The sequence below is a fragment of the Taudactylus pleione genome, unplaced genomic scaffold, assembly GCF_031769625.1.
Source record: "Taudactylus pleione unplaced genomic scaffold, aTauple2 ptg000120l, whole genome shotgun sequence".
NCBI lineage: Eukaryota > Metazoa > Chordata > Amphibia > Anura > Myobatrachidae > Taudactylus > Taudactylus pleione.
Window position 1 is genome coordinate 7,604,850 of NW_028284522.1, and position 72,089 is coordinate 7,676,938.

Consider the following 72,089-nt stretch of genomic DNA (forward strand, 5'->3'; position numbering starts at 1 on the left):
CCCCCCAACTATTACACACATGCTGCAGTCTGCCCCCCCAACTGATATTACACACATGCTGCAGCCTGCCCCCCCAACTGATATTACACACATGCTGCAGCCTGCCCCCCCAACTATTACACACATGCTGCAGCCTGCCCCCCCAACTGATATTACACACATGCTGCAGCCTGCCCCCCCAACTGATATTATACACATGCTGCAGCCTGCCCCCCAACTATTACACATATGCTGCAGACAGCCTGCACCCCCCCAACTGATATTGCGCACACACAAGCTGCAGCCTGCACCCCCTCCCCCTTCGCGGAGGTTCAGTTACTTGGTGAAGCTGCTTGTCCCAGTCCGGACTCCGGAGTGCGGCACTGCGGCAGATGGGAGCGGTCAGCCGGGGCCCCTGCTACCACCATGTGACTGTGTGAGAGCAGAGGGCTGAGACCTCAGTGAGGCGGCGGCCGCGGGACACACAATCTCAAGCGGCATACGGAGCGGAGGCAGAGGGCAGGGAAGCGGGCCCTCCTTCAGGACTCAGAGTCCTGCCACATGACACCCGGGGGGAGTGGAGGTCTCTCCCTCTTAGCCGGCGCCCGGAGTGTCAGTGCGGCTGCTGTGAGCGCCGAGCGGGAAGAGCGGCTTCCTGTCATGTGACAGTGCCACCCATGACGAGAGTAGGGAGGAGGTGATTGGACGTTGTGCGCGTATTTTGCGATCATTGATAGGGTGGAGCGCCCCGTGTGATTGCACGGGTTGCCCGCCCCTAGAAACGGCCCTGCCTGTCACCACCCACAAAAGGCTTCTCCTGTCACTCATTCAGCGGGGCTGTCTATGCGCAGCGAGCGACCACTTCCCGATCTTTCACACTGGTCGCGCACTGCGATGCATACGTATGCGCAGCATGTGAACATTGGCCAGCTACGAGCGAATGCATCCTAGCGAGTGGGTCTGAATCAGGTCCTTAGCCCCCCAGGATCACACAGAAATAGGAGGATCGCCCTCCACCATGCGCAAAAGATACCAGGAGGTATTGCACAAAGAGCATGGTTTGTTTGGCTATTGACAGGGTGGCTATAGCTTTCCCACATCTCAAAGAACCTCTTAACCTCCTTCTCCAGCATAACCACCATCCACTTCATGCAAAAAAGATGAAACAATTTTGTTTTAAAAAGGGACATAGGGAGGTATCCAATTAGCAGCGATAACGATATGTTTTCGCCGGAGAAAACTTTTCGGACCCATCTCATGAATTTGCAGCTTATGGCATGTATGCGCGCTCCCGTTTATCATGCAATCCTAATGCAAAATCGACGATAACATATTTACACAATAATTCTTGCAGGGATGACAGGCGAAAGTAAAGGTGAAAATGGGGAAGTCAGCCTGTTCCTCAAGAAAAGGGAAACTAATATTGGGTAACAGTATAGAAGTCTTTTATTGGCCAAAATCAAAGGGTTTGGAGTTCTTAAATGGTATCAAATGGCTGTTATATGCTTTTTTCTATAACAGTAAAAAAAAGATAGAAACACTTATTTTTGGCCAAACGCAATGCTCTAGTTAAATTAGGGGTTCATAAATTGGGTGTATGTGTTTAAGTCATTTTAGGGCACGTTTAAATATTATTTTTTAAAATACATCTGCTGCAATGCAATGTTTAAAACCTCTGCCCCATCCATACAGCCCCCCTCCCCAAATACCTAACCCACTACTTTGAACCCATTTTCCTGCATTTTTTACTTTTTCACCAAAATAATGACCGGTCATTAATGGCCCAAAAAAGCAAATTTAAAAAATATTTTGCCTAATTAGTCATTAAGGGGTTGTCCCAGGGGTTCTGCACCAAGTCCCAACATTTTATGCCAAAAATGGGGATTTTGCACAACTGTTCACCTACTCAGAGATGGTGAAAACTAATTCACGATAATTGCTGTGGAAGACTTTTGACCTGCGAAAACCACGGCTAATTGGATAGCACGATAACCATTTTTGGAGAAAAGTTTTCAAAAGTAAAAAAAAATGTTCAAGAAAAATGGGTTATCGTGACTAATTGGGTACCCCCCATAGTTCAGGGTCCAGGGTTTATTCACACTTGTAAAATGGATTTGCGAGCCACTGCACTGACCACCAGTAGCATCCATCTGCCTCCCCTTGAGATCCTAAGAGTTCATGGGAGAATGCAAAACAGTACCCATTCAGGAGTTAGTGGCAGGTAGTTTACCAAATGTTCCTGAGAAGAATTACAGACTTGTAGCTAAAATCTGTAAACTAGTGGGTAGGACCATAGACAATGGAGTAGGCTGGTCTGGGGCAAACCACATGTAATGCATGTAATGCAAGTTTCCCATGGTAACCAATCAGCTTTGACGTTGAATTTATCAAGTGCATTCTATAAAATAACAGGTAGAAGCTGATTGGTTGCCATGAGTAACTTCTCCACTGGCACACTTCTCCACTTTTTTCACTGCTTCATACATCTACCCCATAGAATGTTGAGTTTGTGATTATTGTGTGAATTATTTGCAATGTGTGCATTTCACAGGATGTAGTCATGTGACCGGCGGCCTTGCAATCCCAACAGCAGAATGCTGGATAGGAAGTTATGATAGGCATCGAAATACCGGCGCCTATCATAATCCCGATGCTGGAACACCGAGGACGACATCCCGAATGAAGGTAAGTCCTGGGTGCCCTTAGCGTTAGCCGCAGCGGGGGGGAGGGTTAGGATTAAGGAGTCTAGCGGGGTTAGGGTTAGGGTTTTGGGGGAAGACTAGGGTTTGGCACCCCCTAAGGGGCAGGGCTAGGGTTAGGCACCCCCAGGGAGAGGTTAGGGTTAGGCACCCCCCCAGGAGAGTTAAGTTTAGAGAGCGGTAAGGGGGGGTTAGGGTTAGGCACCCCGTGGGTTTAGGTACTAGGCAGGAGGTTAGGCTTAGGCACCGCTAAGGGAGGGTTAGGGGGGGGACAGTGGAGGTTAGGGTAATTACCTTCCTCGGGATCTTGATCCTGTCGGGCAGCCACTGTCGGGATTTGAACCGACTAAACAGCCACCTGCATTTCAATCCCATTCCGCATTTCATAGGTGTCACTAAGAAATAATGCTGGTTGTTATGTTAAGAAACTTTAAGGTCCGCTAGGACTGAAGATGAGCTGTTTTGGTTAATCTGATACATCAGATAACAATTGCCCAATCTTTTTAGAAATGAAAAGTAGGGAAGATGTCATTTTCACATTCATGCAGTTCTGATTCTCAGAGATTTGGACTCTCTATATTTAGATCACACCCTCGTGGGCAAGTGGGCGGAAATATGGCAGAGTACACACCTGGGGAGAAATATAGCCGAAAACAGGTCATTACTGATATTATTTTCATAAATTAATCAGAAAACCTCACACACTCTTGAACAGATTAGTGAAATAGATGAGATAGAGCATGCGAGAGGACGGACCAAGGAGCAGATAAAAAACCTGCAATATACTACTTAATGGACCCCCCCAAGAAAATCATGAAATTAAGTAGATCCAGATAAGAAATACAAAACAACCCGAAGCTTTCAAAATGGTTATACTATACTATACTATGGAAAGAGATATTAACTTGACACCATAATTTTGAGAAACAATACCCTTGTACTTCATTATATATACACACATAGGGGTTTCTTTGAGCGCATTTATTATCTTGTTTTGTATTATTATCGGAAGGACAGACACCCTTCTCCATAGGTGCAGCTCACCTCGCCCACATATCTACCTGCAGTCCAGTGCACAACAGATCCATCTGTTTATTATACTATAAGAAAGTTATCTTATTTCCTAATATCATTTTTAACTAGTACAGTAGAAGTGGTCAAACAACAAGTATATCTTACATGTCACAGAATTGATGCTAGAAGTTTAGCAAATGCTGAAACCTAGAACATAGAAAAGATGCACAAACTGATATTTAACAGTGGCAACTGGAATATATTACCTAGCGAATAATCTAATCTGAATAATTATACATCCTTACACAATTGTTTGCTTGCATAAGGAAGCCAGAAACATTTTATATGCCTGTTGGAATTTCAACTATTAAGCTTTGTCAGAATACATTTGTGTCCTATTACAGATATGATGAAGTTTGTAGCTGAGTTGTTGGTCTATAATTTCCAGGTTGGGAGGTCTATTGTCCCTGTGGAAGTTTCTAAAGAGAAATACTCTGTATTGCATTGTGTTTTCCTTATATATTCACTGTCTGTTGTGGTTGTTTGTAATGTATTTTGCTTTGTAGTGTTTGCTATTTATTATTAGTTGTTTTCCTGTCTCTTTTTCCATTATTTTATTTTCTGATCAATTTCTTCTTCTATCTCCACCCACCCTCTTCCACTTTCCTTCCCTTTTCCAAACTCTGTTTCTCTTTCTGTCTTACCTTTGTGTTGGGCTTCTGTGCATAGAAAACCTATTAGTGCCTCCCGTGTTTGCGTATTCACAATGCTGTCCAACTGGAGATTAGCTCTATCACATGTTGTGTCAGGTGCACAGTCTCACAAGAGCTTTGCCCTCACTGGGAGAAATAAAAGATTGCAGTTTTTTTAAAGGAATAATTTGCTTATAAAAACATTTTCTAATAATAATGATAATAATAAGATATACTGTGTAGATCATACTTGCTAACATTCAGCTCTCCTTCCGGGAGGGAGCTGAATATCTGTATACAGTGGGGGGCATGGCCGGGCGTCGATGATGTATTGGGTGCGGGGCCAGTGCGTGACCGCGTGATCATGTCATTGTGGCCCTACCCCCTCTTCACAATGCCAAGCTTAATGGCATTGTGAAGCAGGGGGTGGGGCCGCGATGACGCGGGAATCCAGTTATTGGCCAGCCCTGATGCCAGGTGGGTCCGGTGTGATGCATCGGGGTTGCAGGGGGTGACGGCGGCCGGGAGATTTGCCTACTTTTCCAGGGAGCTTGGAGCGCAACCCGATAGAGACTCCCGGCCATCCCGGGAGAGTAGACATGTATGCTGTAGATTATTATAATAACACTTAAATATGTCCTATTTGAAGGATATTGCTTACAACATTAATTTGCTGGGAGTCATACACAGCACTGATAATGACAGCAACAAGGTGCTTCATGAATTATATTTATGAGTCCCTGGGTCATTTTCTATTGTAACATAACAGCTGCCTCTGTCATGTGCTGATGACAGTTTATTATTTATTTATTAACAAGTACATATAGTGTGCCAGCATATTCTATTGCACTTTACAAGTAGGAATAATTGCTGGTTGCTCCTAATTCCCAGATTTTAAACATTTGTTCCTGGAAGACACCCACCCACCCCGACATGGCCATCTATCTCTATATTATGTTTTTATATTAGCTAATTATAGATTCCTCCTTATACATGTTTGATGCAATTTGTTACTCACTGGTTTGCATAGTTTAACATTTTTAATAGTGCAGTGTACTTAAAATGCAAAGATAGATACATCAGATGTGATAGCTTCGTGCACAATGGGCCTGTATTTAACTCAACTAGAAAACGTCCCTGTAACCAATTTCAACATTTTGGGAACTGTGCAGTTATAGATATCTACATTAAATTTCAAATGCTCAGGTTATATTGAAAAATGTTTTTATCTGAACTATGTAAAAGGTGATGGCAATATATGTGTGTGCGTGTGCGTGTGGTGGAGTTCATGCATATCTTGCAATTGCTATTATTTAAGCATGATGTCTTATAACAGCATTCCAATTTACTAGCATTATTGTTATTGTAGCCATATATAATAAGTGAGAAAGCCTGTCTCTCTGTCCTTTATACACGCCCAGAGTTTTCAACATAGCTTCACCAAATTTGGCAGATTGGTGTAGTCTGACCAGGATTAGGTTTTTCCTGGGTTTGAACTTCATCAGGGCCACACACTCTCATACTGGCCCTCATTCAGAGGTGGTCGCAAGAAGCGATCGCTCTCTCTGAATGAGGGCGGCCGCTTCATTTTTGAAGTGCGGCCTCCTGGTCGTTAGTTAAGCTATGGGTTACCACCCACAGCTTAACGACCATCGCGACCATCGGGGCTTGCAACGAGACCCTAAGGTTGGGTCTCGGCAACCGCAAGCCCCAGGGAGCTTTCTGCTCTGATGGACCAGGAAGCTCCCCGCTGACATCACTGATGATGTCAGTGCGGCCACCCACAAAACGGTAGGCGTTCGTTAAGGAACGCCTCCGTTTTGGAAACCACCCCCCTGGCCCGCCTACCAAAGGGGGCGAGCTGTCGGTCAACATCGACAGCCGCCCCTTTGGTAGCAAGCTCCGGAGTGAGAGAGTTTCTCTGTCGCTTCGGGGCTTGCACACGCGCAGTGCGGCTGCTGCGTGTGCGCAGGACTAACCATCAAGTCGGTTGCGAGCACCTCGGCGCTTGCAACCGACTCTGAATGAGATCCACAATCCCTAAAATTTAGGACACTCTTAAAGTACACAGGTTCTAGGGCTGGCTCAAGTGGAAATTGGCAGTCTGACAAAAACCTGAGTAAAAAGCTAGAAAAATGTCGTTTTAACCTCACAGTGAGCAAGTGTCAAAATGTATGACTCATGCAAGTTCATATTAAATCCAGAGTTGGTCTTTTTTAAAGTGACCATATATATTATGGTGCATACACACGGTCTGATTTTTCTTCAGATCTGAACGATAACGATTTAAAAAATCGTTCAATCGTTCATGTCTGAAGGAAAATCTGACATATCTGACATGCCTGAATGATGAACGATGCGCGTTCCCTATGGTCAGATAACGATATCTGACATCTGATGTGTTTGCAGTCAATTTAGGATGATTTCAGTCATTTTAATGCAGTCAAAAATCGTTCGTAGTTCAAATCATTCAAATAGTTTGCAAAATCATTCAAATCATTGGTCAAATCATTAAATCGTTCAAATCGTTCATCTGACAAATCTGTCAGCCCTCTGTGTTTGCAAGGCCATAACTAGAACTTTGGGGACCAAATAGCAAGATCTTAAAAGGGCCCCCACAGAGGTTAAAAAGACACATACATTTGCCCGACACAGAGTCCATTCATATTATGCCACACAGAGCCCATTCAGTTTATGCCACACAGTAGTACCCTTATACACATTATGCCATGCAGTAGTAGTGCCCCTTATACATTATGCAACAAAGTAATGCCCCTTCTGCTACACAGTAATGCCCCTTACACATTATAGCAAGCAGTAATTCCCTTTACAGATTATGCCACATAGTAGTAGTGCCCCATTTAACACATTATTCCACACATTAGTAGTGTCCTTTACACATTATGCCACACAGTAATGCCCCTTATAACATTATGCCACATAGTAATGCCCCTTGATCCTAGGGACACAGTAATGCCCCTAGCATCAAGCACGGTTGCCAAAATTTAGTTACCCGATTTCAAGATATTAGCAAGCTTTGGATCTTGGAGAAGTGAAACGAAGGACTTAATCTATAATTCCGACATACTTAGCGGAATTGCTTTGTTTCATCCCCCCCTTCAATTTCTCAAGCTGTTTTTCCAAAAGTCTAATTAGAGGAATCACCTGACTCAAGCTACCAGTGTCTGAACTCACTTCACAGGTGGCTACTTTGAAGGGTTTAAGCACCTTGCAAAAGACAGAAAGAATTCTCCACTGCACTGGACTAAGGAACACTCCCCCTACACTCCCAATGTCATGGCTTGTTGTATAACTGTGGATATCTTTTTGCTGTTCATCCACCTTCTGAAGCATATAAAGGATGGAATTCCACCTGGTTACCACCTCTTGCATCAATTGGTGAAAGGGAAAATTCAACTATGCTTGCAGCTGCTGCAATCTCCTTCATACTGTGGCTGAATGGCGAAAATATCCCGACATTTTTTGGGCCACTGACAGCATCTCCTGCACGCCCCTGTTATTTAAAAAAATCCCTGTACCACCAAGTTGATTGTGTGAGCAAAACATGGGTCATGTTGGAATTGACCCAGCTGTAATGCTCTCACAATATTGGGGGCGTTGTCAGAAGTCACAAATCCTGAAGAAGTCCAAGTGGGGTAAGCCATTTTGCTATGACATACCTTAGTTTTTCGAAGAGGTTGTCAGCGGTATGCCTCTTATTGAAGTCGGTGATACACAGAGTAGCCTGCCTCTGAATGAGCTGGTATTGTTTGGTATATACTACTGCTGCTGCTAAAGACGAATCACCCAACCAGTGGGCTGTCAGTCATGCAATCTTTAGTTTTCCCACTACCGCTTGTCCACATATTTGTGATTAGGTGTACAGTTGGTACATTGGCATTTTGTCGGCCAATTGTTAGGTTTTTTTAACGTCCTGGTACAGCTGAAGATGGCTTTTCGGGTAAAGTGAAACTGAGATGCGATTGGTTCCCGGAGACACAGGACTTCAATTAACTGTGTGAAACCCACTGCATTAATGGCGGATATTGGACATAGATAAAATACTAGCATAGCCGTTATGGCATCAGTAAACTGGTATGCAACTGGGTGAAAGCTGTCATACTTGCTACCCAGTCAGTTTTTTTTTTTTAATTAGTAGTCTTCTTGGTCACCTTCTGGGATGAAGATCCATCCCCAGAAGTAGCAGCAGCAGCAAGAACAGGCATTGCACTGAAGGATTCTTCTGAGGAATCCTGGATAGGGGAGGGTCACCTGGCCTTAACAAATTGAATGCAGAACTACCTCTGATCATTGCTGAGGATAGTGAGGGTGAAGGTGTTGGCAGTAGAGATTGCAGGTGCTGGGATCTAGTTGAGAGAAGGCAGCTAGCCGATGCTGGACTGCTTGTTGTTATTTTTTAGCACCAGTTTCTGATGTTGTCAAAAAATTTGAGCTTGCTGCAAATGATGTAACAGGGAGGAGGTTCCTAGATGATTAACGTCCCTACCTCTGCTTACCATGGTTTTACAAATGCTACAGATGGCTTGACAATTGTTATCAGGATTTGGGCAAAAATAATTCCACACATAAGAGGTGGATTTGTTGGTCCTATGCCCAAGCATGACAATGGCCTTCTTCTTATCATGGCCAAGCGCTGCTTTCACTGGTGGCTGACTAACACAAACATCCTCATCATTGACATGTACAGTTTTAAATATATGTGATTTCTTCAGTCATCCTGCTTACTGCATCTACACTCTGAATAGAACTTCATACAGTCATGTGAGGTTTTAAATGTATGTGATTTCATCTTATGCATATATTTGTTATTACTCGTATGGGCTATATTGTTCAGTGAAGCATAGTTTATGGTAAATAACTGGCTGGTTTTTGCTTCAACTCAGAGCAAGTTACCTCCTTTGATCCGCAGACTCCTCACACAGTGATTGACAGGAAGTGACCTTTGAGGATGGTGATGGGGGTGGTCAGAGAAACGCAGGCATGCCTGGGCATTTAAACACCATTACAGGTGGATGCATAATTAAGCCCCTGTAGTAGCATGCGCTGGCAGAAGTCTAGATGGCGACAGGAAGTTTAGCAGTTTGTGCAGTAGGGTCATGTCAACCACAACTGTGTGGATGATTCCGATGTTACCTAAGTTTTTGCTGACTTGCGGAAGCATGTCATGGGAAGTGGGCAGACATTATACAGTGGTGGGCATCTTGGTATTGAGTTGCAGTTGCTGTGCGATTACATTCATTAGCATATTTTTGCAGCGAGCAGGGTGTGTGCGACGCAGCCTTGCGAACCAACCTGAATCAGGCCCTGTGCTCATTGCAGCCCCACGGATTCACTCCCCTCCTCTAAAAACTCATGAGGTTTCTTTTCATCATACATTGACTATTACAATCTCATCGTGTCACCATAAAAAACTTTTATACACCCCCTACATATATATTTACTAGAGATGAGCGGGTTTGGATCTCTGAGATCCTTACCCATCCGATTTTAACTAGGGGTGTGCACCGGCCACTTTTCGTGTTTTGTGTTTTGGTTTTGGATCTGGATCTTTCTTCGTGTTTTGGATCTGGATTGGTTTTGCCAAAACCACCCTTCGGTGTTTTGGGTTCTGGGTTTTGTGTTTTGGATCTGTATTTTTTTTTGTAAAAAGCATAAAAACAGCTAAAATCACAGAATGTGTTGATTTTTCTGCTCCTATGCTATTATTAACCTCAAAAACCTTAATTTCCACTCATTTCCAGTCTATTCTGAACACCTCACACCTCAAAATAGTGTTTTTATGTCCAAAAGGTTGCACCGAGGTAGATGGATGACTATGCTAAGCGACACGAGTGGGCGACACAAACACGTGGCCCATCTAGGAGTGACACTGCAGTGGCAGACAGGATGGCAGTTTGAAAAACTAGGCTGCAAACAGTACATAATGCAAAGAAAAAAAAGAGATGCAAGATGGAATTGTCCTTGGGCCCTCCCACCCACCCTTATGTTGTATAAACAGGACATGCACACTTTAACAAACCAATCATTTCAGCGCCTGGGTCTGCCACACGACTGTGGCTGAAATGATTGGTTCGTTTGGGCCCCCACAAAACAAGCTGGCAATTAATCTGGCCCTGCACAAACTGGCTCTACGGAGGCAAGATGTCGTCCTCATCCTCCTCATTCACTGATTCCTCAACCTCTTCAGTGTTGTGTACATCCTCATCCTCACAGAGTATTAATTCATCCCCACTGGAATCCACCACCACAGGTCCCTCTGTACGTTCTGGAGGCTGGTCTCCCTGGAAGAGTTGATAATTCATTTTTATGAATATCATCTTCTCCACATTTTGTGGAGGCAACCTCCTACGCCTTTTGCTGACAAGGTTCCCGGCTGCACTAAACACTCTTTCGGAGTGCACACTGGAGGGGGGGCAACTCAGGTAAAATAGAGCCAGTTTGTACAGGGGCCTCCAAATTGCCTCTTTTTCCTGCCAGTACATGTACGGACTGTCTGACATGCCTACTTGGATGCTGTCACCGATGTAATCATTTAACAGACAGATGCACGCTTGTCGCTGCTGCTTTGAGGATGCAGGTGCTTATACAGCCCACACAATTCACAAAGACAGAAAAAAAAAGAAGAATTTTTTTATTGTTTGTGGAGCGCACTTTGAGGGTTACACCACCCTTTAACAGACAGACGCACACTTGTCGCTGCTGCTTTGAGGATGCAGGTGGAATCCAGATGGGATTTGGAACCGGGGACACACTACCTCCATCAATTGTCTAAATCCCACTGCACTAATGGCGGATACCGGATGCACGTCTAACACCAACATAGCAGTCAAGGCCTCAGTTATACGTTTTGCTTCAGGATGACTGCTGTCGTACTTCATCCTCCTCGCTAGGGACTGTTGGAGGGTCAATTGTTTAGTAAAAGTAGTGGTGTTCCTACTTCCTCTCTGGGATGAAGAACAACTCCCAGCAGCAGCAACAGCACTAGGAGGAAGTGGTTCTTGATCTTTCCCTATTTTATTTTTATCAGAGAAAGTTTGGTCCTCCATTTATGTTATATTGATATATACGTGCGGCTAAGGCGCACACAAACACAGAAAATATTTTTTTATTTTTGCTGGAGAGTAGTGCACTTTGCGGGTTACACCACCCTTTAAGAAATGAGCCAGCTGGCTCTTTACTTATGTGTCGAAGCTGAATAATTGAGTAAGACAAGTTCAGTTTAAAATTCAATCACAGCGACGCCATCTTGCAACTGGCTGCAAGACTCCATTTTTGAAATGCGATCGCAAGACGCCATTTTGCGAATGGCCGCCTAAGCGCCATTTTAGATAAACTCACATTTTAGTACATGTGTCGATAATACCATTAGCATCATGCGAAGGCATCTGTGACCATTATCATATGAAGCAAGTGGCCAGGTGACAACTGGCTTGGGTAGATAAGTTTCCTGCATAGTGTTTGTTCACTACGGGTGGTCTGGCTAGAATAAATAAGCAAGCTTCCTGCAATGACACAGGAAAGGTGGGAGGGCCTGCTGACAGGACATGTAGAACTATCTAACCCAGCATGCCACACTGCTAAAATGTTCACTCAGTTAGAGACAAATGCATTTTCATACACACATTAAATATGTCTTTATACCAAACCCTGAATACCCACACATTTCATATTCATACATAAGGTTCAATAAGCTTTAAAGTGTATGATTCAAGAAGGTTCAGTTAGTTTAAATGCTAAGAAATAAAGATATTTGTTAACTAAGGAATTATACAAGATAAACACGTCATTCTTGAGTTGTTCTGATGCATACTCTTTCCACAGTTTCCCGGTGCTATCGGTGAGGAGATCGCATTATGCATTCTCGAGTTATGGACCACAGAACCTACAAGCAACCAAAATGTATATTTTAGATTCAACTGTTAGGATGCTGAAGAAGGCGTGAGGAGGAAGACCCCTAGCTGTTAGAGGCAGGGAAAGTCTGTTTAAACCAGCCTGTTAGATGCACTGTAAGTACAGATGCTTCACCTCTGAGAACCAATGACATCAGCAACAGATATACCTTTTGTCTTGTTTATACTGGGGGGGTATAAGTATGGGTGCATGGACACTATTTGGGAGTCTTTGTGCTGAATGATGAGGGGTCTCTTGCTGAAGCCTATCTCTGGGTCCAGAAGCGCCTGCGTACGTATACTGTACTTGTGGTCTGTATGATTTACTTTTGCGCCTAAATTGTGTCTTGATCAATTACGTGTAACTGTCTGAACTTTTACCTGAATATCACTTGTGCTTTGGAACCACAGGTTCTATGTCTAAGTCTTAATTTATGGTGTGACTGCGTACGCAAATTAGCGTCATCCTTAGAGGTTTATAGGAAGGATTTTAGAAGGTACAGGCAGGGGTACATAGAGGTTCATTTCTAATATTGTTAGTTGGGGGCTCGTGAAGAAGTCACTTACCTGCTCACACGGTACATACGGTCATCGATATTTCAGCAAAGGGTGGAGTGGCCACATGCAGGGTTTGCCTGCAACCGCTTTGTGCTGAAAGATCGCTATCCGTCTCCGTGTGAATTAAGGAAGCTGACTAGAATCCAGGGACAAGAGAGGAAAAAGTTTGTTTTCCTCTGTTGATAGAACCTTGTGTTTAGAGGGGTGCCGCAGTATTGCGTACGTGGCTAAAATGCATTTTTGCGTATGCAGTTAAAAAGTCATTATACGGTTGTGTGGTAGTCGCATAATTGTGTATGCGGCCGTTCGCACAATAGTGTATACGCACTTCCGGTTCTGCTGCCACGTGTTTGAACAAAGCCATTGAGGTTTACATTTTTTTTTCTATTACCAATATCTGGGTTAAGCGTGTATTTTTCTGCGCAGGAAAAAGTGTGTAACAGTTAGTGTATTTTTGGTAGGGGTAATTTATTCCCTAAAGTTAAGGGTATCGTATGATCCTTAAGGGCTAGGTGCAAGGGTTAGCCTAGTCGCTTGGTAAGCAGCTTACCGTTCTAAACACAGTAGCAGGTGTACATGTTGTCTTTGTTGTATAGAGGTGCGTGAGAGTGGCCGACATATAAACTCTCATAGGTCTGGAAGTTACCTTACTAAAGCTTATCCGGGTGTGGAAGTGGCCTGCTTCAGATCTTTTCCAGGTGTGGAAGTTGCCTTACTAAATCTTATCCAGGTGTGTGGGCGCCGCCTACTTAAATCGTCCACAGGTAAGTGAAAGTGTCTTGATTGTCTTTCACCGGTTTAAATTTTTATTGAAAAGCGTAGGAGTTGTCTCAGAATGTGAGCCACGCAAACAGTAGAGATGTTAAGCAAACATCTGCTGCTAATGGAGGCGCCGATCGGATCGGCCAGTCGTATCATGCATACCAAGTACGGTACTTATGCAATAAAGTATTGTGATATATGGTTTAATATGACCAGGAAGAGTGTTATACCATTTCCCAGAATTGGTAGTTTTGACAAAAATGTGTTAGATAATGTCCAGGATCACATCAGTATGGTGCGATCCCGAGAGAAAAAGATTAAGTATTTTGAATGTTTAAAACTATGGCAGCATGAAGGGGATGCTTGGCTTAAAAATGTGCAAACGACGCAAACTAGCGTTGCGAACGCATTGCCAGAAAATACATCCACGACGCTGAATTGCAATACGGGCGAGCCGCAAATTGGCGCGCACGTGCGGCAAGGTAGCATCGTGGAGAGTATTGCCAGCAGTTCACTCTCACCTCCCCCACCTTATGTGGACGGAGGTGCAAGTACAGTTACCAAAAATACCAACAAAAATGTAACAAGTAATTTGTACCACCTCTTAAGTAACCATAAAGAAAATGTTTATGACGTAGATGATGAGCCTATTGTAATGTCTGCCATTTCCCATGCAGTGCAAATGATAGATGCTGCATCACCACAATCACAGGTGGTACTGCCATCTCCATCGGTAACAGCAAGGGAAGTGTTAATACACTCTGCACCCATTGAGGAAGTTGTTAATACCATATGTAGCAGCAGCAGATTAAACCCCCAGCCAGGTAATCAGGTCAGAGGTAGCAACGCTGCCGCTCTGCATCCCATTCGGACAATAACTGTTCCGAATGGAAATGCGGATGCAAACGGTGTAGTGCCCACTAGGGAAGTAGTAATGCATTGTCCATGGACAAGGGCAGAACTAAATTCCATCATAAATGATTTCCCTGATCCAAAAAAGGAATTAGCCAAATCTCAAAGATTTTTGAGAAATTTGGGTACTTCTCATGAGCCCACTAATAAAGATTGGCGTGTATTGTTAAGGGCCTGTCTACCACGCAATACCGACGTGACAATATTTATCACGGATTGTATATTGGATGGCAACGTTCCCTTAACAGACCAAGTAAACCAAGGTAACATTTCCCGCATTGTGACTCAATTGGGTATATATTTTCCAGTAGTAGTTAACTGGAACAAAATCTTCACAATCAAACAAAAGGAGAGTGAAACTCTAGAAGACAATTGCGATCGGGCTCTGCAGGCTATCACCCAGTACACTGGGATAGAAGATATTAAAGATAGCATTCACCACAGGGGAATGATAGTCACGATATTAATGGATGGTTTAAAAGAGAATTTAAAAACTCGGGTTCAGACCTCACAGCCTGGCTGGAGGGGACTTACAATAGATAACCTCATAGAGTCTGCCATAGAACATGACAAAAACATCTCAAAAAAGAGGGAGACCCAGAGCGAAAAATTAATGGCTGTCAGTATACAAGCTCTGGAGGGAATGACGGTAACACCACAGCCAACAGACACGCTTGCACTTGCACACACACTCATGTCAGAACAAGTTGCTCTCACTAACCCCACTCAACAACAAACACAACTCTATCCTACTAACCCAATGCAACCACAGGTCCCAGGATATCCACCTACTTCTTATCCCCCACAATACCCTTACCCTCCATATCCTTACCCATATCCACCACCTTTACCCTCTGCTCAAACTCCACAACAACACATGCTTTCACCTGAATCACGGACATGTTTTAAATGCAAACAAACAGGACACTTAAGTAGAAACTGCACAGTAAAAAGAGTATGGACCCCACACCAAGGGAAACCTGGATATCCCCATAAGGGATATGCACATCGATCAGCAAATATTCAGCAAGCACCAGCTCCAATTGTACCCGTAAATGCTTTATTGGAGAATGGTAGCCAACGATAGGGGTCAGGTCATACCTGTAGTCTACAGATAGTCAGGTTAACGGGAAGTACTAGGGAAGAACTGGTCTTGATGGTTGATGTAGCTGGTACTGAATATCCTTTTCTTGTAGACACAGGGGCGACCAAGTCAGTGATGAAATCTTCCGTTAATTTACAGGTGACCAACGAGACAATACCAACAATGGGTGTGACAGGTAGAGTGGAACGTTATCCTTTAACAAAGTCCGCAGAGATTAGTATTGGGCCGTTGCATACCAGACTTTCTTTTCTCCTGGCTGCCGCGGCTCCTACTACCCTGCCGGGCAGAGACTTGTTATGTAAAATGGGATGTGTCATATATTGCACCCCTGATGGTGTATATTTAGATATCCCAGAGAGAATGGTATACGAGGTGCGGGATATGTTAGACACTCCTCAAAGGATAATGTATCACTCTACCGTTTTAAAAGAAAATCCATCACAAGTAGATGAAATGTTGTCCCAAATTCCAGATTCCCTTTGGACAAAAGATGGACAGGACACTGGATTAATGGCAAACATAAGCCCGGTAATGGTAAACTTAAAAAGCGGTAGGCAAGCTCCAAAAATTCCCCAGTACCCATTAAAACAGGAAGTAGAACTAGGGGTGTTTCCAATAATCGAGCGATTATTGCAACAGGGAATTTTAGTTCGCACAGCTAGTGTAGCCAACAGTCCCATCTTTCCAGTAAAGAAGAGTGGTGGGAGGGGTTATAGGCTGGTGCAAGACCTTAGGGGTGTTAATAAGGTAGTAGAGAGCCAATTCCCTGTCGTGCCGAATCCAGCTGTCATCCTGATGCAGATCCCACCAAATGCAACCCATTTCACTGTCATTGACCTCTGTTCTGCTTTCTTCTCTGTGCCTCTCCACCCTGACTGTCAGTACCTATTCGCATTCACATACAGAGGTGTGCAATATACATGGACACGATTGCCCCAAGGTTTCATAGACAGCCCCAGTATTTTCTCCCAGGCATTGCATGACTGTTTACAAGCTTTTCAACCTGTCAATGGATCAGTTCTAATTCAATATGTGGACGATTTATTGCTATGTTCTGACTCTTCTATGTCAAGTGTGAATGATACTAAACTTTTGTTACTGCATCTCTTGCATACAGGACACAAAGTGGCTAAGGACAAGTTACAGCCGTGCCAGCCCAGAGTAAAATATTTGGGACACTGCCTAACCCAGGGGTTACGACATCTCACAAATGATAGAATCCAGGCCATACAAAACATGACACTGCCGCAGAATCAACAGCAAATTTGTACCTTCTTGGGAATGTGTGGATATTGCCGAACGTGGATCCCAGGTTTTTCTATTTTGGCCTTGCCTTTACAGGAACTAGTCTCTTCCTCAAAGCCCAATCGCATCACACACACTGAGGAATCAGAACAGGCTTTTCTTAATCCTAAGGATAGTCTGACAAAAGCTCCTGTATTGGGAATACCCGATTATGAAAAACCTTTTGATTTATATTGTACGGAAGCCGATGGTTGTGCTGCAGGTGTCCTTACACAAAACCATGGTGATGCCAGTAGGCCCGTAGCATACTACAGTGCCCAATTGGACACGGTAGCAAGATCACTCTACACCTGTTTGAGAAGTGTAGCAGCTACCGCTTTATTGGTGAGTAAAAGTGAGGACGTAGTATTGGGCCATGATATGATTGTCTACACTCCCCATGCTGTATCTGCTCTGTTGAACTCAGCTCAAATCAGACACGTCTCCTCGGCTAGGTTCACCAAATGGGAACTAGCCCTAATCGCTCCTGCAAATATTACTGTTAAACGTTGCAGTACGCTGAATCCAGCAACATACCTACCATATATACAACATGATGTACAAAGGGTGGAAGGAGAGGAGTTGCTGGCGGGAGGTGAGTTCAGCAGACATGATGACACTCACGATTGTATGACATATCTGAATCAGACCTTTACTGCTACACCTGACATACATGACACACCTTTAGAGAATGTGGATGTGACTTTCTATATGGATGGGAGTTGTCATAGACAAACAGACACAGGTGAATTATGTACAGGTTATGCTGTTGTAAATGACACAGACATCATGGAAGCTAAACCTCTTGGTCCTCCTCACTCAGCCCAGGTGGCAGAGTTAGTAGCACTGACTAGAGCATGTGAACTGGCAGCAGGCAAATCTGCTAACATTTACACTGACTCGAGGTACGCGTTCGGGGTGGTACACGATTTTGGGGCTCAATGGCGTCTGAGAAATTTTATGACAGCAGCAGGCACACCAGTTGCACACTCCCGACACATAAAACATCTCTTAGAAGCAATCCAACTGCCCAAGGCAGTGGCAGTAATTAAATGCAAAGCCCACACATGTGAGGATGACCCGGTGTCACTGGGCAACAACAGAGCTGATGAAGCTGCAAAATGGGCAACAGGGTTAAAATGTCTTCCCCGATTGAAACAATTATGTCATTCCAAACCATTGATATGCTGAAATTAATTGAGATGCAAAATTTGTGTTCAATTCAGGAAAAATCCATATGGAAGTCCAAGGGGTGTGGGCAAGAGTCCTCTGGGCTCTGGAGGGACGGACATGGTAAGCCAGTAGCCTCCAAGGCATATTACCCCAGCCTGGCTGAGGCAGCACACGGTCTGACTCACCTGGGCAAACAGGGTATGTGCAAGTTGGTGAGGGCATACTGGTGTGCACCAGGTTTTTCTTCACAAGCAGAGAAGATAGCAATGTCCTGTCTGACCTGCTTGAGAAAGAACATAGGGAAAGCGATCCCTACCGAACCGTCCCACATTCCTCCGACTGATGGACCTTTCCAGGTGATACAAATTGATTTCATCCAATTACCACCCTGCATGAACCTTAAGTATGTACTAGTGTGCACAGACGTATTTTCTAACTGGGTTGAGGCCTACCCAGCGGCCACTAATACTGCTGCGTTTACTGCCAAGAAAATAGTTCAGGAATTTGTATGCAGGTACGGTATCCCTAGAATCATTGAGAGTGATAGGGGTACCCATTTCACAGGTGATGTTTTTCAAAATATGTGTAAGCTGATGGGTATTAATAGCCGACTTCACACCCCCTACCGACCGCAGGCTAGTGCCAAGGTAGAGAGGATGAACGGAACTATTAAAAATAAGCTAAGTAAAATCATGGCAGAGACTGGACTAGGATGGCCAGAAGCGTTACCTTTGGTCCTACATAGCATAAGGACCACTCCTAGGTTTCCTCTGAATCTGTCCCCATTTGAAATATTGTTTGGTAGACAACCTCATTTGATTATAAGTCCCCAGGAAGACTTGAAGGGTAACAACGAGGTAACTGTAAAGTATCTTATATCAGTGAGTAGGCAGTTAAAGCAACAGCAGCAGAAATTGAAATTGTTGTCTAATGATATGCCTGAAACTGACTGTCATGATGTTGAACCAGGCGAATATGCAATGATCAGAAATTTCTTGCGTTCAGGTTGTTTGACTGATCGGTGGGAAGGTCCATACCAGGTGGTGCTGATGAGTACTATATCTTTGAAGGTGGCCGAGAGAGATACCTGGGTCCATTCCACTCACTGCTAAAAGGTCAATCAACCGGTGGAGAAACAAGGTGGAGACAAGGCTGATAGTGTGGACCTGTCGCTCGCGAACTTGTTCCGGGAGGATTGAAAAGGTTGTAGTGAGATACCTGAACCGAGAGAAATTTTGCAGGACTTGTTGTTAGAATGGACAGGCCTGCTGTGTTCATTCTCATATTCTCTTTTAGAGTGTTCACCATCCTGGTCAGTTCGGGAATATCCAGTGTCTGTGATGGGGGACCGATTGAGGAAACAGGAGCTGATGGCAGTGCTGATGGAGTGGAGAAAGGAGGAGTGCAATGCCAATCAGGGGAGTGTCTGACCAATCTTAGTACTGTTATTGTTAAGAGAGCTGTCATTCCGGATACTCGGGGAAGGTGTGGAGGTTTATCGTCTGAAGATTCCTGTATTTGTGAGTTTTGTGGGTCCCTAGTTGATGAGAACTGTATCCAACGGTGTCAACCTAAATATAACCCGTACTGGGGAGGGTATCCTTTAGAGGATTATCACAGCATGGTAGGCAAATTGTTAAATCAAACTGATTGCTGGGTGTGTTCACATGTGCCACAGGGACAGCATAATGTAGGGTTGGTGCCATTTCTGCTGAATATCACGGAAATTTTAGATTTAAAAAAAGGGAAATCTTTGGATGGAAAATTCCTCTCATCCAAACCACCTCATTTCAAACTCTATCAATTCCAAGTAGATAGATCACTTTTATGTTTGAACATAACCAACTCCAATAAACCCGGAGGTTGGGAAGTGACGGGGAATAATCAGACGATGACCTTCTCACAAAGAGCTAATAATGAGTCCATAAACTATGATCTGTTACGCTCAATTAAATCAAGTGGAAAACATTTTAGGTACCGGTATACATTGAGTTCCACCAAAGAAATGATTGGTAAAGTACCAGATGGTTATTGTGCTAAAATAATACAACCCGAAACTTGCATATACCAAATGGAAGAGCCTGAGATAGGATTGTTTGCAAGAGAAATGTGTTTAATGATAATGATGCATACCATTCCTTATGTTCTCCCTGATAATGTATATTTTATATGTGGAAGAAAAGCGTATAAATGGCTGTCCCCGAGTTCGAAAGGTTTGTGTTATCTGGGAAGAGTAGTCCCAGAAGTTATGACCCTCACACATGTTGAAATGTTGGGAATACATAAAAACACACCGTCACCATATCTTCACACACAATATGAACACAGAGGCAAGAGAAATATGATACCTGGTGATATGCATAAAGCCGCTCAGTTAATCAGTGAGACAACTGGCTTACAAGTTTTAGTCGCCCTGGATCCCACCAGAATTGCTAGGGGTACATTAAATTTTAGATATATCCAGGAACTTGCTAAATTAATAGATAATATCACCGAGATGTACGATGACACATTCAGGTACACGGGGAGAGAATTGCAAGCGTACAAGAAAGAACTAGTGCAACACCGGCTAGTGTTGAATTATTTAACCGCTGTTACTGGAGGGTATTGCGTAACGTTAGCCACCCAATTTGGAGTAAAATGTTGCACTTATGCCACCAATGATACCAGCGACCCTAAGGAGGTGATAGACCAGAAGATGGATGAGATTCTGCAGCTAAAGTAGGAATTTCGTAAGAACCATAACGCATCAGTGGCTGAAGCAGGGGAAAAGATAGAAGGAGGGGTGTCATGGCTGAACCCAGTTAAATGGTTCTTGGGTCTAGGGGAATGGGTCCAGGAAGTGATCGCCAGCATAGGCAAATTCTTGATCCTTATACTGATTGTCATCATAATAATTGGCATATGCGTCCGATGTGTTCCTATTGTGTTGAAGTGTGGAAAATGTAAAAATAGAGTAAAACGAAAGAATGAAATTATGATGGTGGTCAGAAATGATAATATGTATACCAAGGTAGATACAGAACTGCATTACAACCCTGAGCTAGGAAGTACCATCATTTAAATGTATAATATTTAGACATACATAGAAGATATTATTGAAATGTTATTTATAGAACACCTCAGATAATGTAAAGTCTCAAATTCCCCTTCAAGACAGCTGCTATAAGACTGGTGCATTCCCACACCTGTCACATGATCTCTCAAGATCCACGGTGTGCGTATAATAGTAGTTTTATGTCCCCACCCAGAGACACATTATTGATGGATTAAGGAACACCTTGTGCCATCCCAGAATAACACTAAATAATATGTAAATGTAAGCCTAAAATAAATTTATATAACAGATTGTGATAGCATGTTGTTTGCTATCAAAGGGTGGACTGTCGAAGCTGAATAATTGAGTAAGACAAGTTCAGTTTAAAATTCAATCACAGCAACGCCATCTTGCGACTGGCCGCAAGACTCCATTTTTGAAATGCGATCGCAAGACGCCATTTTGCGAATGGCCGCCTAAGCGCCATTTTAGATAAACTCACATTTTAGTACATGTGGCGATAATACCATTAGCATCATGCGAAGGCATCTGTGACCATTATCATATGAAGCAAGTGGCCAGGTGACAACTGGGTTGGGTAGATATGTTTCCTGCATAGTGTTTGTTCACTACGGGTGGTCTGGCTAGAATAAATAAGCAAGCTTCCTGCAATGACACAGGAAAGGTGGGAGGGCCTGCTGACAGGACATGTAGAACTATCTAACCCAGCATGCCACACTGCTAAAATGTTCACTCAGTTAGAGACAAATGCATTTTCATACACACATTAAATATGTCTTTATACCAAACCCTGAATACCCACACATTTCATATTCATACATAAGGTTCAATAAGCTTTAAAGTGTATGATTCAAGAAGGTTCAGTTAGTTTAAATGCTAAGAAATAAAGATATTTGTTAACTAAGGAATTATACAAGATAAACACGTCATTCTTGGAGTTGTTCTGATGCATACTCTTTCCACAGTTTCTCGGTGCTATCGGTGAGGAGATCGCATTATGCATTCTCGAGTTATGGACTGCAGAACCTACAAGCAACCAAAATGTATATTTTAGATTCAACTGTTAGGATGCTGAAGAAGGCGTGAGGAGGAAGACCCCTAGCTGTTAGAGGCAGGGAAAGTCTGTTTAAACCAGCCTGTTAGATGCACTGTAAGTACAGATGCTTCACCTCTGAGAACCAATGACATCAGCAACAGACATACCTTTTGTCTTGTTTATACTGGGGGGGTATAAGTATGGGTGCACGGACACTATTTGGGAGTCTTTGTGCTGAATGCTGAATGACAAGGGGTCTCTTGCTGAAGCCTATCTCTGGGTCCAGAAGCGCCTGCGTATGTATACTGTACTTGTGGTCTGTATGATTTACTTTTGCGCCTAAATTGTGTCTTGATCAATTGCGTGTAACTGTCTGAACTTTTACCTGAATATCACTTGTGCTTTGGAACCACAGGTTCTATGTCTAAGTCTTTATTTATGGTGTGACTGCGTACGCAAATTAGCGTCATCCTTAGAGGTTTATAGGAAGGATTTTAGAAGGTACAGGCAGGGGTACATAGAGGTTCATTTCTAATATTCTTATATGGGACACAGGCGCACGCTTGGCGCTGCTCCTTTGTTGATGCACGTGCAGCCACAGTGCACACAATTCACAAACACAGAAAATATTTTTTTATTTTGTTTGGAGTGTACTTTGGGGGTTACAGCACCCTTTAACGGACAAGCCAGCTGGCCCTTTACTAATGGGACACAGGTGCACTCTTGGCGCTGCTCCTTTGTTGATGCACGTGCAGCCACAGTGCACACAATTCACAAACACAGAAAATATATATTTTTTTTGTTTGGAGTATACTTTGGGGGTTACAGCACCCTTTAACGGACAAGCCAGCTGGCCCTTTACTAATGGGACACAGGCGCACGCTTGGCGCTGCTCCTTTGTTGATGCACGTGCAGCCACAGTGCACACAATTCACAAACACAGAAAATATATATTTTTTTTGTTTGGAGTGTACTTTGGGGGTTACAGCACCCTTTAACGGACAAGCCAGCCGGCCCTTTACTAATGGGACACAGGCGCACGCTTGGCGCTGCTCCTTTGTTGATGCACGTGCAGCCACAGTGCACACAATTCACAAACACAGAATATATTTTTTATTTTGTTTGGAGTGCACTTTGGGGGTTACAGCACCCTTTAATGGTTAAGCCAGCCGGCCCTTTACTAATGGGACACAGGCGCACGCTTGGCGCTGCTCCTTTGTTGATGCACGTGCAGCCACAGTGCACACAATTCACAAACACAGAAAATATTTTTTATTTTGTTTGGAGTGCACTTTGGGGGCTACAGAACCCTTTAACGGTCAAGCTAGCTGGCCCTTTACTTATGACACAGGCTCACGCTTGGCACTACTTTGTTGATGCACGTGCGGCTACTGTGCACGCAATTCACAAACACAGAAATTTTTTTTTTTGCACTTGGGGGGAGCACCCCTGATGGACAGAGCACCCCCTGGACAACACTACAGCACCCCTTTAGGACTGGGACACTGCACAGGACTTTGGAGTGGACACAGCCCCTATGGACAACTGACTGCACAACACAGTCCAGCCAGCCCCTATGGACTTTGGAGGAGTGGACACAGCCACTATGGACAACAGCAGCACAGCGCAGCACAACACTACACTGCACTACACTACACTACACTGCACAGCCCAGCCAGCCCTAACTCCCACCCTCCCTCTTCACTGTCCACAGCCGAGTGAGAAAATGGCACCGACGCGGGTACCTTATATAGGATCCAAAACCCGCGAGACCCGGAAGGCGGGATGATGATGTTTTGCCTCGATCTCAGATCCGAGTCAGGTGGGAAAAGTCGAGCCTGACTCGGATCGGCCTCGGATGGCGGGGTTCGGATTTCAGAAATCCGAACCCGCTCACCCCTAATTTTAACAGACCCGAGTCGGATCCAAGCAGGCTCGATTTCTCCCGCCTGACTCGGATCTCAAACCGAGGCAAAACTATAGAGTCTGAAATCTTGTGGTTCATGAGTTTTCGCCTCTATGATCAATGTAGTATATAAGGGACCACGCGACGGACGCCATTTCACTCCAGATGTGGAGACTGAACAGGGAGGGTGGGTAATGTAGGGCTGGGAGAGGTGCTGGTGCTGTCTGCTGTGTCCTGGTTTGTTGCTGATCCATTCTGGGCTGGTGCTGTCACTGTGCTGTCTGCTGTGTCCATCTGGGCTGTTGCTGATCCATCTGGGCTGTCTATGCTGTCTGCCGTGTACTGGGCTCTTGCTGCTGATGCATTCTGGGATGGTGCTTTGCTGTCTGCTGTCTCCATCTTGGATGGTGCTGTGTCAATCTTTGCCCAAGTTCTTGACTAAAAAATAATATATATATAGTAAAAAAAAAAAATCAATCAAAGTGTCTTTTATATTTTTCTGTGTGTGTGTGCGTGCATGTTAGGCCTAACCACAGTACCACACAAGATCCAGCCAGCAATGCAAGTTGCAACCAAGTGCTGCCCGACTCCAGTCGTGATTAATCTGTGCTCTGGGCCCAAGTTGTGGAGCTGAATTTTTTTTTAAATATATTGTCTTTTTTTTGTCAGTTTTTTTAGTGTACATGTCAGCCACACCTGGCTGTCACTGTCATCGGCGTAGGTGTGCAGGGGTGCTGTGCTCCTGTCTGTCTAGGGGCTGCTGCCCAAAATAATAAATAAAAATTTTTTGTAGTGTACATGTCAGCCACACCTGGCTGTCACTGTCATCGGTGTAGGTGCGCAGGGGTGCTGTGTTGCTGTCTGTCAAGTGGCTGCATGAATATTGCAATGAAAACTTTTTTTTAAGTTATTGGGTTACAAAAAGTTGTTTATTTTAATCTTAAACCTAGCAGAAATTTTATCCTAACAGCTTATAAAGTTATATACTCTAAAAAACTAAAGCCTATATTTATTTACAAACCTATATAGAGTAGGCATCCTAAATTCGAAACCTGTTATATTCAAAAACGTAAACAAAAGTCTGGAGAGGCCTCAGGGAACATGAAAAAAGATGCTCTAGGTGCTGAACTTCAAGGGATTTCTCCATCATGTTCTGCAGTTTGGAAAGGTTCTTTTCTATAAAGCAGTTCAAAGTTACAGCCTTCAAAGTGTCTGGCTATAACACCCACCTTTGCCAGGAATTACCAAAGATTATTACAAGCAAAGGATTCATCTGTCCGGAATCTGTATGGGAATTCATGGATCGTATTTGGCCTGAATGCACTAAGACATCCAGTGATTCTGTCACTGTGTTCTGTAGCCAACTTTATTCCTACCTGAATCGCAAACTGAAATACAGAATAGTAAGCACAGACAACATGGAGGCCTTTGTTATTCCACTGTCTGCATGCCAACCAATACCTCTCAGACTACACCCACTGGGGGGACCAGGTCTTGATAATGACCATCCCCATCTGTTGCTAGGCCTTCTTCTTCCAAATCATCCATCCTGGACTTCCTATCCAAAAAGGGTGAGCAGGGTACAGAAAGAGGAGCTAGATGTCCCCGATGACATTTTTTTTCATCTATAATAGATGATGTGGAGAGATTAGAGCTTCAGATGTTGGAACAGGGGCTCCCACCTATTTGGTTTCCCTACAGAGAACAGAGCTCTGTTCCTCAGGAAGTGTCTATGCCTGAGCTGATAGGTAGGTAGTCACTGTCTGTTGGTAAACACCCTTCAGGAGATGACAACCCAGTCTGCAGCCTCTTCTTCCTTATGACACTAAACCAGTCACCATGGTTGATCAATCAGCATGTGTGGTCCACCCAATTTTTGGCCTTCTACATTCTAGCATATTCACATATCTAAGAAGTGGACAATGGGATCAATGGCAATTTGAAGGCCACTAACTAACTCTGTTTTTTTTAATGTCCCTGTACAGGTTGGGAAATTCCATTATAGATCAGAAGGTTTGCAAAGGATTATTTAAGTCAATTGTTTATTTATTTTTGGAAAGCACGTTTCCTGGTCCCCTTCTGGGATGATAAAAATCCACTTCCAGCAAGCAGGCATGGCGCTCAAGAAAGAATTCCCAAGAAAGACACAACATAAGACTTAAACCTTAAATCTGAAATGTTGCATTTGCTGCTCTGTTCCACTTGTTCACATATTTCCTATGATTAATTGGACAGTGGGAACAATGGCAGTTCGAAGTCCAATAACTAACTATGTTTTTTTCATGTCCCTGTATAGGTTGGGAAATGCCTTTATAGAAGATTTGAAAAGCATTATTTAAGTCAATTGTTTATTTTTTTGGAAAGCACTCTTCCTGGTACCCTTCTGGGATGAGAAAATCAACTCCCAGCAGCAGCAGCCATGCTCAAGGATTCTTCTGTGGCAAGGACTGATGTAAATGTACTGTATCACTTTTTTTTGTAAATGCCTCCTCCCTTCCACTTCTCCCACATTAATTTTCTTTTGAATCAAAAAACAAAATTAAATTTACTACCAATCAACCCTTCCTGTCCCTGCCCTACCTTCAACTACATACAAACTCCAACTCCCTCAGGCCTCTCTTGAATAATAAAACGGTTTCCTGATGTGCCATGTTTGAAGTTGAACCGCCATGTGTTTGTGCCACCTACTGCTGCAGCTTAGCTTAGTTAGACAGCTATCTTGGTGCAGATTTTGGGCCTAAACAAGATGAACAAATCAATATTGTGAGCTGTGAGGTGGTCAAAATTGACTGGAAACGAGTGAAAATAAATGTTACTGAGGTTAGTAATACTATAGGAACAAAAAAAGGCCCATTTTATGTGATTTTAGCTGTTTTTTTTATTTTTTAAGAAAAATCCAGATCTAAAACCAAAGCAAGAAAACAAAACACGGGGGTGAGGTTTTGGCAAAACCAATCCAGATCCAAAACCAGGGGAGATCCAGATCCAAAACCAAAACAAGGGGGTCGGCGCACATCTCTAATATTTACTTCTCTCTCCTTCTGTTTTTAGCTGGTGACATATCACCAAATCCAGGCCCCACACACATACAGCTGATTTACTATGGAATAAAAATCTTGCAAAGACCTCACACACATCAAAGACCTCATATACATCACCCTTCAAATCACTAAATGTGCCTTATGGAATCCACACTCTATCACAACTTATTATTTTCAACAACTGACCACCTCTCCACAACAACTACTGTCACCAATTTCTACATTCACTTCTCCTGAGACTGCTGTTTCACACCTTAACCAAACTCTTTAAATAGCCCTTGATGAAGTGGCTCCAGCTACCCATCAAACTTCATGTAAACTGAAATGACAACCGTGGCTTTCCACAGTAACAAAACACCAACAAAAACTCTCACGTAAAGTAGAATGTCAGTGGCGTAAATCTTTCTCCAAATTACTTCTTCATATACTGCATAGTAGGAATCCAACCATCTCTCATGCTAACCAAAAAAGAAATAAGGAAGCACTGGCAAACAGTAAAATATATGTATTTATTTCCTTTAAAATATCACTTAATAAATCACTCCCAAGTCATCAGTTGGCAACCTACACAAATCATTAATACAAAAAATGCAATAAATTATGACAGTAAAAATAAATTTAAATTAGGCCATTTTGGTGTTCAAATAGAACCGTATGTTAAATTCTCTATATGTAAACTTACTGGACACGCCCTTATTTATTCTACACAATGTTTTTGTACCATTTATAGCTTTTAAGATATAAACAAAGTATATATACACACTTATTCTCCTATTGTTGTTCTGCTAAAGAAAAAATATATAAATAAATAACAAAAATTTTAATATTTTGCTGCAATTCAGAACTCCTTTGGCATAAACACTCAATAATAATGGTGTTAAAAAGTGCAGCGGCTGGTAAACGTAAAATATTAGCAGCAGTTCAAGTCCTCTTTAAGGCATATGCAACAGATAAATTGATATAAGGTGCAGTATATATACATAGTATTAGCAGCAGTTCAAGTCCCCTTTGAGACAGGTACTCAGTAGCATGTACAGCAGACACAATGATATCAAAAGTGTAGAATAATATATAGTGCTAGCAGCAGTTTAGATCTTCTTTAGAAAAAGTGCTCAGCAGTATGTGCAGCAGACACAGTGCTTTTATAAATGCAGCATATATCTATAATGTAAGCAGCAGTTCAAGTCAGCTTGTGCATCCCACTCAATGGTATTAAAGGTGCAGTGTGTATATATATATATATATATATCTATATAGATATATATATATATATATATATATATATAATTGGCAGCAATTAAGATCTCCTTTAAGACAAGCAAGCAGCAACATGTATGGCAAACACAATGATATGAAAAGTGCAGCAATTGGCAGGCATATGCTATTAGCTGCAAATCAGGTCTTCTTAGAGATAAGCACTCAGCAACTTTTGAATATGTGCAGGGGCGGATTGGACCACCGGGACAGCTTGATAGTTCCCGCTGGGCCGGTCCCATACACCCCTCTGCCGGGCCGGCTGACACTGCCTGCAGAGCCCTCTGACATCGGCTGCCGGGCCAGGCCAATTTCTAAGTGCCGGGCCGGCTGCCGTGCTTCCTAGATTTGCGTTCCTAGGGAAAGCAAACAGGAAGCTGTCACCTGCTCCGGCTAGCAAGCACTTCATAGTGCCGTTAGCCAGGAGCAGCGCTGCAGCGACGCGGCAGTGCAGCAGAGTGAATGGAGTTGTTGCTCCAGCCGGGGAACAGGCAGAGTGTGGCTGTGTTAGAAGGGGTGGTCCATTTATGGACAACACCACCCATCAGAAGTGCGGGCAGCGGGGCGCCAGTTCGGACCCAGGAGCGGGATTGTCGGGGGCGGGGCGGTTCCTCATCCTCCTCAGCTTCCATTCCCAGCGGTACTCCACCACGGTCTGTCATCATCCTGTGACCCTGGACCCTGCAGCCGCCCGCACTACTGTCACAGCATGACGCGGTGCTCCAGGTAAGAAGCCCAGGTGTCTTAGATTGCAAATAGATCACTGACTGCCTGTTCAGCTGTGAGGAGACTACAAGCCCCAGCACAGTTTGTCAACTGGATGTGCTGGGACTTGTAGTGCTATCTCAGCTAGACAGACCCTGAAAAGACAAGTGATTTTATTTTTATATATATATATATATATATATATATATATATATAAAGTTTAATGAATTTCCTCTTACTATGCATTTGTACACCTTGCTTTTAGTCTGCTTTAGTTATGTTGTATACTGTGTGTGTGTGTGTGTATATATATATATATATATATATATATATATAAAACACACACACGCATACATACATACATACATCTATCATGCCAGTACTCCCCTACACAATAATTGTACCTGTCCACATACCTTCCTCTGAGATGCTCTCTCTTTTCTCTATACATACATACGCCCCCTCAGTGTCCCTGCCCTCACCCTCCTTGTAACCCCCCTCTGTGTCCCTGCCCTCACCCTCCCTGTAACTCCCCCTCTGTGTCCCTGCCCTCACGGTAGAGCACGGCAGAGAAGAAGGTTGTCCCCTCACAAGCTCGCTGCACTCGCCATGCTTCATAACTCCCCCTCTGTGTCCCTGCCTTCACCCTCCCTGTAATTCTCCCCTCCACTGTCCTTGCCTTCATCCTCCCTGTAACTCACCCTCTGTCCCTGCCCTCACCCTCCCTGTAACTTCCTCTCTGTGTCCCTGCCCTCACCCTCCCTGTAACTACCCTCTGTTCCTGCCCTCACCCTCCCGTAACTCACACTGTGCGTCCTTACCCTGCTCGTCACCTTACTCTCAATATTCCTGACACTCATACTTACTGTCACTTTCTCTGACCGTCATTGTCCTGTCGCTCAGTCACATTCACCTATGTATCACTCACACTGACCCGCAATGTCCCTACACTCATCAAAAACAGTTCTGCCAGTCACACTATCACTCAAGCTAAGTACCACACAAACACCCACAATGTTACCGTCACACACTCACCCTAAAGGCGGGTATCCACTTGCCGACGATGAAGGACTGAACGATAAGGTTATCGTTCAGTCATTCATTATACTGTGCAGTGGATATTGTGCCTACACTAAACGATATGTCATTCAGGGCAGCCACCCTCCCTCATCCGCAAACATGCTCAACCTGACGATATCGTCAGTTTGACCGTCATGTTCGGGCAATGAATGATGCCGACAACTACCAGCGGGAGTGCGCATAGCTGGTCATTTCCAGCATATCCACTGCATGATTAATGAACAACTGGACGATAACAAAGTCGTTATCGTTCAATCGTCCATCTATATCGGCAAGTGGATATGCAGCTTAGCACTCACGCTACGTAACACACAATCACCATCAATGTTCTACATCACAAAAAATTTGCAGGATAGAACGGAAACAGACACAGACAGAGGGGAAGAGAGCGAGAGGCGGAAAGTGGAAGATGGGAGGGAAGAGAGAGACAAAGTAATGGGATGAGGGAGAATATTAGAGCAAAAAGAGAAATTGTGGCGGGAGAAAAGCGATATGGGGAAAAGACAGAGCGGAAAGTGAGAAATGAAATAAGAAGGGGAATAGGTGAGGAAATATGGGGCAGGATAGAGAGAGAGAGTAGGAGAAATATAAATTCAGGCAGCACTGGGGAAAGAAATAGTTAAAACAAATAAAAAGAAAGCTAGGCAACGCTGGCCATTACATTTAGATTGTGTGTGTATGTACTGTATATATGAATGAATATGTTTTTAAATGTTAATTTTTGTGTGGATGTTTTTTTGCTTTAATGTGTATTTTGGGAAGAGTATATTAGCCATATCCACACTAAATTTTTACACACACGTGAGATTCACAATGGGTTCTATGTAAAAAGCAAAGTGAAAGTGTCATTTTTTGCGTCCAACTCAGAATCAGGCCCAGTGAGGAGGGATCCTGCCCCCTCAACAGACTCCACCCCCTCCACAGACCCCGCCCCATTTGGGCTGCTTCCATAAATTTCCCGGGCTGGTTTTCCATCCCAATTCACCCCTGAATATGTGTAGCAGTCACATTGATGTTAAAAGTTAGCTTATGTTCCCAATGTTAGCTTTTATAGGTTAACAGTCCATCATGGCCATGATATTAATACAAATGTAATTTTAAAATCAGCTTTTACCACATCCTTGGTGTCAGAGTATTAAGTATTTGAAAGAATAACGGAGAGCTCGAATGAGCCAGGAGTGACTTAAACCAGGAGGCTGGGCTTTGGCCTGGGGTGGTGATCATTGTGGAGGTACCAACCTATTAAATCTTTAATTGGAGGAGTAAGGATAGAGCTTATTTAAGGCCAGGCTTACAAGCCTGAGGCCTCTTTCCTGGGAATCATTTGGTCAGGTACTGTTTCCACAGTGAAACATACACATTCTCTTACTTGTCTTATCTCCTTCATTCTTTGCTCTTTATATACCCTTTAATCCCCTTTTCTCTTCCTTATCTACCTATCTACCTTCCTTTTGTCTCCCATTCTTTCCCAGTGCCTTTCCTGTGTCACTTGGCCGGCCTGATTCCAGGGAGCTTCCCTGTTTTTACGATGGAATGCCCGCGACGCTCTGCGCCTCCCCTCGCCCGTTTCTTGCCTGCTCTGGCAGCTTCCGCTGCGGACCCCAATGCAATGCCTCAGGGCATGTCAACAGTGCTGACCCATGCAGCTGCTCCCGCCGGAGGTCGCGCATCACGCGACTCCCAGTGCCGCGCCCCAATTGCACACACCAACCAGCGTGTAATTGAGGGCTCAACTGGCTCTAATAGCGGCGTTAGCGGCCACCATTTTAGGGAGCCCAGCTATGATGGTGGTGTTAGCGGCCGCCATGTTGGTGCTAGGCGGGGCCTAGCGATCCTACTGTTGTAATCCCTGCAGTGCTGCCGGGGGCTACATCTCCTCGTGCATGCCCCCTTCGACTGCTAATGTCCCTGGGTCCATAGCCCCTGTGGCTGGTATGGCAGCTTCCTCAAACATGCCTGTAAATGGCCAAGCTGTGTCCCCAGCCTTTTACCCAGCTGCTATCATGGGACTTTTTGCCAACATGGCCACTACCTTAGCTCCCATATTGGCTGCCCTCCTTCCTCCTAATGGGCAAGCAGCACTATTTAACACGGTGGCTCCCCTGGCTGCTAGCTCCTCGCCACAGGCTGCGCTGAAGCAGTCAATTGACACTGAGGCTGTCAGCGCGACTGACAGGGTCTCAGAAGAGGGTCCGGCTGGCATGCCTCTTCCTATTGGCGTTCCGCAACTTGCCCTGGCTCCGGAGGGCCTTGCTCCATCTTTTGCAGGTTCCAATGTAGATGTTAAATGTAGAATAAGAACTGGATGAACACTCACCAACCGCATCAGCCGGGGGATCAGCGTGGCTACCGGATCGACCAGCACCAGAAGTCGCCTCGTCGCCAGCATCCCTCATGAGCAACCAATAGCGGACTTGGTATTGTCCCCCGTCGGCGTGGTCCCTAAGAAGATGCTAGGTTCTTTTAGGCTCATTCAGCATCTGTCTTGCCCATCCGGCCGATCAGTTAATGATGCCATCCCGCAGGAGCTTTGCTTGATGTCTTATCAGTCTTTTGATGAAGCGCTGGAGCTTTTCAGCGTTCACGGACCCGGCGCATTGATGGGTATGGTAGATGTTGAATCAGCTTTTCGTTTGTTTCCCCTGCACCCAGATACGTTCGGGGGCATGGGTTTTCGCTTGGACGACAGATACTACATAAACAAGTGTTTGGCTATGGGGTGTTCTGTGTACTGTGCTTATTTCGTAATGTTCAGCACCTTTCTGCATTGGTGCGTCGAGGCTGGTACTGGGGGGCTTGGCATAGCCCATTACCTGGATGACTTTCTGTGCGTCGGCCCTACTGATTCCCCCAGTTGTGGGGCTTTGCTAGAGTACATTCAGGCCCCTTTTTTCCTTTTTTGGGGTTCCGATTACCGTCAAAAAAACCTTGGGCCCCGTCTCCCGGCTATCCTATCCGGGTATCGAAATCGATACCTCAGATGGCTGTTGCAGACTGCCGGCTGAGAATATTCTCAAATTAAAACATGCCATTCAGGATTGCCTGGCCACGGGTAAGCTGACACTGCGGCAAGGGCAATCTATCCTGGGAATGCTCAATTTCTCATGCCGGGTGATCCCCATGGGTAGGGTATTTTCAAGGAAGCTCCTGAGAGCCATCGCGGGTGTTTGCAGGGCACTCCATTTTATTTGGTTATCTGCTGAAATAAAAGGGGATCTATCTATTTGGCTCTCTTTTCTAGCCTACTTTAATCCTTTTCCCTTGTGGCTGCCCCCTCCGGTCCCCAGCTATCGGTTACAGTTGTTCACTGATGCGGCCGGCTCGTTGGGCTTTGGGTATTACCTCCAAGGGTCATGGGGCGCTGCCCCTTGGCCACCGGAGTGGCTTTCCAGGGGTTTAACTAAAGATCTGCTACTCCTGGAATCGTTTCTTATTATGGTGGCGCTGGAACTGTGGGCCCCTGAGTTGCGTGATAGGAGTATTGATTTTAGATGCGACAACCTGGGCGTAGTGCACGCTGTAATGGACAGAGCAGCTCTTCATTGCCAGCTTTATGCTTGCTTGCGTTGCTTACAATTTAACATCTTGTTCAAGGCGTTTCCCATTTCGGGCTCGGACAATAACATTGCTGACGCGCTCTCCCGTTTTCAGTGGGACAGGTTTAGGTCGCTTGCTCCTGAGGTTTGTTTAGCTGGTGAGCCTTGTCCCCTCCCCCCCCATATTTGGCAGGTCATCGAGCCTGCATGGAGGGCCTAGCTGAGCAATCCTGTGCTCCGGCTGTGTTGCGGGCCTATCAGAAGGCTTGGTCCGAATGGGAAAGCTACCTCCATCACCGTGGACGCTGAGGCGAGAGCATGCATTGCTCAATATTTTCTTTTGTTTGGAGTCTTTATGTCTCCAATCGGTCCCGTGCAGTAGCTGCGTGCATGCTGGCAGGCATTTCGTTCTTTCGTGACTGAAGGGGCGTCCAGACCTTACCAAGAGCTTTGCTGTTATTAAGGCCCTTAAGGGTTGGGCTCGTGCTCTACTCGGCCAGTTGATAAGAGAAAGCCGATCGTTATTCCCCTATTGCTTAAGCTTCTAGCTGCGGTTCTGGATGTTGTGGGTTTTGATTTTGAGGCTAATATTTTCTGTTTAGCATTTTTTGATGGTGTTTCATGACGCCTTCCGAGTTTCGGAATTAGTTGCCCCTTCTAAATTAGCGGTTTCGCCCATGTCCCATTCAGAAGTCAGTATCGGGGAGGGGGCTGTGTTGTGCAAATAGCGTTCTAAATACTGATCAATGGGTCACGGCCGTTGGGTCTCCCTAGCGGTTTGCAAAGATGACTGTGTTTGCCCAGTACATCTGGCAAACTTTACATGGTGTTGCGGCCTGTAGTTGGCGGCGCATGGTTGCTTCATGCTGACGGTTCGCCTCTTACCAAATATCAGTTCCAATTCATTTTTAGACCCTGTTTGCTTCACATTGGCCTCTCCCCTGGGGTTTTCGGTACCCATTCTTTTAGAATTGGCGCAGCTACTTCTGCTGCCACGGCTGGATTGTCGGTTCCACAGATCATGGCCTTGGGGCGTTTCAAATCTGCTTGTTATAAGCGTTATGTTAGGCCGGTGGCAACTGGCGGAAACTACTGTTGCGTATTTCTTAATGTATGTTTGCCTATTTGTCATGTGTTTGTCATTGTTCTTCTTGTTCTATCTGTGTGTAGTTTGTACTTGCCACTTGTAGCTTGTAACAAGTGGGGGTCTTGAGGGATTTTATTTTACCTGACTAGATGGACTAATTTGGCCAAACATATAGTTCCTCAGAAGGTTTTTGGTTAACCTCTCGCCGAGTTGTTTTTTGTTTTTTCTCTCTCCATCCAAACCCCCAACCACCCCCCCCCCCTCCCATTACCCTCTGTGGTTATTCCTTATCGTTCTCTACTGTTGTCCAGGCTAATCTAGATTGAAAACTTAAAATTAAAATGCATTTGTTAAATTTTTCATTAGGCAGCTAAATTTAAACTGGATATACAATATATCTTAATTAACTTTAATTTTATACTTTAAAGTTTGTCATTCAAATTAAACATTAATTACTGCTTAGTTTATTACGTTATAATAAAAAAAAATTGTGTTACGCTCCTGTATGTTGCTTTTCTGTTATTCAATTTATCTTAAATTACTAATTTTTCTTGTAGCCGCAGTAAGGCTATTGGGTGTACCCAAAGTGCTGGTGGTACATCTAGGTGGGAACGATATTGGTTCCAGGATTGCCCTTGATTTATGGCTTAACATTGTGTCAGACCTCCTCCTCATTATGGGTGCTTGACCTTTCTGTACGGTTATGTAGTCCTGCATTACCCCTAGGCAACAGTGGCGTGGTGCTCATTCTCCTAAGGCTTTGGACGAGGCTCGTAAAAAGATCAATGCTGCTGTGGTGAAATTTATGCTGTCTCATAGAGGTTTTGTTATTACACATCCGTTAATACGGTACCGTGATAAGCATCTCTATAGGCCTGATGGGGTGCATTTGACGGAGGCTGGTTTGGTCTTGTTTGTTGGAAGTTTGTTCGCAAGCATAGGTCAGGTGGTTTAGTGTGTATGGTGGCGGGCTGCGATTCTCTGAGGTAGAATCTAGCATTGGCGGGAAGTACAGCTTATCATCAGCCCGGGTGTAGTGTGTGTGCATTGGGTGTGCTCACCTTCTATTAATGTGAGGAGAAATTCTGTACCACCTCTACGGGGGCAGTACAGCCATCTAAGGATGGTATTGTGTTTGGGAGAAGGTCTATGCTTGATACCCAAGTGCAGGGTTTGACATCCACAGGGCAGGCTCCTCCTCCAATGCTGTGTTTTGTTGTTGAGTTTGCATTGTTGGGCTGCTCTGTGTAAGTGCCATCCTTCCAGCCACCATACATAGTTAATATATTTTAAATAATTCAATTAATTTCTTAAATAAATAGCTGACCTGTTTTAAAATCCATTACTGTCTCCGTGTGTTTATTCGTAGATAAGTTTGAAATGTTTATATTGTTATGGTATAATGATCACACATACTGGGCACACCTCAGCCGTTACTAGGTTTATGGATGTATCCTTCCAGTTTTTGTGAATTTATCTCAGGCAGCCATATTTGGAGATATTTTTACCATCCTTTTATCCTGTAGTAAATCTGGGCACAAATCTAGCTGGTATCTGGCAAGTAATAAAAGTGGTAATACACGTTTCCTCGCCTCCACAAACTATCAGCGACTTTCTCAGACAGTTTGGCATAAACACTCAAAAAATAACTGACTAAATCTTGACTAAAACAAAGCAAAAAAAAGACTAAAATGTGAATTCAAACCAATTCAATTATAAATAAGTGACTAAGACTAAAACTAAATTAAAATACTTGTCAAAATTAACACTATCGTGGACGCACTTAGATCCTTTTCAGGGATTTATGACATTTATGTTTCTAAACTCACAGTTTGTTCTACTGCTTTCGTGGTTATCATTTTTTTTACACCTCTTCTTGACTCTGAGTGAAAAGGTCTTGCATCGTCATGAGAGACAGAGGAAGATGCCTCGTTGACACTTGCAGAACCACCACTCATAAATAAAGGCCAAGCCCTCTGTTTTTCCTTGCCACTGCATTTGATGAATGGCATGTTAGTAATCATATATTTTTTTCTGCACCACATTACATTTATTAGATGTGTTTTTTTCTTTAGCACTGTATTTTGCCCTGACTTATACCCTCTATGTCCTTGAGCATTGGCTTTAGTAGATGACGTTGAAGGACAAACATTGTCATCATGACTGAAGTCGGCAGCTGCAGCGACATTATTTGGTTGCTCTTTACTAAACTGATCGTTATCCATTTTTCAATTCGCAGATAACTGCAAGGAGTCACAGGGCTTATATATATGCAAGTGAACAAAGCGCACTAGGGTAAAGCACACCAAACAGTACAAACATTAGATCTATATACAATATGTAAAAAAAACAAACCTGCAGCTCGGTTCAAACTGCGTGGAGTCACAGGGCTTATATATGCAATCAGCACAAACAATAGAAGGAAGAATATCTTTATTTCTCCTTCATCCACTAGGAGACACTGGAGCCTCAGTACAAAGGGGTATAGAAGTGAGTTAACTGGGAGCTGGCACCTTTAATAAAAAAACTGAATGGTGGCTAGCTCCTCCCCCTCTATACCCGCCCCAGGTCAGTCTAAAAATTGTGCCGCGGGAGATGGACCTATGCTCTTTAAGGCACACTCTTCTATATCTACAAGCAAAATCATATGAGGATACAGACAGGCAGCCCATTGCCCCTGCCTGTCTGCACCGCTGGAGCTGCCGGGGAGACCTCACCGCTACTGCCTGCGGTCTGCGCTGAGGTCTTCTGCTACAGAGACGCGCTGCATGCGGCGCACGTCGTGGGCTTCCCCCAGCACAAACCCTACCACCGGCAGCATTGGTAGCTGTAAGGTTAGTGCGTCCTGGCTCCCCTGACAAACGGGAGAGACAGAACTTCAGGCGGGTACACAAGGAAGCAGCATACACTAGCGATGTAAAGTTGCCATAGCAGAGGGGGCGGAGCCTAAGATGAGCTTCTGCTGCCTCCCAGCAATCCCAGCACTTCTACAAGGACACTGGGGGGCCATTTTGGAAGCAAGGGCTGCTCTTGGAGGCTGCATCTAGCGGCTGCATATAAGGCTTGTAACTGAGTTTTACTGCTATTTATAGCTCTATTAATTAGAGCTGCATAGGGTGCACAGCTTATCTCCCTCACTGCCCCCTCTTATATGGTATAGTCTCTGTATCTGTACTGCTCACCTAATGTGTGTGTGTGTATGACAGAGTGCTGCAGCATGGCTTCCAAGGGATCAAAAGCTGCACAAAAATCCTTCTCCTGCAAAAAATGTGCAGAGAAGTTCACACAAGAACAGTCTAACTCTTCTCTGCTGTGTGAAAAGTGTGTGTCTCAGCCTCATGCTGCTGACACACCATCCCAACCATTATGGTCTGATCAAATAAAATCTGTTATGTCAAAACTGTCTGAAGAGTTTAAAGCAGCTTGCAGAGACAGGGAGGTGATCAGACAGAGATCACCTGAACCAGATTGGGCACGTTCTTTAGCCAGATCTGTGGAGGGACTTACTAAAGTTATGTCCCAGGACCCTCCTGCAGCCTCGTCATATAATGTCCCTAATAAGAGACTTATTCAGAATCCCTTACATAGGGATAATTCGGATGACGAAGAGGCGCAGGAGCCAGAAGAGGGCGAGGTTCAAGAAGAGGTTCAGTTTCCTGATGAGTCTGAACCTATATCTCAGGGTGTAGATGCATTAATCACTGCAGTACGCTAGGCCTTACATATAGAAGAAAATACAAAAGGACTAAGACATAAGTACACATAATAATAAAAAGCATTAATGAAACAGAATGATTGCAATACATACATATAGAAGACTCAGAGGTGACTTCTAAACCGTCTATTTTTGGTAAGAGATTTAGGACCTCATTCAGAGTCGGTCGTAAGCGGCTGCTCGGTCGTACGCATCTGGTGTTTTCAAACCACACATGCGTACGGTTAGTTGTGCGCATGTTCGTACGAGACCTTGTGATCCAAACTGCTGTCGATCGTACGGCTTACGAGCAGGAAGTGGCTTCCGAGAGTTGATTGACATGAAAGGCCGTTTGTGGGTGTTGACGGGGGTGGTGGTCTAAAAAGGCAGGCGTTCCTCACCGTTTTCAGGGCGTTTTAGAGGCGTACATAAATTTCCTGCTACGACCGACATAGAAGGCCGGAAGTAGTAAAACGTCACTCTGCAAGCAGGTTAGAGGCCTGGCTGATCGTACAGCTTGAGGTTGGGTATGTGTTCTCTCAAGCACCAGAGTACAATCGATACTATCGAATGTGACTGATGTTATGTTTGATTTTTCTATTTTGTGCCACACAATGCAAGCAGCTAATAATCGTTTGTTGTTGCTAATAACTCTGCTAATTGGCTTGTAATTGACTCAGTTGCATTTGCATTAGAGAATAATAAGAATAAATATATTTCATGGGGTTTGCTTATTATATGCGTTTTTTTTGTTAATTTTTGATGTAATTTGCACACAACACAAGTGGCCGCAACCATCAGAATAAAATTAACATACAGCGACAGACAACGACTGACAATGATCGACTCGATCGCTAGCTGCTATCACTCGTTAGATAGAGGAGGTGCTTTGTTCATGTATGGGCATCACTTTGGTTGCGATCGCCCAGCCGTGCGATTGTTTTTTTTTCTGATTCTCGATCGTTAGGCGTACGACCGAGCGGCCACTTACGACCGACCCTGAATGAGGTCCTTAGACAGGCTGTCACTTTTCCAGCATCAGAGGAGTTGGATGATATCCTAACCTCAGCGTGGAAACAGCCCGATAAGAAGTTTCAAATTTCAAGGAAACTTTTGTCTTATTTTCCATTTCCACCACATAGTAGGAAATTATGCGAAACTCCCCCAGCAGTAGACCCCTCAGTGTCCCGTCTTTCTAAAAAGACAGTGCTCCCTGTGCCTGGGGCTGTTTCCTTAAAGGAGTCCTCTGACAGAAAGCTGGAAAATACGCTAAAATCATATATACAGTGGCAGGAGTATCACTGCATCAAGCACTGGTTAGCTGTTGGGTAAATAAGGCTGTAGAAGCCTGGGCTACACAGCTTGCAGAAGGTCTCAAGACCGGAATGCAGACTGAAGATCTCATTCAGTTGGCCGAACAGATTGCAGAATCAGCCGCTTTCCTTGGGGAAGCTTCTAAGGACATATGTGGTCTTTCAGCCAGAAGAGCCCTTAGGCTGCATCAATGGCACGCAGATGCAGAGTCTAAGAGAGCAGTGGAAGCTCTTCCCTTTACCGGGGATGTTCTTTTCAGGACGGAGTTAGATAAGTGGATCTCACAGGCTACATGTGGGAAATCCACTTACCTACCATCTGCGGTTCCTCCCCCTAGATGACCTACAGCAGGACCCTCCTTTTGGTCCTTTCGTGCCCCCGGTAGGTTTAGAGGACGCTCCAGAGGGAGCTCCGACCTTCTCCCGTGGTTCTAGAGGCTATGGTAGAGCTGCGACATCCTCTGCATCTGGGTCCCAGCAGGACAAGGCAACAGCAAAACCCTCCGTATGACTCTCTCCCTTCTCATTTGGGGGATCACAGGGTGGGAGCTCATCTTCTACACTTCAAGGGAGTGTTGATCAAGTCTTGCCAGGATGCCTGGGTCAGGGACATCATTACCCACAGTCTGAAGTTGGACTTCAGAATAGAACCGCCTTCTCATTTTTTCACAACCGGTTTACCACTGGCATCAGAAAAATGAGTGGTTATTCTAGAAGCAATACAGAAGCTGTTATTGTCCCAGATGGTAGTGAATGTTCCGACCCATCAGAGAGGTCAGGGTTTTTATTCCAGCTTGTTTGTGGTGCCCAAGCCGGACAGCTCAATGAGACCCATTCTCAATCTCAAGGCTCTAAACCCTTATCTTTGAACCTTCAAGTTCAAGATGGAGTCTCTCCAGTCTGTTATAGCAGGATTCGAGAAGGACAAATTTCTTGTATCCCTAGACATAAAGGATGCCTTTCGCCACATTCCCATCTGGCCTCCTCATCAGGCATTTCTTTGATTTGCGGTCCTAGACTCGCATTTGCAATTTTAGGCCCTACCTTTCGGTCTTTCATCTGCACCAAGAATATTCACCAAGGTCATGGCCGTTATGATGGCCCTGCTGCATCTTCAGGGGGTCATCATTGTTCCATACTTAGACGATATCCTGATCAAGGCCCCGTCAGTAGCTCGCTTGTTACGAGACATTCAATTAACCCAGAATCTTCTCTTGCAACACGGGTGGATTCTAAACTTCTAAAAATCCTCCCTGATTCCGACACAACGCCTACTATTCCTGGGCATGTTATTGGACAAGGTGGAACAAAAAGTATTTCTGCCCCAGGACAAGGTCTCCTCCATTCAAAACATGGTGCGCCTGATTCTGTGACATCGCAGAGTGTCTGTACATCTCTGTTTCCGCCTGCTAGGGAAGATGGTGGCGACCTTCAAGGCTATTCAATATGCAAGATTTCCTGCTCCCAGTGGTCAGGATCCCACCTCTTTCTCCACCAGCGAGTCCTCTTGTCTCCAAAAACGCAAACATTTCTCATTTGGTGGTTGAAACCCTCTCACCTGCGGGCAGGACGAGGGTTTGCAGTATGGAATTGGATTCTCCTCACCACAGATGCAAGTCTAAGAGGGTGGGGAGCAGTGACCCTGGGAAAACATTTTCAGGGGCACTGGACTCAGCGGGAGGCAGGTCTGCCAACAAATATTCTAGCGTTAAGAGCAGTATTTTATGCTCTCCAGCTGGAGCATCCTCTGTTGCAGGGTCAGGCAATCCAAGTACAGTCGGATAATGCCACAGCGGTCGCTTATATAAACAGACAAGGCGGCACCAAAAGCAGAGCCGCCATGAGGGAAGTAAGCAGAATCCTGCTTTGGGCAGAGGAATTCGCAGTGGCGATCTCTGCTATTTTCATCCCAGGAGTGGAACACTGGGAGGCCGACTATCTCAGTTGGCAGGACATTCATCCGGGGGAATGGTCACTCCATCCTCAGGTATTCCACCAACTAACTCTGAGGTGGGGTCGTCCACAGGCCGATCTCATGGCATCGAGGACGAACCACCAATCACCAATTTACTGTTCCCGGACCAGGGACCCACAGGCAGCAGCAGTGGATGCACTGACAGCACCATGGAGGTTCCACTATGTATACTTATTCCCTCCATTCCCGCTAATTCCTTGATGACTTCAGAGAATCAAACGCGAGAATGTCAGGGTGCTGTTCATAGCACCAGATTGGCCCTGACGAGCGTGGTACTCGCAGATGAGGAATCTGTTGGTAGTCGAACCGTGGCTGCTTCTTCAGAGGCTATTTATTTATCAAGACTTGAAGGCGGCTTTGTTTGATGGCATGGCTACTGAAAGGGGCCATTCTCAGAAAGAAAGGAATCCCATCAAGTGTAATTCCTACCATGATTAGGGCTCGCAAGGAGGTTATGGCTCGTACGTAGGTGTGAACGACGCAATTCACCTCACCTCATCAGTATTTAAGGTAACGTCTCCTTCTTTTCCTTCAGGCTGGTTTAACAGCAGGTCTTCATTTGGGTTCCATAAAGGTACAGATATCCGCGTTATCCATTTTCTTTCAGAGGAAATTGGCCTTATTGCCGGATATCCAGACTTTTCTCCAAGGAGTAGTCAGACTTCAACTTCCTTTTTGCCTCCTACGGCACCATGGGACATAGACTTGGTGTTGGCTTTTCCCTAGTCTTAAACCTTCGAACCATTACAGAGGGTGGAGATAAAGTAGTTAACTTGGAAGGTGGTTCTTCTTTTGGCACTCGCCTCAGCGAAGATAGGGCGGAGTTACGCACACAGAAATCCTTCCTTCCAAAAGTGGTATCTGCCTTTCATATAAATCAACCAATTGTGGTCCCTGTGTTTAATGATGAGTCTCCAGCCTCTAAATCCTTAGATGTAGTCAGAGCGCTCCGGATTTATGTCGACAGGACTGCTTCGCTGTTTTGTTTGTTCGGTTTGATTTGGCCTGACCAGGTTGGCCGGCTTCCAAACACACTATTTCCAGATGGATACGTCTGACTATCAGACAGGCTTATGTGGTGGCTTCCAGAGAACCACCGGTTTCCATTACAGCGCATTCCATGCACTCGGTAGGACCTTCATGGGCAGCTGCTCATGGGGTTTCTTTAAACCAGCTTTGTCGTGCAGACACTTGGTCTGGCAAGCACACGTTTCTAAGATTCTACTGCTTTGATACTTTTGCGGCCTCCACTTCAGAGTTTGGCCGTGCAGTTTTTCAGGGTTCTCAGCGCTCTCCCACCCGGGATGTGAGCTCTGGGACGTCCCCATTGTACTGAGGCTCCAGTGTCCCCTCGTGGATGAAGGAGAAATTAGGATTTTGGTACTTACCAATAAATCCCTTTCTCCGATTCCACAAGGGACACTGGACACCCACCCTGCGCTGCTCTACCTGCATATGTTACTCTTTTCCAGATTCAGGTAGTTGTTTATGTTCCTGTTGTCTGATTGGAATGTTAGTTTGTCTTTTGTTAAACTTCTTTGTATTATGAATGCTGTGGCATCTCTGTCTCCTTCTCCTTACTTTCCAGCTCCCCTCAGGCACAGTTGTTTAGACTGACCTGGGGGGGTATCGGTAAGTACCAAAATCCTAATTTTTCACTTCATAGCTCAAGTCTCTCTGCGGCAATTCAAAGGGGTTTATTTTATTATGTACATGAATAATAATGCACAGGGGTACAGTGCACACAGGTTGTGCAAACTTAAAATAATCAATTTTTTTAAACTTTATTTTAAATCTTTTTACTTTTTAAAAAAAATTTCTGCTTTTTCGCAACGGACAGTGACATTACACAATGTAAACAGCCAATTTAGATGGATACATCACAGCCAATTTACAGCAGAGTACAGCGCAAAATACAGAAGCGTGCCCCTATGCACACTGACTATACAGAGCACAGCCACTTGTGAGTCTGGAGTCTGGACACAACACAGCCAATTTACAGCAGAGTACAGTGCAGCATACAGCAACGTGCCCCTATACACACTGATTATACAGGGCACAGCCACTTTTGGGTCTGGAGTCTGGACACAGCACAGTAAATGTACAGCAGAATACAGTGCAGCATACAGCAGTGTGCTCCTATACTCACTGACTACAGCCACTTGTGAGTCTGGATTCTGGACACATCATAGCCAATTTATAGCAGAGTACAGTGCAGCATACAGCAGCGTGCCCCTATACCCATTGACTATACAGAGCACAGCCACTTGTGAGTCTGGAATCTGGACACATCACAGCCAATGCAGCAGAGTATAGCACAGCATACAGCAGCGTCACTTCATAGCTCAACTTTCAAAGCAGCAATTCAAAGGGGTTTATTTTATTATGTACGTGAATAATAACGCACAGGGGTACAGCGCACACGGGTTGTGCAAACTTAAAATAATATATTTTTAAGTTTATTTAGATTTTTTTACTGCTTTTAAATTTATTGTGCATTTTTCGCAACTGACAGTGACATTACACAATGTGAACAGCCAATTTAGATGGATACAGCACAGCCAATTTACAACAGAGTACAGCGCAAAATACAGCAGTGTGCCCCTATACACACTGACTATACAGAGCACAGCCACTTGCGAGTCTGGAATCTGGACACAGCACAACCAATTTACAGCAGAGTACAGTGCAGCATACAACAGCATGCCCCTACATTGACTATACAGACAGAGCACAGCCACTTGTGAGTTTGTAGTGTGGACACAGCACAGCCAATACAGCAGAGTACAGCACAGTATACAGCAATGGCGCTGAGTCCCAGCTGCGGCACCTTATATAGAAATTAAAACCTTAGGAGAGGCTGACGCCGTGGAGGATGACATTTTGCCCCGAAGTGGAATCTGAGTCTGGCAGGAAGACCCAAACCGCTGCTCAGATTGACTTGGATATTGGAAGTTCGGGCGGTTACAGATAATCTGAATCGCTCATTTGTAATATTGTGAGAGTTTTTAGAAGTGGCGATGTTGCCCTTCGCAACCAATCAGATTCTAGCTATTGATTTCTAGAAAGTGCTAGTTAAATGATAAGTAGAATCTGATTGGTTGCTATGGGAAGCATCTCCACTTCTAAATACTCTCACTTTAGTAAATATACCCCTAAGCAACAGCATTATAACAGCAGCGTTGCTAATTTAAGGCATCTTGGGGTATATTTACTAAAGTGAGAGTTTTTAGAAGTGGAGATGTTGCCCGTAGCAACCTATCAGATTCGAGCTATTATCTTCTAGAAGGTACAGTACTAGTTAAATGTTAAGTACAATCTTATTGGTTGTTATGGGCAACATCTCCATTTCTAAAAACTCTCACTCACCAGTAAATATATTTGTATCAGGAGCAGAGGATATAAAGTGACTTATATATAAATCCAGTTTCAAAAGAGGAATTCTGTAGCCATATTGATACACACTGACCCTTTCTCTGGCTTCTGCATTACTAATCTTCTATTTTATTATACATTTCTATATACTGTATATATATATATATATATATATATATATATATACAGCTCTAAGAGACTAGTCAACATATAAAGTAATAGAGCTGTATTATTCTTAGGTATGGAATTGCAGACATACACACAAACTGACATTTAAAACAAGCCAGTTGGAATAGCTTTGTCTGTGGATACTCTCACAAAGGAAAACAAGAGAAGACCTGCATAAGTATCCATCATTGTGTCATTACCACAGACCAACAGGAAGAGACACATTAACTGCTGGAATACAAATATTGGTAGGCTTCAAATAATAAAGATCTGCACTTAAAGTTCTACAGTGTTATTCAAGGAAAATTAATCTATTCAAGTCAGAGGGGCAGCTGTACTAAGCTCTGGAAATTGATTAAGTAAGTGATAAACTGTCAACTAATCAGCTCCTAACTGTCTTTTATCAAACAGCCTGTAACATGACAGGAGCTGAGTGACTGGTAGTTTATCACTCTCCAATTTATCACTTTCCAGAGCTTAGTACATCTCCCCCATAAACTGTTAGTGTTACAGTATAATGTAGTGCTGCAAATGTAATGCTTAGGTAAGAAAGTGTAAATGTAAAGTTCATTCAATGTAAATTGTATATGCAAGTTCATACTAAAGGTGTATAGTAACCAGTCACTTGTCATTTGATATATTATATTTAAGATAAAAGAACATAGGATAAAAGAATATAGATCTATTGTGTGTTTACTTACCTGAAGGTTTTAGGGAGGATCCAGTAATCCGGTTGCACTGCTCTCCTGAGGAGAGAAGAGAAACAGGTGGATTAATCTGGTAAATTTACGAAATGAAATGCATTAATTCTAATTGTTATTACATCACACAATAGGAAATGTAGTCACTTCATATTCTAATTAGGGTTACCCAGGCAAGTCTGTACATATATATATATTTCAATAAAGCTTAGCTTGGGCGGAGGCACTTATATTCAACCTAAATAAGGGAAAGTTACATTGTCTTTAATTTATTATTTTCCTTTATTTATATGGTTGCAGAAAATATACATGTTTGCCGACATTCTGGCTGACCCCTCTGGGAGGGGGCAGATAGGTTGGCATAGTGGGAGGGGGGGCATGGCCCATCATAGGGGGCGAGGCCAGGAACTTTACCCAACATTAGGCTACACATTGCTAAGATTACCAGCTTTGTAAAGCCGTGACGTGGTTCAGCATGAATTGGTGGCTGCCCGGGAGACTTGCCAACTTTTCTGGGTGGCCGTTCTGGAAGAGTAGGTAGGTATGAATATACATAGCTCCAAACATGTAATTTACAATAAAACAGACAGGACATATAATAAGTTCAGTGACAGTGCATAATTTAAAGGAAAAAAGCGAACCTGAATAACAGAAAATAACAATAGCAGTAACGCAGTGCCCTGAGAGGGCCGATAGATGGGGTCAGAGATGCTGAGTGAGTGGGGGACACATCAATTATTTATTTACAGTGTGTTTCGTATACCCCATTTTTCAAAAAGTCTTAAGGGACCCATCCATTACACGACTTTGTGAACAATCCGACCAAAACCAGGAGGTTCACAAAGTCAAGTAATGGATAACCGGCAACGACTAGCGATGCACATGCACGCTGGGTCCTTGCCGACCCCTACTGTCTATTGAACATGCCCGTCAAACTGACGACACTTGTTAGGTTCGGCATGTTCAGAGATAGGAGGTCGGGCTCCTGCATTGAATGATGTTCAGTGAACGCCGTTCAGTGCGGTGCCCACACCTCGGTGACCTGAAGGTCTGAACGCTAGATGTTCAGACATTCAGGTCGCGTAGTGGATACCCTTTATCCATATTATATATCCAGGAAGGGCCGGACCCATACTAAATATACAGAAATGCAGGGTTCACACTAAAATTACAGACATATGGATCTCACTGTAATAAATCTACAGAAACAGCTGGATCCAACCTCAATGTATAGAAACTCACACATGACAAACTAAATCCAATGTATGGCATTTGCTATGGGATTTCATGGAATCTTTAGAGTTTCCAAGTTGGTGGTACCTTCAAAGCAAGCAGCTCCTCTTTTGCCTTTTGGTTTGTTTAATGTTTTCATGGCTTGAATATAATAAAAATAAATATGTAAAAATATTAACATCTGGCAGGTATTTTGTGTTTTGGCCTAGCCAATTGTTTTTATTTCTTTTTGGTAGTTAGTACATGTTGTATATTGAATTAGAAAAAATAATAAAGGCGCCTACACTCAGCTGCTGATTTAAAATATTTTTACTTAAATCTATTCAATATATAAAAACATATAAAACTCAGGTGGAAAAAATTTTTGTACATGAATTAGTACCAATAACCAATATTGCACGTATTAATTGCTACTTAATGACATTAAAATAAAAAGTTAGTTAGCAAGCAATGAATCAGGTAGCAAAGTACAATAACTTAGATGGAAAATTGGCATGCAGAAGATTATGCAGCAATAGCACAGATGTTAAATTCACAAGTCTGATTTGAAATGGCAAAATTCAGCGATTCGTTAGTAAGCCAGCTGATGGGTTAAAGCTGAGCTCAATTGAAAAGTTATTTCATATGCATGCAATAAAGTCAGTTCCTCTACCTATAATTGTAGGGAGGATGTTGGAATCAATTTTTAGATGGTCCGTACCTCTACCTTCATGTAGGAGATAGAAACGGCATGACCTCCTGTCACGGATGTGCCAAACTGTGCGCTGCTTGTCTGACTCCCTGGCTGCTCACCCGGCAAATGGTGGCCCTGAGTCCAAGCACAAAGGGACCTCTGAGGGGGCGGGGTCTGAGTAGGAGAGCAGCTTAGAGTGTCCAGACTGCAGTGGAAAGGCGCCTTGAACTGGGGGAGGGGCCGCTGTAATAGGGAAAGCTGACCTCCCCTGGCTGATTTTTGACCACTGGATTCCCCCACCATATGTACCATGGTGGTCTAGTGGATCACGCGGTCGAGGCCGGTGTTCACAGTAAGCACCTCCGGTTTGTCCCATGAGACTGGAGATAAGACTGCCCAGCCACTGGCTACTGCAAGCGGCAACCCGCCTTACCTGTCCCCTGCATCCGAGTTGCAGTCTGGGGTCCTCCGCGGGGGCCGGCTAGCAAGATCCCCGGGAGCCCCGCTGAAAGTGCCAAGCGATGCTATGAAGTTGCGGCAACCGGAGGGGTGATGGAGTGGCAGTACAGACATCCTAAGGACAGTCTGATGCTGCGCACTCAGTAATAAAGATAAATACAATTAGAAATCATAAAAATAAAGTTTTGGGCTGCATAAGGCAGCCCACTGTCATAAAGGGCTCGGTATGAATGACCGCCGGACCTATGCCAGGCGGTTGAAATCCCCACGCCGGAAGACTGTCAGCAGTGAAGATCCCGACAGCTTAAAAGGTTAGTATAACTAACCCTGCCCCCTCCCAACACTAACACTCCCTTAGGGGTTCCGGGAAGCAGTCAGGAAGCCGACCGCCGGCTTCCCGACTGTAAAATTCCTGCAAGGTACTAATGACAGGTGTCGAAATCCCAGCACCTGCCATTAGACCTATGCCGGGAGCCCGACGCCGGGCATACCGAACGAAGGTATGCTGGGCAGCAGTGGGGGAGGGTTAGGTTAGGGGCTCCCGGGGGGGACTTAGAGTTAGGCACCCCCCGGGAGTGTTAGTGTTAGGCTAGGGAAAGGGGGGGTTAGGGTTACCACCCCCCCCGGGGAGAGGTTAGGGTTAGGCACCCCCCGGGAGACTTAGTTTAGGGTGAGGGGACAGGGGGGTTAGGTTAAGGCACTTATGGGGAGGGTTACAGTTAGGCACTAGGGGGAAGGTTAGGGTTAGGCACGCGTAAGGGAGGATTAGGGTTAGGGGAGGGGGTAGGGTTAGGGGTACTAACCAAAATTAGCTGTTGGGATCTGCAGCCTTGCCGGGCTTTTGCTGTGGCCGGCGGTTTTTCATACTGATTCCGGTGTGCCTAACCCTAACCTCCCCCCTAGTGCCTAACCCTAACCTCCCCCCTAGTGCCTAACCCTAACCCTCCCCATAAGTCCCCTGTCAGGATTTCACAGTCGGGAAGCCGGCGCTCGGCATTTCAACAGTCGTCTCCCTGACTGCATCCCATTATAAAGGTGATACGAGCTTCAGGCTCAGGGGCGGGGTTTAGGGTGGAGGGACCATTGCATCCTGGCAGTTGAAAGCTTATCTGTTTGGTGTCCGGTCCTTATCCATCACCTACACCCCATGGTATCCCTGTGGATCCCTATGGACCGTGAAGAAGAAACCAATATTTTTTTTTACAAATCTTAAAAAAAAGTATTTGTTTTTTTATGAAATAATTTTGGATAAGTTCCTCACCTAATTCCCTAAAAATAACCTGACAATTTTGAAGCGTTTTAAGTGGTTAAATAGTTTTATAATTAATATGGTTTTAAAGTGCAGACTAACTGCAATTACACTGGCTGCAGGGTGCTGTTTAACTGTATGAAAGTCTATATACTGTAAATGTTATTCTAGAAAGATAAAGCTTTGTTCTGTATTAAAAACAGAGAATGATAGTTCCATATAAATGCAATGCAATGTAGGATGACCATCTCATGCCAGTCTTCACCTTCTGATCAATCCTACATTACATATTAACATGAATTTAGTCTGAAGGGTTTGGTCACAAAACCCATGTTAACTATTTTATTTCTGGTCTAGAGGGAAGATTCCTTATCGCTGTACAGTAATTACACCCCAAGTACAAACTTGGCGCATATTGCACTGCTGCATGTAACAGTTACCACTATTTAATAATTGCAATGCATTGCGGGCATGTGGTCACTTAAACTGCTGACACTATGTGGTTAAGTGTATCAAGCCTTGGAAAGATATAAAGTTGAATAGCTCCCTAAAGCAACCAATCAGCTTCCAACTGTCATTTATTGAGCACAGTATTTGAAATTACATTTAGAAACCGAGGGCCTGATTCAGCAAGGAACGCAAGTGAGAGAATGCACGCACTCGTCCGATGTTTTTGCAATGCACATGCGTATTTAACACACTGCGCAGGCACGAGCTAGCCAGTGCGATCAGGTAAGGGTACGCAAACTACACGCAGTGTGTATGCATTGCAGACCCTTCCGATATTGATTGACAGGAAGTGCCGTTTGTGGGTGCTGACGGGGGGGGGGGGTCGGGCGAAGGCTGCGTGCCTGTGCGTTGGGATGCCGTTATAGGGGCGTGCATAATTAATTAAGGCAGTGCAGCGGCATACGCAGCCAGATGACTTGATGCACAGAGGAAGTGGCCAAAATCCTGCACGAGATCAGGTCAACCTCTATTGTGTGTATGGTCCGATGGTTCTCGATGTTTCCACTGTCTTGCGGACTACTCAGGATTTGAGTAAAGGGAAATGGGTGGCATTATGTAATGCTGGGTGTCTGCATCTTATGCTGCGGTTGCCACGCATATGCATTGATTAGCATATATTCGCAGCGGCCGAATGCGTGCGCACACTTACGTTCCTTGCTGAATCAAGCCCTGAGTGTTTGCTTTGGGCAACTACTTCACTCTATTAGGGGTATTCAATATGGAGCGAAAACTCAGTTTTTGCTATGTTTTCGCACCGATGACGTCATTTTCGGAGGTTTTGGCTTTACATCGTATTCAATTTCAAAGACTTTTCGCAGGTGGAAAAGTCTTTGAAAAAAAATGGGGATAACTTTTCACCACTGAATAGGTGGCGAAAAAAAGTGCAGTATTGGGGTTTAGGGGTGCAGGCTGTGGGAATGACATTTTAAAAATAACTGTGTCAAAAAAAGTTTTAAAAAAAAATAGGGACACCCCAAAAAATTAATTTAAAAATTGGGGTGAAAAAAAAAATGGGAAAAAAGTGTTTAAACATAGGGAAATAGGTTCAGGGCTATTCTGCAAGTATGCGGCAGGTGTTTTCTAGAATAGGCTATTAGCGGCAGGTGCATAGTTGCAGAATTTTTTAAAACTTACTTTAGGGACATAAAAATATGCTAGTCCCCATTTTCATGTACCCCAAATTTGATGGGACCACTTAAAAAAATGAAAAAAATAACCTAAGTGCTCTTCTGCAACACTTCTTCAATGTCGTGAAAAAAACACCTGCTGCAGCTATTTAAATCCCCGACTTTCATTTGCAGGCTAAAACGGGGTACACATAGTGATCCCCCATGTTTTTACAGTTTTAGGGGTGTCCTACAATTTATTCCAGATAAATTTAGTTTTTTTTCCTAGATCCCACTTCGCAGGTTCCCGTTTTCATAGGTTTTATATTGAATACGGGGATAAAGCAGGCGCGCGCCCGATACTTTATCCCAGGAAAATCTCCGATGTGGAGCGAAAAGTCCAGCACGGACATTTTGCTCCCATATTGAATACCCCTCTATCTCTCTCCAGGGCTTGATACATCTCCCTTTATATGAGCCCGGTTTATTTCTAGCTGACCAAAAGTAACCAGCTTACCAGATACTATTAGAAAACATTTTGTAAAAATAACCTAGTATAGTACTTCAATCATTAACAACAGAAACATTATCTTAAATGTGATCATATTTATGTGAATAAAGTTTTATCACGAGACTGATATTGTCAGCAGATCTAGCTTGACCTGAAGGTCGTACTTGTTAATCATTGTACTATGTAGAAAGGACATTCCAGTATTGTGTACAACATGAACCTTTCAACGGGGAAAAAGTTTGCACAAAGTTTAGGATTTACTGGTACTGAACATTGATTCTGTAAATGTTAAAAAAAGGAAAAAGTATTGTAAGCTATGGAAGATTTGCAAATATCCGAATCATTCTTTTTGACCAACATTTTTCTCTACTATGAAAGAAGAGACCTACTGGTTATGAAAAGATCAGAGGTGTCCTATGAGAGGAAGGGACCCATGTGCAAGCTCCGTGTGCCTCCCCCCCTCCGCCCCTTTGTGCTGGCACATACATAGTGTATACTCTGGCACTATGCCGGAGCCTAATGTCCACATGTCTCTGGTGATTTCTCATCTGCCGTGATACCATTTTACCCATACCTGCTTACTTTTCTTTTCTCCTCCCTTTTCTGGGAGAAGCCTGACGAGGAGAAGCAGGTGGATTGAGATGGGGCGGAGCCTGATGGTTTGCATCATTAGGCCCCGCCCCTTCACGCTAAATTGCAGCAAATTTCAATAGGGGACGGCGCTAAATGACGCGATTCCTGCAAAGAAGAGTCATTAAGCACCACCCCATACACGGGGACCTGCGATCGCGATCATCACGGAAATTCTCCCTATTCTGCCCACTTCAATAGAAAGTGGGCAGAATGCGGAAGAAATGCCTACTCTACCAGGGGTGCGGTGGGTTACCCAAAAAATCAGGAGACTCCCGCAACTTCCGGGAGAGTAGGCATGTATGGTTTTACCAGAGATATAGCCACAACATGTACAGTATAAAGCAGTGATTTTCAACCTTTTTTAACTCGAGGCACAGTACGCAAGATATTAAATTTGCCAAGGCACACCATTCGTCGATGCGGCGTGCGCAACCTATGGAAAACATACATATTGGCTCCCACCTAAAAAAAGCACACATATTGGCCCCCACAGGAATATAACGCACATACATTGGCCCCCATAGGAATAAAACGCACATACATTGGCCCCCATAGGAATAAAACGCACATACATTGGCCCCCATAGGAATAAAATGCACATACATTGGCCCCCATAGGAATAAAATGCACATACATTGGCCCCCATAGGAATAAAACACACATACATTGGCCCCATAGAAATAAAACACATACATTGGCCCCCACAGAAAAAAAAATAGCATTGGATGATCCCCACAGAAAAAAAAATAGCATTGGATGACCCCCACAGAAAAAAAAAAAAAAATAGATATTGCTGGCTCCCAAAGAAAAAAAAGCCCACATTGCTACACATAAAAAATAAATTTACATTTTGCATACTGTCCCTACCTGTCCCTCGTCACCAGAGCTGTCAGCAGGGTGCAGCATGCAGGGAGGCAGGCAGGCAGGCAGGCAGGCTGGCTGGCTGGGGGTGCTGGTCGCCGAGGGCTTGCTGGCTGTACTGGTGGCCGTGGGGCGGGCTGTCTGGCTGGTGAGGCAGGCAGGCGGGCTGACGGTGTTGGTGGCCGCGGGGCTGGCTTGCTCGCTGGTGAGAGAGGCAGGCTGGCTGGCGGTGCTGGTGGCCGCGGGGCTGGCTGGGGAGGCAAGCTGGCTGACTGGGGGTGCTGGTGGCCTTCATGCAGGGCTTCTCTAGGGGCCGCGGAGCTGACTAGAGACGCGGCGTGCGTGACCTGTGATAGGTGATGGCCGCGTCTGCATAGGTGATGGACCGGGCACGCCTGAGACTCCCAGAGGAGCTCAGCGCTGCCCGGATCGCAGTATGGCAGATCTGACCGGCAGCTCTGACCGGTGGATCTGACCACGCGGCACACTAAACAACCGCTCGCGGCACACTAGTGTGCTGCGGCACAGCGGTTGAAAAACGCTGGTATAAAGAATATATGTAGGGTGTGTACTGTGGGCTCCCGGTGACTTAGGGGCCCTTATGAATTGCACACCCTGCACACATTGGAAAACATGTAAAATTATAGACATAAACTAAGCAAAAGGCCTTGCATGAAGAGCTTTTAATCTAAACTTATGCCTTTGTTCAGAGATTGAGAGTATACTATAAAGGTGAGATGTATTAACAGTGAAAATGCGGTAAAACCCCCGAAAATGCAGTTTTCAGGAGTTTTACCGCAGACCTGGTGAGCGTTACCTAATAGAAGCCTATGGGATTCTTATCGGGACACTCACCCTTGGGATCCCTCTCATCACCCCCTGCCCGGCATCCTTCTGTGCATGCCAGAGGGACTTCTGGGTGTTAAACCCGGAAGTCCCTCTGTCCGGAGCGATTGCAGAGCTGTCCTTTGCGATATTCTTGGTACATACCACAGTAATGAACTGCGGTATGTACCCAAAGACAGTGGGGATGCAGCGGCCATTTTCCAGGTGTTTTGTGCAGGGCTGCGATTGCAGACGCAGTACTTTGGAGAGGTATTCGAAAATATGGGTGCAAGGTGTGTGGTGTAGGCCCCCTTGGACCAGGAGGCCCGTGTGCCCTGCACACCCTGCACCCATTATAAATATGCCCTTGGTTTCCTGGGAGTTCAGGGGAAATCATGACAACATCACAATGTTTGCAAGTCGTCTAATGTGTACCTTTAGCGTTACACAGTTGCAGTTTTAAATTTTCACCTGCAACTCACCGGGAAGCAGCAACTTAGAAAAGCCTCTGCTTAGTAAATAAAGTTCTATTTATTAAAGTTCGATTTTGCATTCGATTTAGCTCACCTGAAATCGAATCAAATCGAATGTAGAAATCCCTTTTGAATAGTGATTTCTTGTAAGATATTGCATTCCCATGTCCAAATCGAACTTCAAATCCCCAAAATAATAGATCTGCTTCCCACTCTAAAAGCACAACCAGCACCAGGTATTTCTGAGCCGGTCCAGGTTGTGAAAATATGGGGGACATCAGATATAGGTGTCCCCCCCCATTTTGCACAACCAGCGTTGGGCTCAGTGAGCCGGCCCTGGTTTTGGAAATACGGGGGGCAAAAGACCTAGTGGTCCACCTTATTTTCCAAGGCCAGCACCGGACTCTTTCCAGTGGGGTGTAATGCCACAGCCGGGGTACCCTTTCACTGGGTTCCTTGTCCAAAGCATTATACCTGACCGCTAGTCAGCTCAGGCCGGGATCTCTGGGGAGGTGGAGACCTCCTCCAATAAAAGAGTTCCCCCTCTCCAGGGTACCCCAGACCTGGGCTGATAGCCCGGGGCTCTACCCGGCACCCCTGGCCAGTGGGTGCCGGGTTGATTGTGTATAAAAATATTAAATAACATTGTCTTTTACAGGATAACTAGAAGTCCCAGCAACCCTCCTACGCATTCTGGTACTTGGAGAACCACAAGTACCAGCATGCAGAGCATTAAGGGCCCACTGATACCTCTAGTTCACCTGCACAAGAAATACATCATGAACCTCTGTGCAATCAGTGTTCATTCGTTATATTTCCCAATTACCAGCATGCATGTCACTACTGGTTACCTCTACACAAACAGCATTCTCCAGCTCTCTCCAGCAGGCTTCCACTCCAAAGTGTCTTCTTATTACCAGAGACCATCCTATATCAGTGTGCTGTGCATTACCAAAGTGCATTGTATTCCAGTGTATGCATTCCCAGCGAGCAATGTTAATATAGTGCATCTCAATGGGCCCAGCCATCTTATAGGGTGGGATGTATCAATGCAGTTTTTGTGGTCATACTTTTGAAAACGAAGTTTAGAAGTTTGGCAGTTTACCGCATATGCACTAAGCTCCGGAATGCGATACATTCAGAGACTTGGATGTGGTGGACAATGTCATTAAAGATGGCGCTGCCATACAGAAGCCTATGGACTTCTATTCGGCGCTTACATCATTCAACTCATGTGCAGAAGGACTTCATAAACCCAGAAGCCCTTCCATTGCAAAGTACAGTGCTTGCTGGGAGAGCTGTCCTGTGTAATTATTTTCAGGCATACGGTGTTAGTAAAGTATTGTATAATTTTGTACTTCACCAAGTTGCTCACTGATCTCCATTTGTGCAACTTGATGCTCCCAGTCTGTTATCAGGAGGGCCATAAGCTGTCTGATATCTGCATCGAGGCCCAAATCCCCTTTCGGCACTTCCCGGTAAAGACCAGTGCCTTGTTAGACTCTAGGAAGAATATATGCATACGAATACTTAACTAAGTTTGAGGATAGATAAGCACCCTGTTTGATATTTAAATTTTGTTAGTTAGTTAAGGGTTAAGGCTTGGGCAAAGGTGTGGTTAGGTAGTAGTCATTTGACTAGATAAGCCTATCATAGGATTTGTGGGAGGTTTCAAATTACCCATATATATACCCTGGTAAGAGGAACCATTTTCCTCTATTCCAGTTTCTTCAAACCAGGCTGGCTAAGTGTCATAGATAGTATCTTATATAGCTGTATATATTTTGTCCAATTCCCTCTCTTTTTATTTCACATCCTATCTATCTCTTTTTATTCTTATCTTTATCTCACTTCTTTCCTTTCAGCTCCTTCTCTCCACCCCCCCCCCTTTTTTTGTTCACCACCTCATCCCCTGCTGTGTTTCAACCCCCCCGTCCTCTGAGTCCACTGCCCCCTCCTCTCTCATCCCTGCTTTTCATTAGGCCCAGACCCCGCCATTCAGCGCCCCACCCCCGCCGCTTGATGGAGACTTCCAGGCCCCTCACATCCGCGGCCCCCCCTCCAACCAGGCGCAGGTCGCACCATGCTGCAGGCCGCGAATTCGCACCCGCTCGCGTTCCTGTGCGCGCCTCCCCTCCGGCTCCCACTCCCTTACCAACCCCGCTGCCTCTCCTCAACTGATGGCCACCTGGCTCTCCGGCGGCACCGCGAGCAGCGTAGGCGGCTGCAGCCCAGCAACTCTCCCCCCACTTGTCACGGTCAGCCCGCGCCCTGCATCGGCGGTTGGCCCTGCCCACAGGGTCGCGGCGGCCATTTTAGCCCCGGATTCCGCACAGGAGGCCCTGTACATCCCGGTATCCCCCCTTCAGTCCCCTCTACTCCAAGAGCAAGGGAGCCCCCTCCTCCTCAGCCCTCACCACTATTATTCAGCCACCAGGGTTCCCCCTGCAGCGTGGCATCAGATGCAGGGTCCATTAGGTCTGGGGCCCTAAGTGCCCCCCAGCTCATTATTGCCCGTTGCCCCCCCGCATCTAGGGGCGGGAGTTATACCCCTTCACCTTGGGGGGGTGTTAATATGCAGCAACCCCCCCTTTCAACCCTTTAGCAGCGCAGCAGCCCAGCTGGTCCCCATATTTCACTGCCCCGGCCCCTATTGCCCCCCATTTTTCAAATCTAGCCTCTTACTTTTCTGCCCCCATCGGGCTCCACCAGGTCCCACCCCCCCACTATGTTTCAGTATGACCTCCCCGTGATAACCCCCGAGCCCGCCCCCCTTTCGCAAGGGTTTGGGCCGTATTACCAAATCCTGCCGCCACCCTTTGCCCTTCCTCCGGCCACTTCAGTGGCATATTCCCAGCCCATGCATATCCCCCCCTTCCCACTCTGCCCCCCCTGCACCCCAGCCACCTGCAGCTGTCCAGGCACCCCTGCCACCCGCTTCCCCCCATGCCCCTCTTTCCACGGAGGGAGTTGATGTGCAGCCTGAGTCACCTGTGATTGTGTCAAGTCCCCAGGTCGCAGTTTCTGAGCATTCCAATCGGGTTGTTGAGATCCAGCGGACGGACGGTGAGGTGGCATCGGCAAGTCAAGTCGTGGTGGGCGCACCGCGCAGTGTGGGACTGTTGCCGAACACTCGGGAAGAAGTGGCTGGTCCTTCGATGGCAGTTTCTGATGAGCATGCTGTTTCCACATTGCACAGCACACACTCATCTTCCACTGATTCTAGCGATTCTGCAAGTTCATCAGAGAGGCCGCGTAAGCTTATGCGATACTTAGCGCACAAGATTGAAGGGAAACGGGGGAGTCCCAAAAAGACCAGCACAGTGTCGGCAGCTAAGGTCCCGGATGCTACGGGGGATATGGTGCATTGCGCGAACACGGCCATCCTTAGGGGTTTGCAGTCTAAAGTTAGGGAAAAGATCAGGAAGGAGAAATTCGTGGACATGTTTTCAATTACGGCCGATGCAAAAAAGGCTTTAGATCGGGCAAAATCAGCTGTTGCGGGCGCGGAAGAAATCTTCCGTTCGTTCCAGAATTGGGAAGCAGGGATGTTCATTTTCGCAGCTTCATACCTTGAGTCACGCCCAGCTGAGTACATGAATGTCCTCAAGTATATGCATATGGTGCACGGCATGCACTCGTCAGGCAAAGGTACAGCTTGGCTGAAATATGATGAGACATTCCGGAAAAAGCAGGAAGGGCAGGCGATTTTTCAGTTTGGCTTCAAGGACGTAGAGATGTGGCTGGAAGTCAACCAGCTGCCTCGCGCTTCTTCGGATTCCTTGGTAGTCCGTAAACAGCCCTTTCCGGCCCGCCCAGGCAGTGCCGGAGCCGGCAGAGGAAAATGCTATGCATATAATAACGCGCAGTGTAATAGAGGGTCGGGCTGTCGGTATAGACACATATGCATGCTCTGCGGGAGCAGGCACCCGGCTAAAGAGCGTGGGCGTACCGGTGGTGCAAAGACGAATCAAGATGATCAGCCCAACGAGTCGCGGGGCGGTGTTAGGTAAAGCCGGTTGACCTAGGGGCTTTGAAGAGTTGGTTGGCTCGTTATCCTCTCAGGGAGGAAGCAGCCTTTTTGTTACATGGGTTTAGTGAAGGTTTTCGATTACCAGTGACACGGGAGGTCTCGGTAGTGTCTAAAAGAAATCTTAAGTCGGCGCGCCTACACCCAGAAGTGGTTTGAGCTAAGATTGAAGCGGAAATCGGGTTGGGGCGCATGTGCAGCCCTTTTACATCCCCACCTTTGGAAGGTTTGTGCATATCACCTTTAGGGGTTGTACCAAAAAAGGAACCGGGTAAGTTTAGGCTGATACAGCATCTTTCTTACCCTGAGGGAGGGTCGGTCAACAACGCGCTAGATCCATCGGATTGCCGGGTCATTTATCAATCATTTGAGCAGGCTCTAGATATAGTACAGAGTTTTGGTAGAAGGGCTTTATTAGCCAAGGTGGATATCGAGTCTGCTTTTCGGTTGTTACCCCTTCACCCCAAATCTTTTAAGTACATGGGTTTTAGAGTTGCGGGGCTCTATTATGTTGATAGATGCTTGTCGATGGGATGTTCCATCTCCTGTTCCTTTTTTGAATGTTTTAGCTCCTTTTTGCAATGGTGCTTACAGGCGGGTACAGGGCAAGCGGGGGTTACCCACTACCTAGATGATTTTCTGTTGGTGGGGCCAGCGGATACCCAGGTTTGTGAGGATTTGCTTTTTTCCTCGCAGGCCTTGTTTACAGTGGTAGGCGTTTCTGTTGCCGGGGACAAAACGGAGGGTCCGGTTACACGCTTGACGTATTTGGGTATAGAAATAGATACCGTGCTAGGGTTATGCCGTTTGCCGATTGAAAAAGTGCGACATTTGGGGGAGTTGCTTGAAGCGTTTGTTTAGTCAAACAAAGTCTCGCTGAAGCAGTTGCAGTCGTTGCTAGGCCTCCTTAACTTCACCTGTAGAGTCATTCCTATGGGTCGGGTCTTTTGTAGGCGGCTCAAAAGAGCCACGATGGGTGTTAAGAGGCCCCATCACCTCGTTTGAATATCCCAAGATCTGAGGGAAGACCTTCGAGTTTGGTTGCTTTTCCTGCACGAGTTTAATGTTGTTTGGATATGGCTCTAGGCCCCCGTAGATAATTCAGAGCTTCAACTATTTACTGACGCATGCGGTTCCATTGGTTTCGGCGCCTTTTTTCAAGGGGATTGGTGCGCGGAGCCTTGGCCTGAAGTTTGTGGGGTTTTGGGCCTTACTAAGAACATACTGCTTCTGGAACTTTTCCCCCTTTGTAATGGCAGTTGAGTTATGGGCTCACAGGCTTTGTGGCGGATCCTTTCTTGGTGAGATAATTTGAGCGTTGTTCAGGCAGTAAATAATCAGAGGGCAGAATGTCCGTTGGCTTTGAAGTTGTTGAGGCACTTGACGCTTCTTTGCTTACGGAGGAACATTGAGTTTAGGGCGCAGCATGTTCCGGGTGTTTCTAATGAGATAGCAGATTCCTTATCTCGTTTACAGTGGGACAGGTTTCGTTCTCTCACTCCTTATGCTTCTCTTCATGGTTTAAACTGCCCCTCCAATGTATGGCAGATTCTCGTGCCGGCATCAAAGTCCTCGCAATGAAGTCTCTGGCCCCTAGCACTTTAAAGACCTACACGGCAGCTTGGGATGATTGGCAGGGTTTCTTGGCTTCCACACGTGAGTGAGGTAAGATGGTTGATGACCGTATGGCAGAGTTTGTTTGGAACTGGCATGAAGGGGGTCGTTCTAAGGTGGCTATGTCTGCGGCGCTGTCTGGTATCGCTTTCTTTTCTAAACTACATGGCATGGCAGATCCCACAAAATCGTTTATGCTAATCAAAGCGATGAAGGGGTGGGCGAAGGAACACCCTATCATAGGCGACACGCATAGACCAATTGACCTGGCTTTGCTTAAAGAACTGATTGTGGCAGTATCAGGGGTTGCATTAGGCGAATACGAATCGGTCCTTTTTAGTTTAGCTTTTTCATTGGCATATGTTGAAGCGTTTAGAATTGGCGAGCTTGTGGCGTCTAGTAAGAGTTCTGCGACATCTGGTTTATTGTTAAAACACGTGGTAGTTAAGACAGAATTGATATTGTGTAAAATTCATAGTCCAAGACAGACCAACTTGGCAGGGGTCGTTGGATTTCTATCAAGGAACACTCAGATGCTGTAATTTGCCCAGTTGCCTTGGCGCGGCGTTTTAATGCTCTTCGCCCTCTAGGGGGCGCGCAGTGGCTTGTCCATGTTAACCTTACACCTTTATCTAAGTTTCAGTTCATAAAGCTGTTTCAGAATTGCCTTATCGCTTTAGGCCTGCCCACAGACCAGTTCAGGACGCATTCATTTAGGATAGGGGCAGCAACCTGCGCAGCGGTTAATGGTGCTTCGGTCGACACCTTACAAAAGTTGGGTCGATGGAAGTCATCAGCTTATAAAACTTATTTAAGGGGGGACAAGTTGCTTGCGTAGCTGCGCTCCTTGCAAGTTTGTTGGGAAACCCAGGGGCCTTATGCCTACTGCCGCTTTGGAGTTTGATGGGCTTTTCAGTTGTGCCCTCAAAGAGGTTTTATGTTTTTCACCTTCAGCTGGGTCACCCAACTATTGTTTCCCTTCCTTAAGATGCATTTATTATTATATGTGATTCAGTTTTTGACTAGGTAACTTTTCTTGCAGGGTTACCCAGGAATGCTAACGGTCGGGTGTGGTTTGTAGGACACTCCTTCATATTTTGGGCTAGTCAGCACCCCTTAGCTTTGCAGGCCACCCTTCTGCTAGGTGCAGATGACGTCCGTTGGTTGGATTTCCGCGGTATGCGCTGGAAGCGACTACTGGAAGCCTTATGGATGGCAGAGGATAAGTTCGGGGCCCTGGACTGGGTGGTCATTCACTTGGGGGGGGAAAGATTTTAGCACTTGCAAAGGCATCGAGCTGATACATGCTGTTAGGAATGACTTGCAAGTGCTAGTTAACTGTTGGCCCAACGTACGTATCGCTTGGTCGGACATTGTTCCGCGGCGAGTTTGGCGAGGACCCCAGGGTGGTAAGGCATTAGACGGAGTTAGTAGTAAGGTCAATATAGAAATTGGCCATTTTGTCCTCAGTGTGGGGGGCCGCGTCATACGGCACCCACGTTTGCGTTACTAGGAAGAGAGCTTCTATAGGCCTGATGGAGTACACCTAACAGGAGTAGGGTTAGAGCTGTTTATCAGTGACTTATGTCATTTCCTTTAGGTATTGAAGGGTCACAGTTTGGTGGCGGGCCTGGTTCTATGAACCGGGCTTTGGTGGGAAGCAGTGCTCCTGGGCGGCCTATTATTTAGCGCAGGAGTGCCTGTGTAGCATCTTTCCTTTGAGAGCGGCAAGTTGGTCACCGCCCATAAGGGGGGACCTGGTCCCTGTCCGAGGGAAGGGCCGAAAGCTGTGCCAATAAAGGGGGGATGGTACTACCTCAGGTCAGTCTGCGCGGGGCGGGAATCCGCCTCCTTTTATTTATTATTGTTTCCAACAAGACTGTGGCCTTGGAACACTGCTTTTTTCCTGGGACCAATTACCAATTTAAATTTGATCAATAAATTCTGGCTGTGACCTCTTTAATTGCATTACATGTGTCAGTGTGTTCATTTCTAGGCTTAGGTTAAGATAAGATAACAAAATAGAATGGTAAAACACATGGGTGACTTATTACAAAAGTGCAGGGTTTACAAGTGGAGATGTTGCCCATAGCAACCAATCAGATTCTAGCTATTATCTTCTAGAAGGTGCTAGATACCTGTTAAGTAGACTCTGATTCATTGCTATTGGCAACATCTCGACTTCTAAAACAGAAAAGAAATATGCCCGTTTACCCATATCTTACATGGTACCAGCAGCGTGGCAATATTTTTACCATAAATGTATACAAAACAGAAAAACTTATGCTATCGGCGCTAACAATACTATACTGCAAATCTATGTGTGTGCAGCAAATAAAACCCGCACTTTAGTAAATATTAGAGATGAGCGGGTTCGGATCTCAGAGATCCGAACCCACCCGAATTTCGGGTATCCGTGGCGATCCGAGCACAGCTTGGATCTCCCTGCCTGCCCGGATCCCTGACCCGAGCCAAAAAACCCCGCGACCCCTCTGTCGAGTCACAAGGTTTTGTTTTGCGCGGGCTTAACGCTGATTGGCTGAGAGAGCCGTCTGTCACGGCTCTGAGCCAATCAGCGTTAAGCCCACTGAAAACAGCACAAAAGAGGAAAAGAAGATGGCACCCGCCATTCCCTGCTGCCTGACACCGCCGGCACCCCCACTGGCAGCATGCCCCGCTGCCGACACCACCGCTGCCAACACTCCTGCACTGCTGCCCAAATTACTGAGGACACCGTTAGCGACCCCCACACTGCTGACACTGTCGACACTCCCACACTAAGGCCACCACCAGCACCCCTGCACTGCCGACATAGTCAGCAAACCTGCACTGAGGACACAGCTGGCACCCCTGCTCTGCCGACACTGCCGGCACCCTGCATGGAGAACACCCCTGCACTGCCAACACAGTCAGCAAACCTGCCATGAGGACATCGGTGGCAGCTCCGCTCTGCCACCGGTGTCAGTGCCAGTAGCCTTCACTGAGAACACTGCCAGAACTGCCATTCCATGTACTGGGGACACAGCCAGCAACCCCCGCACTGCCAACACAGTCAGCAAACCTGCAATGAGGACACCGCTGGCACCCCTGCACTGCCGACACAGCCAGCAAACCTGCACTAAAGACACTGCTGGCATCCCCACACTGCCGACACATCCAGCAAACCTGCACTAAGACACCGCTGGCATCCCCACACTGCCGACACAGCCAGCAAACCTGCACTAAAGACACCGCTGGCACCCCCGCACTGTCGACACAGCCAGCAAACCTGCACTAAGACACTAAGACACTGCTGGCACCCCCGCACTGCCGACACAGCCAGAAAACCTACATTAAACACACCGCAGGCACCTCTGCACTGCTGACATCACAAACCTTCACTGAGGACACTGCCAGCACTGCAGCACTGCCATTCCATGTACTGAGGACACCGTCAGCAACCCCGCTCTGCCGACACTGCTATCACAGTAAGTGCACTATTGGTGTATCCAACCCACACTGTATAACACACTGTATCCATGTTGGAAATTAGAAACTGAACTGCCACATGGTAGTGCCGCCCACTGTGTCACTTAGCTTAGTCAGCCAGCTAGCTGGATGCAACCTTTTGGCCTTAACTAGATGAAGCAAATAATATTGTGAGGTGGTTAAAATTGATAGGAAATTACTGGAAATAAATGTTATTGAGGCTAATTATAGTGTAGGAACAAAACCAGGCCCATTTTATGTGATTTTAGCTGTTTTTATGATTTTTTAAGAAGAGGTGAGGTTTTGGCAAAACCAATCCAGATCCAAAACCAGGATAGATCCAGATCCAAAACCAAAACCAAAACACGGGGGTCGGCGCACATCTCTAGTTTTAAGACACACACTTGTGGCACTGCCGGAACTGTACCAGACTTAGACACTATAGTGATTTCATGACTTTGGAAACTAGTAGTGGGCCCTGTTTAAAAGTGAGGCCTCTGTATTACAAACTGATTGTGAATTTTAAAACGCACACTTGCAGCACTGCGCTGTCCCAGACTTAAATACTATAGTGATTTCATGACTTCAGAGACTGGTAGTGGGCTCTGGGCCTGATTCTGACCCGCTCGCGAGTGCTGAGTGCTCGCAAGCGGGTCGATGGTGCCCAAGTGCGCATGCGCACGACGGAGGCGCCTCCGTCGTGCGCATGCGCGAGACCCGAATAACGACGGCCAAGCCGTCGTTAGGGGTCTCGCAACAAAGGGGGCGTGCTGTCGATGGTGATTGACAGCACGCCCCCTTTGGTGGGTGTGCCAGGGAAGTGGCTGCCCAGACGGAGGCGTTCCCATCGGAACGCCTACTGTCTGGGTCCGGCCCCACTGACATCACTAGTGATGTCAGTGGGAGTGCTTTTGGCTCTGATAGAGCCAAAAGCACTCCTGGGCTTGCGGCAGCGAGACCCTACCGCAGGGTCTCATCGCAAGCCCGATGGTCGCGATGGTCTTGACCATCGCGACCATCATTTTGGCCATGGGAACGCCTCCATCTGGGCAGCCACGCCCCCGGTACGCCCACCAAAGGGGGCGTGCTGTCAATCAACATCGACAGCACGCCCCCTTTGGTGTGAGACCCATTATGACGGCTTGGCCGTCGTTATTCGGGTCTCGCGCATGCGCACAATGGAGCCACCTCCGTCGTGCGCAGGCGCACTTGGGCACCATCGACCCTCTTGCGAGCACTCAGCGCTCGCGAGCGGGTCTAAATCAGGCCCTCTGTTTGAAAGAGGGTGTCGGGCCCACCAAGAGCCTCTGTGTGAGGTGTCACCACTTGGGCATATAGTACCTTCTGTAATTATACTGTATATTTTTATTACCATACTACAGTATACCATGTTGGGCCCAATGCCAGCTTCACAGACTAGTTTTTGTACTACAGTATACTGTATTTGTTGCTATTCAGGTAGAGACTTTTTGTACAATTGGATTTTTGGTATAGTCCAATTGTTTACAATCAAACTTTACTGTACATTACAGTGTCTAGTGTTTCCACAGGAACAGAAAGGTCGCAGTTCCATGAGGCAATAGCCGCCTTTAGTTGGCTTACCATGCCTCATAAGTACAGTACTGTACATTTGTCTTCTACTGTATCTCTCTTTTTTTCCCTTAATGTCTTTCTCCCTCCTGTACTCCAAAAGGCTCATACTGTACACACTAGACGTATGCTCTATGAGCGCTATCATGTAGTGTTTATCATGCATACACTGGACATTCTGAAACCATGTGAATGATAAAGATGTCGTTATCGTCAATATCGTTCAACTAAAAAGTCTGCTGTCTACTGTATGCAGTAAAAGACCCATCTCCAACCTTTTCTGCTTACACACAAATTCTTACTGTACAGTACTTTTTCTCCAGTACAGTGCAGTACATGTATGTTTCGTTCACCTTGTCTTATACTGCCAAAAAAGTGTAATAGTACGCTTAGGCTCCATTTACAATATTGAAATTTTTTCAATTCTTCTTTGTCAAAATTACATTACAGTATGTTTTTTGTCATAGATCGCCACCACCACTGCTGTCCTTGCAGGCCTCAGCCCTCCACCCCTACCCAGGACCCTGCAGCCGGGCCCAGCCGCCTTTCAAGGCCACATAAGTACTGTACACTACATTGTCTTCTATCTGTCTCCTTTTTTTTCTTTTCACAGTGTCTCTCTCTCCCTCCTGTGCTACAAAGAAGTGTAATAGTACTGCCAAAAAAGTGTAATAGTACGCTTAGGCTCCATATACAGTATTGACATTTTTTAATTTTTCTTTGTCAAAATTACATTACAGTATATTTTTTTTTTCACAGATCACCGCCGCCACTGCCGCCCTACCAGGCCTCAGCCTTCCCCCCTGCCCAGGACCCTGCAGCCAGTCCCAGCTGCCTTTCAGGGCTGCGTAAGTACTGTACACTACATTGTCTTCTATCTCTCTCCTTTTTTTCACTTTTTACAGTGTCTCTCTTTCCCTCCTGTACTCCAATGACCCATCTAAAATCTCTTCTCCTTACCCAATAATTATTTCTGTACTGTACTGTACTAGTGTTTTCTTTTTTTCCCAGTACTGTACAGTATGTTTTGGTGACCTGTCTTAAGGGGCTTACACACCAGACTATTTGTGGGAAGCAGTTGGGAAGCCGGCTGCCGCAATGCCGACCGCGGGCTTTCCGACTGCTTTATCCTAGCAAGGTACAAATGACATGCGTTGAAATCTCGACACCTGTCATTAGACCTACGTCGGGAGCCCGACACCCGGCTTACCGATTGAAGGTAAGCCGGGCGCTGTGAGCAGACAGCCATGGGGGGGTTAGGTTAGGGGCTCCCAGGGGGGACTTAGGGTTAGGCATCCCACTGGCAGGTTAGAGCTAGGCTAGGGGAAGGGGGGTTAGGGTTAGGCACCCCTGGGGGGAGGTTAGGGTTAGGCACCCCCTCGGGAGACTTAGGGCTAGGCTGCGGGAAAGGGGGGTTAGGTTTAGGCACTTAGAGGGGGGTTAGGGTTAGGCACTTGAGGGGGAGGTTAGGGTTAGGCACCCCTAAAGGAGGGTTTGGATTATGGGGGAAATTAGGTTAGTTATACTTACCCTAAGGACGATCAGGATTTCCTCCTCTGTCGGGCTGCCGCTGTTATGGTTCAATGATATATTGTTCATATTGTCTAGTGTGTATGCAGTAAATCACCAACATTGCCTGCGCATGCTGGCTCCCTTGAGCCGTCAACGATATCCCCAGCGGGCTGTATATGCAGCCCAATCTGGGGATATTGTTAATGATGCCATGCTGGCAAAAGCAGCATGGCCTCCCCTCCTATCCACTCATCTTTGTGTCTGGTCTAGTGTCCATGAGCCATGAGCCATACTGTACAGTAAGTGGATACTGTCAATAAAGTGTACTATAATAATAGTAATACTGTCAGGCTGAATTTATTGACCTTTTTCCACATTGTTTTGAGGAAAAATGACACGGTTTCACAAACTGAAGGGCCTCAGCCCTCCCCATCTGCCCAGGACCCTGCAGCCGGGGCCAGCCACCTTTCAAGGCCCCAGCCCTCCATCTCATCAGTCACCAGATAGTGGTAATGATTAGTAATGTAAGGGACACAGTACTGTAGTTTCTGTAATTTTTGGACTCGTCAACAATTTTTTTTATTTGACACACAGACTGCATAATAATAGATGAACTCCGCCCTCCCCTGAGCCGTAAGTACTGTAGTGTACAGCACATCCTGTTCTGCCACTGAAAGCCTTGATACATCACTGTATACAGTAGTTGATAGTTTCCATCATGTTCCCCCCTTTAGACTTTCACACTTACAGTATCTTGCATGTACAATAAATGTGTTTTATTTTTCCTTTTACCATTAGAGGAAGAGCTAATGGACATGGAGGAGGAGGAGCAGGAGGAGGAGTTTGAGATAAGGAAGGTAAATAATGTATTTTACTGTACAGTAGCTGTGCCATGACACCGTGTCCAGCCTATGCTCAGTTATGCCAACCTGACGTAGCTGGGTGGTTGTGACGTGGGTTTCACCTAAGCTGCCACCATGAAAAGTATTAAAATAGCGCTCTTACAAATATAGCATGGGCCTCTCCAGGTATGTGAATTCATTAGAGCACAGAGATAACACTGCACTGATAAAGTTTTAGGATTTATTGAGAAATATCTCCAGGGTTAAATTACAAGAAGAATATGTGAATAAACAAGACATACATATAATTGCACAGAATCATTTAAAGTAAAAAGAAAGGTATAAATAATCAGAATCCTAAGAGGTCTTACGCTGAGATCTAAGAGAATCTGGGTGGAGGGAGTCCACCAGGCATCACGATGGGTGAACAACTAGCAATGTGGGCCGCTGGGCCTTATAGTCCCATGACTTTCTCTCCCCCAGTAGCACCCACCCTTTCCAGGCTATCGATTCCTACCTATCTATACCTTCTAAACAATATTCCTTCCTATACCTTCTAAAATTGTTGCTATTCAGCGTAATGAGTCACACAAGAAATAAATGGTTTCAGACTTTGAATGTGGTTCCAAAGCACAAAAAGATATTATTGAATATAAAAACAGATGGTTACACGCTGTGATCTAAATACAATTAGCGCAAATAAATCATACAAACCCAAGGTACAGTTGTTACATACACACGCGCTCTGGGCCCAGATACCGGCATCAGCATTAGAAACCTCCCTCAACAGCACAGCAAGAAGACTCAAGACTGAGGTCAGAGAGCACACATATATACTCTTGCAGGGATAGGCAATACAATAGACAAGTTTGACATGATTCCAATGGTTCTTCTTAAAGGTGCTTTTGTTACAGGATAGTTCATCGGTCAATTCAAATAGACACAAACAGCCTCCAACCGCCCTTTGTGTCCTTTTTCCCGCTGCATGCTAAATCTAAGCTGCTAACATTACAGAGTACATTTTAATGTTTTAACTCTCTATAGTCCATAGTTTGCAGACGCATGTTCCGATCTTCTCACCGATGATACCGGAAATCTGTTGAGACACAATGGATCAGTACAACACCAAACACAGTCTGCTTACCATGTATTAAACCTTAGATATCAAATAATCTTTATTTCACAACATTAATAATTACTGAATAAACCTTGAATATTACACTTTATACTAGGAACCTTTTATGTAAGTGTGCAGTGTGTAAGTATTGGGGAATTGGGAAAAGACGCTAGTTAGTGCTATGCGACTATGTGTTTTGTGGAGTAATCTATGCTACGTGTTTTGCAGGGATAGTCATTTAATATGTTTTAGTGACTGTCTGTATTTACATGGTGAGGACTTTTAACTCCTTTCTATTGTGTGGGAATCGCTCAATGCTAAATAATAGCATTGCTGTATGTACTTATAATGGCGTGTTTCACTAAAATGGCGCTGGGCAGCCAGTCGCAAAATGGCGTCTCATTGCCATTCGCAAAATGGCGTCGCCTTGATCTAATTTTAAACCGATCTTGTCTCAGCCAGTTATCCGGCTTCAACAGTCCACCCTTTGATAGCAAACAACATGCTATCATACTCTGATTTTAAAATTAATTTATACTTACATTATGACATATTATTTAATGTTATATTATGGGATGGCACAAATTGGTTCTTAATCCATCAATAATGTGTCTCTAAGAGGGGACATAAAACTACCCTTATACGCACACTGCGGATCTTGGGAGATCATGGAAAAGGTGTGGGGATGCACCAATCCTATAAAGGAAGTCTCAAGGGGGAATAGGGACTTACATTATTTGAGATGTTTAAAATAACATTTTAATAATACATTTTATGCATGTCTAAATCTTGTACATTATACAATGGTACCTTCTAGTTCAGGGTTGTAATGCAATTCTACATTTACCTCAGTATTCATATTGTTACCTCTGACCACCATCGTGATTTCATTCCTTTGATTCACCTTATCTTTACATTTTCCACAGTTCAACACAATAGGAACACACCTGATACATATGCCAATTACTATGATGACACCCAGTATAAGGATCAGGAGTTTACCTATGCTTGCATTTCCTGGACCCACTCTCCTAGACTTGAGAACCATTTCACTGGGTTCAACCATGAAACCCATTCCTCTACCTTCTCCTCTACTTCAGCCACTGAAGCATTATGGTTCTTCTGGAATTCCCAATTTAACTGCAGAATTTCATCCATCTTCCAGTCTATCACCTCCTTAGGGTCGCTGGTATCATTTGTAATATAAGTGCAACACTTTACTCCAAATTGGGTGGCCAAAGTTACGCAATACCCTCCAGTGACAGCTGTTAAATAATTTAACACTAGTCTATGTTGCACTAGTTCTTTCTTGCACGCTTGCAGTTCCCTACCTGTATACCTGAATGTGTCATCATACATCTCAGTGATATTATCTATTAATTTAGCAAAATCTTGGATATATCTAAAATTTTGTGTACCCCGAGTGATCCTGGTGAGATCCAATGCTACTAAAACTTGAAAGCCAGTTGTCTCACTAATTAACTGAGTGGCTTTATGCACATCACCAGGTATCATATTTCTTTTGTCTGTGTTCATACTGTGTGTGTAGACATGGTGATTGTGTGTCTTTATGAATACTAAGCATTTCACCATGTGTAAGTGTCATAACTTCTGGAATTACTCTTCCCAAATAACACAAACCTTCGGAACTCGGAGAGAGCCACTTATACGCTTTCCTTCCACATATAAAATATACATCATTGGGGAGGAACATAAGGAATAGTAAACATCATTATTGTTGTACACATTTCCCTGGCAAGTGATCCTACTTCAGGTTCTCCCATTTGACTCATACATGTTTCAGGTTGTAATATCTTGGCACAATACCCTTCTGGTACACATTTCTTTGGTGGAACTCAGTGTATATTTATACTGGAAGTGTCTTCCACTCAATCTAATTGTGCGTAACAGTTCATAATTCATAGGCTCATGATCAGCTCTTAGTGAGAAGGTCTTCGTCTGATTATTCCCAATCACCTCCCAACTCCCTGGTTCATTGGAGTTGGTGATATTTAAACATAAAAGTGATTTGTCTACTTGGTACTGGTGGAGTTTAAAATGGGGTGGTTTGGTATTAAGACATTTTCCATCTAGTGCATGCCCTCTTTGTGATTCTATAATTTCAGAGACATTTAATGGGAATGACGCTAATCCTACATAATGCTGTCCTTGGGGCACGTGAGAACACACCCAACAGTCAGTTTGGTTTAAAATTTTGCCCACCATGGTGTGATAGTCCTCTAACGGATAAGGAAAAGAAAACTCTCAATGGCTGCTAAAAGAATCAGTAAATTACATAAATAACAGCTGTGAGGAGAAGTGATAAATCTCCTAATATTCTCAACAAAGAAGAAGCTACAGGTAAAATATCACAGCGCTTGAAATAACAATATAAATAATAATAATCAGTAAATCTAGATTTCAATTATTTAGTATAAGAATACACATTAAAAGATTGGAAATAATCCGTCAAAAATAGCAGCTGGATTCAACATATAATCACACATGTAATAATAATACAATAATTAGTAGGGAACCTAAAAAACAGTGATCACATATTTAGTCCAATGCAAAACTGTCCAAATGAGGGTCTCCTATTGGACCTGATGGGCAAATATATCATATATCCCAAATTCCAACAACAGCTGTGCGGCAATAAAATCATGTGCTGGCAAAATCAATGAAGGGTCTGAAAATGACCTATATGTCGCTCACCCTTGGAGAGGAGTCCTGCAATACGGAGAGGCTATACAGTGAATGGAGCAGGCTGTGATGTTCCTGATGAGGGAAACCCATATATATCCAATAAAGAGTAATCCACAGATGGCCACAAGCTCCGGCAATGGCTGATGTGTAGCGGTGTAACAATAAGGTAGCGTACCGTGATGTGTAGGACTCCAGCCGAGCATCCAGCTCTCACAGCAGGTGTAAAGGTGGTGAGGGGGCTCAGTGCGCTGGTCTCCGGACTCCCGCCGAACGTCCGACTGCACGTGGAGTTGATGAAAGGGTGAGTAGGCAATAAGGGCAGAGATGAGCCTTACAGGAATGCCGGTGTTGGTGGTGGGATCAGATGATTGAATCCGTGCTGATGTGTATTCTTATATTAAATAATTGAAATCTAGATTTACTGATTATTATTATTTATATTGTTATTTCAAGCGCTGTAATATTTTACCTGTAGTCCTCTAAAGGATACCCACCCCAATACTGATTATACTTAAGTTGACACCGTTGGATGCAATTCTCATCAATTACAGACCCACAGAACTCACACTTACAATAATCCTCAGACGATAGACCTTCACACTGTCTCCGGGTATCCAAAATAGCAGATCTCTTAACAATTACTGTACTAAGATTGGTCAG

At 45.1% G+C, this 72,089-nt stretch overlaps 1 pseudogene; it reads left to right on the forward strand.

Moving 5' to 3' along the window:
• Window positions 1-4,821: 4,821 nt before the first annotated feature.
• Window positions 4,822-38,506, forward strand: LOC148524213 (uncharacterized; annotated as a pseudogene).
• The last annotated feature ends 33,583 nt before the right edge of the window (window positions 38,507-72,089 follow it).